Source organism: Rhinatrema bivittatum, chromosome 16 (genome assembly GCF_901001135.1).
Source record: "Rhinatrema bivittatum chromosome 16, aRhiBiv1.1, whole genome shotgun sequence".
Classification (NCBI taxonomy): domain Eukaryota; kingdom Metazoa; phylum Chordata; class Amphibia; order Gymnophiona; family Rhinatrematidae; genus Rhinatrema; species Rhinatrema bivittatum.
In genome coordinates this window covers 42900786-42972874 of record NC_042630.1, presented here as the reverse complement: position 1 = coordinate 42972874, position 72089 = coordinate 42900786, and the positions used below count along the sequence as shown (strand labels likewise).

The 72089-nt window shown below is 44.5% G+C and overlaps 1 protein-coding gene across 1 annotated transcript; it reads left to right on the top strand.

The window, feature by feature from the left end:
- The first annotated feature begins 37070 nt into the window (after positions 1–37070).
- On the top strand, positions 37071–54533 carry LOC115077199 (urokinase plasminogen activator surface receptor-like). Its single transcript, XM_029579477.1, has 3 exons — positions 37071–37179; positions 38072–38218; positions 54190–54533. The coding sequence occupies exons 1-3, from the start codon at positions 37137–37139 to the stop codon at positions 54489–54491; spliced, it is 492 nt and encodes a 163-aa protein (XP_029435337.1). The 5' UTR covers positions 37071–37136; the 3' UTR covers positions 54492–54533.
- Positions 54534–72089: the final 17556 nt, after the last annotated feature.

Below are 72089 nucleotides of genomic sequence, written 5' to 3'. Positions count from 1 at the left end.
AATAAAACAAAAATATATGTTGGAAATCACAGATTGTCCAATGCCTGCAGATGGCTGTCCTCATTTTTTTTTCAAGCAATATATTATTGGTATTTGGTGGTATGATGCAAATACATAATTGGCAGCAGGAAAAAAGAGGACAAGAAAGTAGATAAAGTGACCTGGAGGTCAATATACAAAGCATGTTCAACAATATTTAACCGGAGAAGCAAGACTCATGTGGCTAAGTAGTGGCTGCTGAATATGCACCCATGTTCAGTGGCCTCCGCTTAGCCATAGAAGTCTCTTATATGGTTCAAATGTTTGCCGCATAGGTTGTGGGTTGATAATGCTCAGATTTGGGTGGAGCGAGTTAGCCGAAAAACTTATGCGAGTAAATGCCGATGTTCGGAATTAGCCACATAAGTTATACGGCAAAGCTAGACATGAATATAGAGCAGGTCTAACCTTTTCTGGTTAGACTTATCTGGCTAAGCACTCAGTTATACACATGTATTCACTATTCAGTGGCACAGTCGTGCTGCAGAATATACAACGTAACTTAGCCGGATAAGTTCTAATAGATTAAGGGGGTCATTTTCTATAGCTTTTGCACGCGATAGCTAGGTCGGGGCAGAGTCAGCACCAGAAGGGGAGGGGTTGGGGTGGCACCAGGATGGACACAGCAAAGACATCGCTGACGGCAAAATGGTAAGGGCCCTTATCGTCGCCAGTAACGCGCCCAATAGCACCATCTTTCACGGTGGCGCTATTGGTTTGCGAAAACCAGCAGCAATCGCATCGCAGAGGTATGATCGCTGCTGGCTTTCGAGGACTGCCCCCCACTTTGCCCCCTGCCCCTGTTACCGCCGGCTTCTCTAAGGTCTGTGACCTTAGAAAATCCAGGCCTAAGTTTCTCAATTGGCCAGTTTTGAATATTGACCCCATAATGAATACCCCAGGTTTTGGTCTTCATAGATCATTAGAGGTTTTTCTCTAATGATCTAATAATAAGTATCGGCAAACTGCATTCATCCAATGTGACATCCTGCCCTAAGAGCAATGTGCAATAAGTGCTTCAAGGACATAGATAAGGAATGGGACAGTTGTACAGCGATCTGTCCCTTGTTATTCCCTTTCAGTTTCAAAAGCCCAAACAGCAGAATGTAAACCTTAGTTAAAGATTTTGGGGTACAGTAATAACAAAAACATATCATTTTCTGTCCTTTTGCATTTATTTATTTCATTTTGCTTTTCATCCATATAATTTATCTTGCTTCTTTGTTTTCATTTTTAGCATGAACAATTTTTTTTTTATGAATGGATTAAGTGAATCTTGAAAATAGCACAGACAAAATACTTTTGCTAAAAGATCAAAAACAACAAGTATGATATTTTGTTAGTTTTTTTGTGTTGTTTCAGATGGGAAATGACACAATATGATACATCAAAATATCACTGATTTCATGTATATTTTACAAATGAGAGCACCTCTCTATTAAAGATATGCAGAAAATCTGAGGTCGAACAATCCAGATGAATTTCAGTCTGGTTTATGTTTGAAGGAATTTTACAATTTTCTCACATATCTTCTGGACAATTCAGGCTGTCTTTTTCCATTGAATGTGGGGAACTTGCAAAAATAAATTTCAAAGCAACGAGCAAATTAAATGAAAATGTAAATTCTTTTATTTCTTCCAAACATGTTACTGTTTATTACTATCACTTTCCCAGCCCCCTACCCCCATGGAATTTTAAACTACTTAGTTTAAATGGGAAACATTAAACAAACAACATTTTTAAAAAAGTGATTACTAAAATTCCATCTCCCAAAATATACAACAAGGGGTGAAAAAGTTAAGAAAATTGTGGTTTGATAATTTAAAAAAGAAATCAGATTGGAGGGACAAATAAACTTACTAGCTATGTGCAGACTTATCTACATATCAAAACTGGTACTTACTATAGGATGACCAAAGAAAGCAGTGATTGCCAAGGTAACAGAAAGATGCAGGGGTACTAAACAGAGTGAGTTGTCTTTTATAAAGAAAAGTTAAAAAGATCAAGGTAAACACAAAACCAAGATTACCGTCAAAGTTCAAAATCAAGAGAACTGATTTAAAAGTGCAACAAGGGATGGAGAGGCCTTTGCTTGATCCAGATTAGCCAACCAACAGTCAATGCAATTAACATTAAACCCATACTAGTGACTGTGCAAGAACTGTCACCCAAGCCTGGCTCAGGTAATGCTGTTTCATGAGCGACAGATTCAGTTTGCCTTGCCTGTCATAAGCTAGGTGGCAAAGCTGCTTGGGTACCACTTTCTCAGTGAGATGGAAAAATTGGAGATAATTCACATCACCAATAAATAACATCTGATTTGTGGAATGACAGAATTATCCAAACGCAATATTCATCTAATAATGTGTTATCCATTTAGAATGACAATTTGATATATCTATCTGTATAAGCAATGCAGAATCAACTTGTTTTAACTGATAGTATTTCATTTGAGTTGTATCTTACCTTCAGCATCATGGTGAAATTCTGAATAATAAATCTAAAACAATAAACAACAATACAATAATATATTATAATTATAATACCTAATAAGTTGAATCATGGTCAATTTCTGCTGCTGACAAAGCATTCCCAGTTCATGAGTTGCTCAGCTTAATGAAATCTAACATGCAACTTGATAGCAAATCTAATAAATCTTAAGGACAAACGGGGACTGTCTTGGACTGTGCATCTTAAGGCAGAAACCACTTCTTCAAAGACTCACAGATTTCAAAATGCTCACATTTACAAGGCTATAAAGGCTTCTGGGAGATGGTCACTGGGAACACTGGAGATTTCACAGTCTTGGGAGCTCAAAGGGAAGCCAATTAAAAGTTTGTTTTGCTCTATTAAATTTTTGTGTTAATCTTAGAGAAGAGCACTTAGATTTAAAGGTTTTGACTGGCAGATATGTACACGTTGGGTATTTTTGCCCTGCTAATTAAGAAATATACAATACATAAGTATAATTTGTGTAATATGCTATAAATGTGTACAATTGACTAATAAATTTAAAGTTGACCTTATCAACTCTTGAAAATGTACAGTAGTGGCAGGTTAGCTTAAAATTAGTTGCCAACTGAAAGCTGACTTACTCATTGGCCGTTCATATCACCAGGAAATACTGGTGGTTATGCCATTAAGTTTTCTAAAAATTCATTCATTCCTCAGTCCTCAGCCATGGACTTTAAAGCTAACTTCTGAATAATTAAAACTGCCTTCTCATTTATATTAGAATTCTAATAATAATAAGAAAGAGTCGGCGTCGCCAATATAATTAGTATCTTTTGGGTGGGGGAGGGTATTCATGAAGGGCTTCATTTATCCAAGTTAAGGAGTTAGAAAAAAAATGTCAGCAGAAAACACAGCATGCAGAGGGCAATTTTCAAAGCTATTTGTCCAGGGTAAATATTGACCTCCTTTGCCTGGGTGAAAATATGTGTGGGCTTCAGTGGCTTAAGTACGTTTATCTGGGTTAGAAAGAAGAGTTCTCAGGTGCGTGCAGAGGGGAGAGGGGTATTTAAGTTGGAAGAGCCATACAAGATGAGACTTAAGGACCTAAATATGCATACCCTAGAGGAGATGAGAGGCGGGGGAGATATGATAGACTTTTATATACCTGTATGATATTAATGCCCAGGAATCAAACATTTTCTGATGGAAAGGAAGCTGTAGGACTAGAGGTCATGATATGAAGCTCCAAGGGGGGGGGGGGGGGGGTAGACTAAGGAACAGAGAGGAAGCACTTTTTTTTCACAGAAAGGATAGTGAATGCCTGGAATCCCCCCCCCCCCCCCCACCCGGAAGATGTGGTGAGGACTAGAATTGAAACTGAATTCAAAAAGAGTGTAGGATAACACAGAGGATCCATAGTGACTGGAGGAAGGAAACGAACAGAGCTAACAGGTGGTAATTTTGGTATAACATTTCAGTACAGGGGAATACATGGCGTGGCAGTGACAACCCTGAACCCTTTGTTGGACCAGGGCACATTATGGGAAAATATTGGCTCCTCCCTTTGGGATCTTCTATATTTCTTGAACGCTGTTCTTTTAGCCTTTATTTTGTCAGCCACCTCCTTTGAGAACCAGATAGGTTTCATTTTTCTTTTACTTTTCTTTACTTTTCTAACATGTAGATTAGTTGCCTTAGTAATTGCTCCTTTTAGTTTGGTCCACTGTTGATCCACATCTCTCTCATTCTCCCAGCCTTTTAGTTCTTCCTCCAGGTACTTCCCCATTTCATCAAAGCCCGTGTTTTTAAATTGCAAAACTCGGGTCTTTGTGCTTCTTTTCCGTATCCTTTTTGTGATATTAAACCATACCGTTTGATGATCACTGGTGCTGAGCTGGGCACCCACCTGGACATCAGAGACGTTATCTCCATTAGTGAGCACTAAGTCGAGTATAGTTCCTTCTCTCGTGGGTTCCATTACCATTTGTTTGAACAAAGCTACTTGCTGGGCATCCACTATTTCTCTACTATTATTAGATTCTGCAGATGGGATTCTCCAGTCTACATCTGGCATATTAAAGTCTCCAACGATCATATTGGAGTGGTTTACAGGCCTCCAAACCAAAAGGAAGAGCTGGACAGAGATCTGGTTAAAGACATCCATAAGATAGGTAAGAAGGGAGAAGTGGTGATCGTGGGTGACTTTAATATGCCAGATGTAGACTGGAAAATCCATCTGCAGAAACTAAAATAGTAGAGCGATAGTGGATGCCATGCAAGTATCTTTGTTCAAACAAATGGTATGTTGGAACCCACGAGAGAAGGAGCTATACTCGACTTAGTGCTCACTAATGCAGATAATGTCTCAGATGTCCAGGTGGGCGCCCACCTCAGCAGCAGTGATCATCAAACGGTATGGTTTAATATCACTAAAATAATAGGGAAAAGAACCACAAAGACCCGAGTTTTACAGTTCAAAAACACAGACTTTGAGGAAATGGGGAACTACCTGGAGGAAGAACTTAAAGGATGGGAGAACGAGAGAGATGTGGATCAGCAGTGGACCAATCTAAAAGGAGCAATCACCAAGGCAACTGCTCTATATGTTAGAAATGTAAAGAAAAGCAAAAGAAAACTGAAACCTATCTGGTTCTCAATGGAGGTGGCTGACAAAATTAAAGCTAAAAGAACAGCATTCAAGAAATATAAAGGATCCCAAAGGGAGGAGCACAAAGAAGAATATTTGTATCAACTGAGGGAGACAAAGAAATTAATCAAGTTGGCAAAGAGTCAAGCGGAAGAGAGGATTGCCAAGGAGATAAAAATGGTGACAAAACATTTTTCAGATACATCAGCGAAAAGAGAAAGGTCCAAAGTGGTATAGTGAAATTGAAAGGTGGTAATGATCAATGTGTAGAGAGAGACGAAGAAATGGCAGAAATATTAAACGAATACTTCAGCTCTGTGTTCACTAAAGAAGACCCTGGAGAAGGACCTCTCTAAACAACAAGAAACTGGAGGGAAGGGGAATAGATGAAACTCCTTTTACAGTAGAAAATGTGTGGGAAGAACTAAAGAACCTGAAAGTGGACAAAGCCATGGGGCCTGATGGGATTCATCCAAGGATATTGAGGGAGCTCAGAGATGTTCTGGCGGGTCCGCTGTGTGACCTGTTCAATAGATCCCTAGAAACGGGAGTGGTGCCGAGTGATTGGAGAAGAGCGGTGGTGGTCCCGCTTCACAAGAGTGGGAACAGGGAAGAGGCAGGCAACTACAGACCGGTTAACCTCACTTCGGTGGTGGGAAAAGTAATGGAGTCACTGCTGAAAGAGAGAATAGTCAACTATCTACAGTCTGGAGAATTGATGGACCAGAGGCAGCATGGATTCACCAGGGGAAGATCCTGTCAGACAAATTTGATTGACTTTTTTGACTGGGTAACCAAGGAATTGGATCAAGGAAGAGCACTAGATGTCATCTACTTGGATTTCAGCAAAGCTTTTGATACGGTTCCGCACAGGAGACTGGTGAATAAAACGAGAAGCTTGGGAGTGAGTGCCGATGTGGTGACCTGGATTGCAAATTGGTTGACGTACAGAAAACAATGTGTGATGGTAAATGGAGCCTTCTCTGAAGAGAGAGCGGTTTTAAGTGGTGTGCCGCAAGGATCGGTGTTGGGACCGGTCCTGTTCAATATCTTTGTGAGCGACATTGCAGACGGGATAGAAGGTAAGGTTTGTCTTTTTGCGGATGACACTAAGATCTGCAACAGAGTGGACACGCCGGAAGGAGTGGAGAGAATGAGACGGGATCTAAGGAAACTGGAAGAGTGGTCGAAGATATGGCAGCTGAGATTCAATGCCAAGAAGTGCAAAGTCATGCATATGGGGAGTGGAAATCCGAATGAACTGTACTCGATGGGGGGGGAAAGGCTGATGTGCACGGAGCAGGAGAGGGACCTTGGGGTGATAGTGTCTAATGATGTGAAGACAGCGAAACAATGCGACAAGGCGATAGCAAAAGCCAGAAGAATGCTGGGCTGCATAGAGAGAGGAATATCAAGTAAGAAAAGGGAAGTGATTATTCCCTTGTACAGGTCCTTGGTGAGGCCTCACCTGGAGTACTGTGTTCAGTTCTGGAGACCGTATCTACAAAAAGACAAAGACAAGATGGAAGCAGTACAGAGAAGGGCGACCAGGAAGGTGGAGGATCTTCATAGGATGACGTACGAGGAGAGATTGAAGAATCTAAATATGTACACCCTGGAGGAGAGGAGGAGCAGAGGTGATATGATACAGACTTTCAGATACTTGAAAGGTTTTAATGATCCAAAAACAACGACAAACCTCTTCCGTAGGAAAATAATCAGCAGAACCAGGGGTCACGATTTGAGGCTCCAGGGAGGAAGATTCAGAACCAATGTCAGGAAGTATTTCTTCACGGAGAGGGTGGTGGATGCCTGGAATGCCCTTCCGGAGGAAGTGGTGAAGACCAGAACTGTGAAAGACTTCAAAGGGGCGTGGGATAAACACTGCGGATCCATAAAGTCAAGAGGCCACCAATGAAGAGTGGGTGACTCGCCAGAATGATGGCTATTGACACAATACCCTTATTAAATAAACATACACATGCTTACTGTGACTCCTACATCGCTCTAAGCTTCAACAGCAAGAGGTAATGGAAAAAAGGATTTGCACTCATAAAGAGGGGAGTAGCTGGCTTGTTACGGCGGTTACTACTAGGGATGTGAATCGTGTCCTCGATCGTCTTAACGATCGATTTCGGCTGGGAGGGGGAGGGAATCGTATTGTTGCCGTTTGGGGGGGTAAAATATCGTGAAAAATCGTTAAAAATCGTTAAAAATCGAAAAATATCGAAAAATCGAAAAACCGGCACATTAAAACCCCCTAAAACCCACCCCCGACCCTTTAAATTAAATCCCCCACCAAATAACTTAAATAACCTGCGGGTCCAGCGGCGGTCCGGAACAGCAGCGGTCCGGAACGGGCTCCTGCTCTGAATCTTGTCGTCTTCAGCCGGCGCCATTTTCCAAAATGGCGCCGAAAATGGCGGCGGCCATAGACGAAAAAGATTGGACGGCAGGAGGTCCTTCCGGACCCCCGCTGGACTTTTGGCAAGTCTCGTGGGGGTCAGGAGGCCCCCCACAAGCTGGCCAAAAGTTCCTGGAGGTCCAGCGGGGGTCAGGGAGCGATTTCCCGCCGCGAATCGTTTTCGTACGGAAAATGGCGCCGGCAGGAGATCGACTGCAGGAGGTCGTTCAGCGAGGCGCCGGAACCCTCGCTGAACGACCTCCTGCAGTCGATCTCCTGCCGGCGCCATTTTCCGTACGGAAAATGGCGCCGGCCATACGCGTATGGCCGGCGCCATTTTCCGTACGAAAACGATTCGCGGCAGGAAATCGCTCCCTGACCCCCGCTGGACCTCCAGGAACTTTTGGCCAGCTTGTGGGGGGCCTCCTGACCCCCACGAGACTTGCCAAAAGTCCAGCGGGGGGTCCGGAAGGACCTCCTGCCGTCCAATCTTTTTCGTCTATGGCCGCCGCCATTTTCGGCGCCATTTTGGAAAATGGCGCCGGCTGAAGACGACAAGATTCAGAGCAGGAGCCCGTTCCGGACCGCTGCCGTTCCGGACCGCCGCTGGACCCGCAGGTTATTTAAGTTATTTGGGGGGGGGTTCGGGAGGGTGGGGGATTTAATTTAAAGGGTCGGGGGTGGGTTTTAGGGGGTTTTAGTGTGCCGGCTCACGATTCTAACGATTTATAACGATAAATCGTTAGAATCTCTATTGTATTGTGTTCCATAACGGTTTAAGACGATATTAAAATTATCGGACGATAATTTTAATCGTCCTAAAACGATTCACATCCCTAGTTACTACCCCAAACCAAATATGCCTGATACTTCACTTTCAATGCATATACAGCATAGCTCTCTGCTTCAATGACAGGGGAGAAGAATAACTGATACTTCACACATCCAGCAGAGCTCTCTGCTACAACGGCAAAGGAGAAGAAAAAGGGTTCGCACTCAAAACGCGGGGAGTAGCTGGCTTGTTACGGCAGTTACTACCCCAAACCAAATGTGCCTGATACTTCACTTTCCATGCATATCCAGCATGGTTCTCTGCTGCATCGGCATGGGAGAAAGACTGATACATCACGCATTTCCAGCATAGCTCTCTGCTTCAACGGCAGGGGAAAAAAAAAAAAAACAAAACAAAAAACTGTTGCTTCACGCATATCCTGCATAGCTTCAACGACAGGGGTGAAGAAAAAAAAGGATTTGCAATCACAAAGCGAGGAGTAGCTGGCTTGTTACGGCGGTTACTACCCCAACCAAATGTGCCTGATACTTCACTTTCAATGCATATCCAGCATGGCTCTCTGCTTCTACAGCAGGGGAGAAGAAAAAAAAAACCAACAAGAGCTGTACAACATAGTCTAGGTAAAACAAATAAGCATGGGTGTAGCTTGCTTATCGCGGCGGTTACTGCCCCTACTACCCCTAACTAATCAAGCTAGATATTTCACTTGCATGCAGCTCCATCACTGCTCTCTACATTAATGGTGGGGGTGGAAGGGGAATAGAACAAGGAGCTAAGAGTAACAGATAAGAATGAGAGAAAAAATGTGTGAGGCTTGCTGGGCAGACTGGATGGGCCATTCGGTCTTCTTCTGCCGTCATTTCTATGTTTCTATGTTTCTATATGATCACCACTTCTCCCTTCTTTCCTATCTTTTGGATGTCTTCAACCAGATCTCTGTCCAGCTCTTCCTTTTGGTTTGGAGGCCTGTAAACCACTCCAATAAAAATGGATGCCCCATCTTTTTTTAGGTCGGCCCATAGTGCTTCTTCATTGCCCCATCTTCCTTGCAGCTCAGATGCTTGGAGTTGTTTCTGACATAAAGAGCCACTCCTCCTGTTGCGGTCCCGACCACTCCCCTCATGTTCGGGGTCAGGCCCGCTTACCGTCTCTTCAGTTCCCGCAGGATTCCGCGGGGATCCGGGCTCGACAGGGCCTCCGCCCGAGGAGTTCTCCCGAGGAGGGCGCCATTACAGGCCTATCCGTGCCTGGCCTCACGTGCGCGCGAGGAGGGTTCTCTTAAGTGCACAGCACCCAGAAGCCCGGCTCCGCCTCTTCTGCTGACGTCACACTCCGCTCCCGATTTAACCGGCGTCCAGTCCTCCACTAGACGCCTTGAAATGAGGTTCCCTGCTGACTAGTTGCTTCCTGTTCCTGTCCTTGCTTGCTGATTCTTGTCGTGTTCTTGGTTCCTGATCCCGGTTTGTCTAACGGACTTCTCTACTAGCCTGCTGCCTGCCTTGATCCCGGTTTGCCTAACGGACGTCTCTACCAGCCTGCCGCCTGCCTTGATCCCGGTTTGCCTAAGGACTTCTCTGCTAGCCAGTCGCCCGCCTAGACCCCGGTTGCCATGGACTCTTCTGCCAGCCTGCCGCAAGTCCTGTTTCCGGGTAGCCTCGCGGCCTTCTCTGCTAACCCGCCGCCTGCTGCTACTCAGGCCTGCTTCATGGCCCAGCCTCCAGCTCACCGCCGGTGCAGACTCCGCCTACCTCTCTGACCTGCCTGCCAGCCTGCAACCTCCCGTGCTCCCGGTGGCTTTTTCTCTGAATTACCTGGCCTCTCTCCTGACCACCGACGGATCGGTCCTCTCTGGATTTCCTGGACTTCTCCAGTCCCCAGGGCCTGGGTCCCTAAGGGCCCCTCCCGGGGGGATTCCAGGCTTCGGGTATCCTTGCCAGGCACTGACTCCGCCCCCCGGCCTGCTCCGTGTTCCACCTGCAGGCCGGCCCAAGGGTCCACTTCTTGTCTTACCTCAGCCCAGTCATAACACCTCCCCCTTTCCTATCCTCTCTGTCCTTCCTTAACAAGTTATACCCTGGTATTTCCGTATCCCAATCATGAGATTCCCTAAACCACGTTTCCGTGACAGCAACAACATCCAAGTCCACCTCCACCATTAGGGCTTGCAGATCTGGGATTTTATTGCCCAAACTATGAGCATTTGTGCTCATAGCTTTCCAGCTTTTTTCGTTCAGGTTACTGCTGTTCCTGGACTCCTTCCAGTCCAACATAGAGCAGGGAAAGCGAACATAAATGCAGACTTCCTTTCTAGGGAAGTCTCCCTTGTACAGGCAGGCGCTCAACTTAGGAAGATTGAGGTGAGGGGGAGGGAAAGTGATAGACTATATGACAGAAAAGCCTCAGACTGCCTTAATGGACCGGCTCCAGCTATCTGGCCCGGTCCACCTTAAGATAGTTAAACCTTGGTCAAGCTAGCTACAACCGGACCTTTCTGGAATTTAGTTGGTCCTTTGTTTTAATTTGATAGCCAGCTCTTTATGCCCCAATGTTCTTATCTAAACAGAGATAATGAGGTAGATTTTACAAATTTGTGCACACGCGTACTTTTGTTCGCGCACCAGGTGCAAACAAGAGTACGCGGGATTTTAATAGATACGCACGTAGCCGTGCGTATCTGTTAAAATCCGGGATCGGCGTGTGCAAGGCTGTGCAAAATCGGCAGCCTGAGCGCGCCGAGCTGCGCAGCCTGCCTCCGTTCCATCCGAGGCCGCTCCGAAATCGGAGCGGCCTCGGAGGGAACTTACCTTTCACCCCCCCAACCTTCCCCTCCCTTCCCCTACCTAACCCACCCCCCCAGCCCTACCTAAAACCCACCTACTTTTGTTGCACAAGTTACGCCTGCCCAAGGCAGGCGTAACTTGTGTGTGCCGGGCTGGCCGCTGGCGCGCGATTCCCAGGCCCGGGAGCCATTTCTGAGGCCTCGGCCATGCCCCTGAAACGCCCCCCAGGTTGGAACCACGCCCACGGCCCTACCCCCAAATGACATGCTGCGGTAACACGCCCCCCCCCCCCCCCAACACGCCATCCCCAGAAAAGCCCCGGGACTTACGCACGTCCCGGGGCTTGTGCACGGCACCAAGCCTACTCAACATAGGCTCGGTGCGCGTAGGGGGAACTTTGGGCAGATTTTCGGGGGGTACGCGCGTATCCCTTTGAAAATCTGGCCCTATATGTGGCATTAAATCTAACTAAGAGATGGATTCTAACAGGTAAAAAAAGCTGTAATGTTTTCTTTTTGTTTAAATCTTGAACACTGCAGAGATACCAAAAAAACAGCTTAATATACACTTTTTATATCTGACTATAATGAAAAGAAAGTGATTATACACAGAAGCAATTATACAGAGAAGCCTACTATAATAATTTTAGTATTAATCAGGAAAAAACTTATCTGCCCAGGCAATAGTCAGTCTCCAAGCTGTGCGCTGCTTGCAATGGAGGTGCTGGTTTGCACAGTTAACTTCTCTCTAGTTCTGAGACAGCCACATCCAAACTAGGTACAACCAGACCTTTCTGGAATTTAGTTGGTCCTTTGTTTAATTTGATAGCCAGCTCTTTATGCCCCAATGTGCTTATCCACCTTTTTGGTCGCTCTTCTCTGGACTGCATCCATCTTTTCTCTGTCTCTTTGGAGATACTGGGGTAGATTTTTAAAAAAAGTGCGTTCGCGTACTTTTGTTGGCGCACCAAGCGCCAACAAAAGTACGCTGGATTTTATAAGATACACGCGTAGCTGTGCGTATCTTATAAAATCCTGGATCGGCGCGCGCAAGGCTGCCGATTTTGGGCAGCCGGCGCGCGCCGAGCCGCACAGCCTGCCTTCGTTCCCTCCAAGGCCGCTCCGAAATCGGAGCGGCCTCGGAGGGTACTTTCTTTCGCCCTCCCCTCACCTTCCCCACCCTTCCCCTACCTAACCCACCCCCCCGGCCCTATCTAAACACCCCCCCCTACCTTTATCCATGGATTTACGCCTCCTGGAGGGAGACGTAAATCCATGTGCGCCAGCAGGCTGCTGGCACGCCGAGACCCGACCCGGGGGCGGTTCCGGAGGGCGCGGCCATGCCCCCAGAACGCCCCGGGCCGAAACCACGCCCCGGGGCCCGCCCCCAAAATGCCACGTCCCGCCCCCAAAATGCCGTGTCGTTCGGCCCTGCCCCCCGACACACCCCCCTTCAGAAAACCCCGGGACCTACACGCATCCCGGGGCTTTGCGTGTGCCAGCGGCCTATGCAAAATAGGCGCGCAAGGCCCTGCCCGGATTTACGCGAGCAGGGCTTTTAAAATCCGCCCGACTGTCTCCAGAACTGAACACAGTACTCCAAGTGAGGCCTCACCAAGGATCTGTACAAGGGGATAATCACTTCCCTTTTCTTACTCGATATTCCTCTCTCTATGCAGCCCAGCATTCTTCTGGCTTTAGCTATCGCCTTGTCACATTGTTTCGCCAACTTCAGATCATTACACTATCACCCAAGGTCTCTCTCCTGCTCCGTGCACATCAGCCTTTCTCCCCACATCGAATACAGTTCATTTGGATTTTCACTCCCCATATGCATGACTCTGCACTTCTTGGCATTGAATCTCAGCTGCCATATCTTCGCCCACTCTTCCACCTTCCTTAAATCTTGTCTCAATCTCTCCACTCCTTCCGGCGTGTCCACTCTGTTGCACTCCCCTCCAGTTTCTTGTTAACTAGCGATGGTCCTTCTCCAGGATCCTCTTTAGTGAACACTTTGCACTTGTGCACATTAAATTTCATTTGGCATTTGCATGCCCAATCTCCTAGTTTTGTAAGGTCCTCTTGCAATTTCTCACAATTCTCTTGTAATTTAACAACCATAAATAATTTTGTGTCTTCGGCAAATTTGATCATCTCACTCGTTCCCATTTTCAGGTAATTTATAAATATGTTTATAAATTTATAAATTATTTATAAATTATTTATAAATACTTGTTTTATGTTCAAATATTTATATACTTGCCTTTTAATTGTATAACGCTTATATAACTCTGTTAAATGTAAAACGCTCCGGCGTAAGTTCCTGTTCACTGTACACCGACGTGATATCTTTGATGAGCAGCGGTATATAAAAATTTATAAATAAATAAATAAATAAATAAATAAATAAATAAATAAAAAAAATGTTAAAAAGCAGTGATCCCAGAACAGATCCCTGGGCACTCCACTATGCATCCATTGAGAATATACCATTTAGCCTTACTCTCTATTTTCTATCTTTTAACCAGTTCCCAATCCACAACAGGACACTGCCCCCTATCCTATGACTTTTACATTTCCTAAAAAGTCTCTCAAGAGGGCCTTTGTCTAATGCTTTCTGGAAATCTAGATACACGACTCACCTTTATCCACATGTTTATTTATGTCCTCAAAAAATGTAGCAGATTGGTGAGACAAGTCTTCCCTTGGCTAAATCCATGTTGCTTTATCTCATTAAACTATATCTAACTATTTGTCCAGCAATTTTGTTCTTTATGATAGTTTTTACCATGTCACCTGGCACAGAATTCAGACTCACTGGTCTTCAGTTTCCTGGATTCCTTTATTAAAATTGTCATCACATTTATTTATTTACTTGATACCATTTATAAACTGCTTTCCTGATTTAAATCAAAATACTCAACGTGATATACAACAAAATAAAATACAAATTTAAAACAATAAAACAAATTAAATAAAAATCCCCTTTTCAGAATATCATACCTATATACAGTATATTACAGCAAACACTATTGATTAATCCTGCCTCCAAATCCTTCTATTCACATTTATTTATTTATTTATTTATTTATTTTAAATAATGTATTTATCACCGAACAGAAAATTTCTTCTTAAGTGATTTACAATGTAATTCAAAACATTATATATAGAATTACAAAACACATAGGATCAAAATACATAATAACATCCTCAATACTTCTGGGAAAATTTTAAATTCCTCTCCACCAGGACCTTCTATTTACTAAACAATTTCATTCATCAAGCAGGTTTTTAAAACTTTCTTAAATTTGAAAAGATCTACCTCTTCTCTCATACTAAACAGTAAGTTGATCCAAAGACTGGGAACACTGGTAAACAAATTTCTGGGAACATTTTGTTTTCTCCACACCTTCAGTGAAACAAGTAGATTTTAACAAGCTGAACACAAATATGCATTTATTATGTCTTTTAGGGATGTGCAGAGCAAAATTTTATGTTCATATTTTTTATGTCCGAAAGGGGGTCCCACTTGCGGCCAATATGGACATAAAAAAAATCCAATGAGTTGGGTATATGTACATATGTGCAAAAAAAAAATTTAAACCCCCTCACCCTCCTTAATCCCCCCCCCCAGACTTACCACAACTCCCTGGTGATCGAGCGAGGAGTGAGGACGTCATTTCTGCAATGACGTCCGGCGCGAACGAGCCGGGAATCACGTGACGCCGGCGTCACTCGACGTGCCGCCGACGTCACATGCTTCTCGCCAAGGATTGCAGAAATGGCGTCCTCACTCCTCGCTCCATCACCAGGGAGTTGTGGTAAGTCGGGGGGGGGGATTAAGGAGGGTGAGGGGGTTTATATTTTTATTTTGGCTCAACAATCGCGATTTCCCACATATCGAACATATCTATGTTCGATATGTGGGAAATCCGATCGTTTATGTCGAATCAATTTTTTAAGTAAAAAAAAAATATGAGTTGCGTTTTACTAATTCGGTCAATCCGAATGCACACCCCTAATGTCTTTATCACATACCGTTTGCCAGAAAAGTGCAATATACATTAAGCATTGTTAAGTGTCTGTAGCGGCATAAGCTATAATGGCAATGTTGGCACCAGAAAACAAAACTAAAATTGTTTTGCCACAGATTTTCGTTTGTAATCACTGTCCGACGCTTCGCGGATGAGAGTCCAACAATAGTCACCCAGCATGGAGGGATTCTACTTGCCTTGATACCGTTTCTCCATTTTGACAATGTCTTGATGAAACCTTTCACCATGTTCGTCATTCACAGTGCCAAGGTTGTCTGGGAAGAAGTCCAAGTGGGAATGAAGAAAATGTATCTTCAATGACATGTTACACTTCATCAATTTGTATGCCTGAAGCAGATTTTCAACCTGTTCAACATAGTCTGCAGCCTTATAGTTGCCTAGAAAGTTACAAACAACATTCTTGAAGGCTGTCCACGCAACATATTCTGTACTTTGCAGAAGACCATCAGAGTGGCTGTCCTTCATCATGGCTCAAATTTGTGGGCCAATGAAAACATCTTCTTTTATCTTGGTGTCACTTATGCATGGAAACATTGCCGCAAATAATCAAAGGCTTTACTTTTCTTGTTCATTGTCTTAACAAAGTTTTTCATCAGCCCACTTTTAATGTGCAAAGGTGGAAGAAATATCTTACTTGGATCCACCAATGGGTCATGTGCAACATTCATCTGCCCTGGAACCAACTTATTGCGGAGATGCCAGACTTTTCTGACGTAATGCAAATCTCTTGCTTGATTGTCCCACTCACAAATGAAGCAACAATACTTGGCGTAACCAAGCTGCAGACCCAATAGAATTGCAACTACCTTGACATCACCCCACAAATCCCAGTTGTACCTCGAGTACTCATTGTGGTTCAGCAGTAGTTGCATGTTCTTATACATTTCTTTCATATGAACGGCATGTCCAACAACTATCGATGGGTAGATATAGCCATTGTGCAGAAAAACAGCCTTCAAACTTAAGATTGATGAATCAATAAACAGTCACCATTCTGTTGGGTCGTGGTCACATCTGAGAGCACAAAACAATCCATTGATGTCACAGCAAAACATCAGACTGTCTACTTGGTTGAAATAAGTTGTCAAATCATCATGACAGCTGCGAAATACTGAAATGTTTGTATCAGATGACAAAAAATTCCATCCTTGCAGCCTTGACACAAGCAGCTCTGCCTGACTCTTCGATAAAGCCAAATCTCTGACCAGATTGTTCAGCTCTGCCTGAGATATTAAATGAGGATTGCTGGACGTTGATGGCACAAAGTCAGGATCAGCTGCAGCTTCCATCTGTGTTGGCTCGCCATCATCACCTACCTCCTCACCCTCGTCATCAAGTGTCCATACCTCTGGCAGGTTTAGAACAGGAAGACTATCGTCATGCGGCACTGGTCTTGTTGCTGATGCAAGGTTAGGGTACTCATTAAACTTTCTGTTCTTTGATTAGTATCCTGACACATTCTTCATGCAGAAGTACCAGTCAGTTATATGATCCTTCTGTTCCCTCCATATCATTGGGATGGCAAATGGCTTGGATGGTCACATGCCTTTCAGCCAAGCTCGCAAGATGTGCAACGTATATGAGGAGCCCATGCTCTGTCCTGGTCACCAATTTTGCACCCGAAGTATAACTCGTATGCCTTCTTAATGAGTGCAGTCATACTCCTTTTCTGTGCTTTAAGAGTAAACTCACTAGGGATGTGAATCGTTTTAGGACGATTAAAATTATCGTCCGATAATTTTAATATCGTCTTAAACCGTTATGGAACACAATACAATAGAGATTCTAACGATTTATCGTTATAAATCGTTAGAATCGTGAGCCGGCACACTAAAACCCCCTAAAACCCACCCCCGACCCTTTAAATTAAATCCCCCACCCTCCCGAACCCCCCCCCCCCAATGACTTAAATAACCTGTGGGTCCAGCGGCGGTCCGGAACGGCAGCGGTCCGGAACGGGCTCCTGCTACTGAATCTTGTTGTCCTCAGCCGGCGCCATTTTCCAAAATGGCGCCGAAAAATGGCGGCGGCCATAGACGAACACGATTGGACGGCAGGAGGTCCTTCCGGACCCCCGCTGGAATTTTGGCAAGTCTTGTGGGGGTCAGGAGGCCCCCCCCAAGCTGGCCAAAAGTTCCTGGAGGTCCAGCGGGGGTCAGGGAGCGATTTCCCGCCGCGAATCGTTTTCGTACGGAAAATGGCGCCGGCAGGAGATCGACTGCAGGAGGTCGTTCAGCGAGGGTTCCGGCGCCTCGCTGAACGACCTCCTGCAGTCGATCTCCTGCCGGCGCCATTTTCCGTACGAAAACGATTCGCGGCGGGAAATCGCTCCCTGACCCCCGCTGGACCTCCAGGAACTTTTGGCCAGCTTGGGGGGGCCTCCTGACCCCCACAAGACTTGCCAAAAGTCCAGCGGGGGTCCGGAAGGACCTCCTGCCGTCCAATCGTGTTCGTCTATGGCCGCCGCCATTTTTCGGCGCCATTTTGGAAAATGGCGCCGGCTGAAGACAACAAGATTCAGTAGCAGGAGCCCGTTCCGGACCGCTGCCGTTCCGGACCGCCGCTGGACCCGCAGGTTATTTAAGTCATTTGGGGGGGGGGGTTCGGGAGGGTGGGGGATTTAATTTAAAGGGTCGGGGGTGGGTTTTAGGGGGTTTTAATGTGCCGGTTTTGCGATTTTACGTTTTTTTGATTTTTCACAATTTTTCACGATATTTTACCCCCCCAAACGGCAACAATACGATTCCCTCCCCCTCCCAGCCGAAATCGATCGTTAAGACGATCGAGGACACGATTCACATCCCTAAAACTCACCACAGATGTAACAAAACGTGTCATGGCTATTATGACATTGGCGCAACAGTTCATAAAGTATATGAAATTAAATCCACAAGCTTTAAACTCAACAGTTTTAACTATATGATTCGCTCATTCACACAGATGTTGCATAGGAGACTACTCATTGCTGCCGCTTATGTTAGGCTGCGTCATCATGGAAACAAGTTGGAATCTTTCAGCCAAGCTGGGGCTTGCCCGAGCAAGTTCTGGCATGATCAGGAAGAGTTTATTGGTATATTTTTTTAAAAGTTAGTCTCTGCTACATGTTATTTTGCTTATGGCCATCAAAAATATGACATGAATTTTAAAAATCATAAAAACTACTGTCCAGCAATAAAATATATGTATGCGAGATTATATTTTAAAATTTCACAATTATTGTAACACAAAATTGGCCGTTTCTCAAAAATCTTACGTGATGAACACATTTCGAAGTAATATCTGTGATCAGCATCAAAAACTATTTGGAATACAAAAAATCCTGAAGGAAACAAAAATCTTGTTTACCAGTAGAATCATTCTGGTGAATGATCTTGTTACAAACAGGCATGCTGGAGCATTTTGACATCCTGAACCCTAAGAAAACAGCTTTTCTGGGACCTTAAACTTCTACTAGGTCTGCACCAACTAAGACGAATCTTCAATTGTTGTGAACCAATTCCTTTCAGGGTTTTAAAAGCCAAAGTCAAATTCTCAAACTTACACCTAGATCTCACCGGTAACCAATGTAATTCCACTAGTGGCTGCTCTGCGGAGGTTCTCCTGGAAATTCCAGTTACTACGATCATAAGCCATGTCTTCAGTTTCTTACAAAACTTCATTAAATCTTGTTCCTCCCTAATCATTAAAGGTAGTTTGTTCCACAATTTCTGAACCAGTATAGAAAAAGCTCTGTTCTGAAGTCTTACATGGCAAAATGTTTTAAAAGGTTGCAATTGTAGCTGAAACTGATATTGTGATTTGTGCAACCTGCTAGTTTGTTTCCATTGCAACCCTCCAATCTTCAGGTATCACAGATCATTTTAATGATAATTTACAAATTACCAATAGCAGGTCCACAATTTCATTTTCCAGTTTTTTCAGTACTCTGGGATGTATATCATCTGGTCCTCTCTAGTTTGTCAATTTGCCCTAGTACATCTTCCAGCTTCACTGAGGTTTGTTTCAGTTTCTCTATATTTTCTCTTTTGAATATCACTTCTGGCATGGTCTTTGCTATGACCTTGTTATCCCTAAGTGCCCCTTTTAACTCTTGATCATCTAATGGTCCAACTGACTCCCTCACAGGCCTTTTATTTCAAATGTTTTTATTATGAGTTTTCACTTAAACAGCAAGCTTATATTCAAATCTATGTCCTCTGTGTTCCCACTTATGTGGCGTGCGACTACATTGCTTCTCCTTCAGGCCCCAATGGTTCTTGAATTCTTTCAGTATTCTGGCATGTAGTCCCTCAGGTCCCACTGCTTTATCTACTCTCATTTCTACAAGTCCTTCCTCTATAAATAGGTTTGTGATCATTTCATAACCATGCATGCCTCTCTATCCTGCCTTGGGCTTCTGCCCTTCCTTCTCATCTATATATACTCAGCAAAAGTACACGTGCAAGATTTCTGCCTTTTCTTGGCCTCCTCTTTTCTATTCTCTGTGTTTTCCTCTTCCTTTTCCTCTGCCTTCCCGTAAACTGGTGGGAGGAGTCATCTGCCTTTATGACTGCTGGTAGGAGACGCCCACTGCATTATATTTTCATTAAGAGTGTCGGTCCCCAAAAGTGCTATTGCCACAGCAATATACCAAGGGGAAGAAGTAGAAGAGTAAAGACATTTATCCCCAGTGACATGGAACTTCTCCTTCACTGTCTCCTTCTGTCTGCGCTGCTCACGCCAGGTACAGTTTATAGCAAGACTCTTCTCTGTCATACTTGTCTTATGGCTTTAGTGAAAGATGTCAGAGTATAGGGAGGGTCACAGACCTGCAGGAGGTCACAGGGAGAGTGGTTGGGAAGCGCAATGAATTTGCCAGTACCGCCTAGCACCCTGTCTCCATCCTTTGATTTCTTTTATTTCACCAGGGATCTGCCTGCAGTGTTTTGCCTGCAATTTAAGCTCTACATGTGAGCAGACCGAGCAGATGTGTGGAATAAACCAGACTGCCTGCAGGACAGCTGTTTACAGCTTTGAATATCCAGATTGTGAGTTTTTCTCCTCAGCCTAAAGCCCTGTCAGGTGTCTCCTCGTCCTCTGGTTATAACTAGGCCCACAGTATCCTGTGCTAGATTCTGCTGCAAGGGCTTCACAATTCTATAGCACACTTGTTTAGATTCTGTGTCACATTTACATAAATTAGCATATACTTCATAGTGGCTAATATGCACAAAACACCCTTTTTTAACAGAAAGTCTTTCATTTTGTAAGCATGTTTACTTAAAGAATACACATATCTTACCTCTCTGTGTTTAGAGATTTTTGCTCTTTTTTCCTTTACTTCCCTTTCCCACTTTTCATCCCTTTTTTCCCTTTCACCATTAACCCCACTCTCTCATAACAGCCTTTCTCCTACTTTCTCAAAGGTTCTTTTCTCCTCTCTCCTCATATCACCTCCTCTTCTTCTTGTCTTCAACATGTGAATCCGCTCCCCTAAACCCACCTTTCTCTCATCTTCCCTCCATTCCTCAGTCCCTCCTTTCTTCCTTCAGCTCCTATGTTTCCTCTCTCTATGCCCCTCCTTTTCTCGTGTTTCTTCTCTCCCTCGGGTGACTTGTCTCCCCTGTCCTCTGTTGTATGTTTCCTGCCTCTTCAAGTATCCCACCTAACTCCTAGTACCAGATGTATTTTGTCCTCCTCCCACAAACCATATTTTCTTCTCCCTACATCCTATGCTGTCTTTTCTTCCCCACAGAATATGTGCCATCTTTTCAGTGCCCCCTGCATTCTCTCTTTCAGCAGTGGCTTTGCTGTTGCTACTGTGAAGCTCTGCCGACTACAAGACGGTTTAGTGTGAGGCAAATTGATGGTGATCTTGTGAGATCAGAGTTTGCACAGGCCATGCCTCACTGTAAAACAGCGTCGCATGACTGGAGAATCTTCAGAGTAGCAGAGGCAAGAGCTACCATGCAAAGAAAGGAAGATGAGGGGTAACATTGTGTAGGGGAAAGAAAGAGGCTATTTCCTGTGATTGTCTGAGAAAAAAGATATTATGCTGCTTCTCTCTGGGACATCAGGGCAGTTTCCACCTATCGCCTTTCATGAAAGAGATGCGTGTGTGTGTGTGTGTGTGTGTGAGAGTTCCTTATCAGCAAATCCCCCAGTACAGTTATCATCAGATCTAACTCCGCCCCCTCCTGATGTCATCCATATGGGGGGGGCGCGGTCAAGAGCCGGCAGCCTACACTCTACCTGGACCTCCTCTGCCTGTTTTTCTGCTTCTCTCCGGGAAGTCAGAGCAGTTCCACATACAGCCCTTTGTGAAAGAGGAGCTGTGAGTTCCTTAACAGCCAGTCCCCAAGCTCAGATGTCATTGGATCTAGGCCCCTCCCCCTGCTGATATCATCTATGTCTGTGGGGGGGGGGGTGTGTGTGTCAAAAGTTAGCATTTGAGGCCAGAGGTACTATCAGACCAATGAAATATAGTGCACTGGCTACAGTGCACGGCTCAAAACATGATTGAATGCGCGTTTTGGACACGCATCCATAACCCCCAATGCAAAACAGGGGTTAGCGCTTCCAAAACACCTGTCCAACAGAGCGTGTAGGTAATAGTGCTCAACACATGTAAATCCATGTTGAAGAGGCTGCTAGTTATTTCCCCCGATAGGAAAAAAAAAATGTACGCCCAACAAGCACATTTTTACCTTCAAAAATTAGCACGTGCCCCAGAGCAGGCGTTAATTCTTGAGGAGCCAAAAAAGTTTAGAGAAAAGCAGAAAATACTGCTTTTCTGTAATTCCTCTGACTTAATATTGTGGCAATATTAATTCGGAGGAACTGAAAAAGGAGAACCCTAAAAAAAAAAGTGTGCCGGCAATCAGGTTAGGGAAAGGGACACGCAATTAATGAGAATCCAGTTTCCTAACCATGGCTGTACACAGATTAGGAATACGGACGCTCGTAAAACTGAGCATCCATTTTACTAACCCACTACCAGCCACCTCTCCTGGCGTCTGATGCCAAGGAGGCGCTAAGAAAGCAAAACTTTCCCTACCGCCTCCTTTTTCCTGCTGCAGCCAATTTAAATATAAAAACAGGCGCCCGGAAGAGATGGATCAGTGTGCATTAAGAGAGCAGGTACTCATGACTGAGTGCCCATTTATTGGGCACTGATATTGCATCGGCTTGTATTTACTGGAGTGGCACATGCTCTGTCGTGCTCACAAAGGTGCACAAGAAAGCTTATTTATGGGTACCGACTGCAGATGGTTCTGAATGCTTAGTATCAGTATCTTTTGATCCAAAGCTTCAAGATGTTTCTACCATCCCGATTATTATGGGACATGGGGTAGCCATCTTGTCTAGTGCCTATATGTAACACTTAGTAATTAAGAGACTTGGACATTTCCTATGTCTCCATTATGCAATTAGAAAGAAATTTCATGTCATTTATGATTTAATCATTGAAAGATAACCTGTTTTCTTTTGCATAATGGACAACTGGCTACTCGAATCAGACCATGATTTAATCATTTGGGTCCTTAAGGTTATTTAGTTGTTTCTCAAGCAAGAAAGAGAGGACAAAGTGGAGGACTCATGGTTATTTATAAAGATCAGTGGAAAATGTCCCATGAAAATCCTGGGGGTTCTTTGGCAAATGAAATGTTAGTACTCCTGTCTACCACACTGAGTTTATGTTTTGTTTACTGCTCACCAAGTTTTACTGCAATCTGATGTATCATCTTTTTTTAAGCAATTAATTTCCTCTAAAGCTATTTTAAATAGTTTAGTGATCTTTGATTAGTTTAACCTACACCTAAATTTAGTTCACTGTCAGCCAATTGTACACTCTTTCTTGATGTTATGGCTTTGTTAGGATGGTCACAACTTATTTGTCATCCCGCTCAGATATGGGCATATGTTAGATTTGATTTTCATTAATAATTCAATCTATGACCATAACTCTACTAATTTAGTGATAACAAATGTTCCATGATCTGCCCATTCTATTATCAGTGTTCAGCTGCTATGTCATAATACTCACATGTCTCCAGCTGCTCCTCGGAAATATGTTTAGAAACAGGAGCATATTGACATCAGTCAGATCTGAAACCTATTTGTTTATTGCTTAAGCCTTATCTCTAAACAATGTACAAGCATACGTACATAATAAAAATATAACAAATCATAACAGTAAAAACAACAAAACAAACAGAATAAGCTTTAAACAAAAATATATTCACAACAGAAGTCACAATACCTCCTAAAGTATATAAAGTGCACTGTATCCATCTAGTCAAAACTTGCACAATCCAAAGTGTCTGACAAATAATTGGATGTAAACGAGAAACCCAAATCTCTAAAGTCAGTCAGCCAAAGCTTGCTCAAACAACAATGACTTAGGCATGGATTTAAATGTTTTAGTACTGTCCATTAGCTGTATTGACTTTGGTAAAGAGTTTCACAACCCCAGAGCTGCCACAGAGAAAACTCAATCTCTGGTCTCTGCTACATGAGCTGATTTAGGTGAAGGAATGGCGAGGAGGCCTCTTTGCGATGATTTAAGGGATCGTGTCAGATTATAAATTTGTAAGAGTGCATTGATCCATGGCAGGGAATCCAGCCTCAACAGTTTATTAAATGCCAAAGCAATTTTGTGTTTAATCTGATATTGAATCTATAATCAATGTAGATCAATCAGTACTAGTGAAATAAGATCCCTCCAACTCTTCCCTGAAATTAGGCAAGCCGCTACAGTTTGTAGTAGTTGTAAAGCCCTTATAGTGGATTCAGGAAGGTCAATATATTATAGCATTGCAGTAATCTAACAGTGGTAAGATGGAAGTCTGAATCACATTATGGAAATAATAGGACCCCAGAATATATTTTTCAATCAACAGAAAACCCATAGCTGGAAACATTCTGTTTTAATGACAGAACTGATGTGATAATGAAAAGACAAACTGGAATCAATCCAAATGTCAAGGCTCTTGTCTCGTGGCAGAATTGGGAACACAACATTATCAGTGGTCAGAAATCAGTTTGTCAGGTTTATGATGAATCAAAGTGAATTCCATTGTTCACATGTTTAAAGCCAGTTTATATGAAATGACCATTGCTTAATTGTGGAAATGCAATTCTGAACCATTTCAACTGTATCAACCCAAGTAGGATGCAGACAAAAAATTGAATATCATCCGCATAAACTCAGTAACTCTCACAAAGGCTAGCAAGAATCTTACAAACAGATGTGAGATAAATGTCAAAAAGTAACAAGGAGAGGGCAGAGCCTTGTGGTACCCTAGAAAAAAGAGAAGTACATTGAGAATGTTGTTGACCAATTCTCACCTGGCATAAACGATCTGACAATATGACTGAAACCATGTTAAAACCACCCCGGTAATACCATGCTCTCTTAATCTAAATAAGACAATGTCAAATTCCAAGGTAACACATGCTGAGAAGATGTCCAGTAGTACAAGCAGATAGCTGTGACCACTATCTAATATTTTTCTGAAAGTATCTACCAAGGATACCAGAGGAGTTTCACTGCTCAAAGACTTTCTGAAGTGAAACTGGCAGGGATCTAAGATCTGATGTTGTTCTAAGTCAGTTAATTAAGCTAAGACAATGTTCTCAAGCAATTTAGCAACAAAGGATAGAGAGGAAACAGGTCTATTATTGATCAGATCATAGGGATAGAGAATGTCTTTTTTCAAAAGAGGCCTGACAGAAGCCTTTCTTAAAAAGGAGAACACAAGAACATAAAAAATTGCCATGCTGGGTCAGACCATCAAGCTCAGCATCCTGTTTCCAACAGAGGCCAAATCAAGCCACAAGAACCTGGCAAGTACCAATACCTTGTTTAACAACAAATTAATAATAGATGCAATGGATGGAGCAATACTCTCTCTGGCAGTATTCAAAATGGCAATGTTCAAATGACTGAAAGAAGATTTTACTTTAGAAATGGCTCTGATTATTTCGGTAGGTGAAATATTTTCAAATGAGTCCCAGTATGCAAGAGCAAAAATAACATTCTTAGAAAACCGAGCAGCAATAGATGCAAAGGAAGCCACCAAATTCAAAACTTTAGATGTAAAAAATGATATAAAGTCATCATAGCCAAGACTTGTATCAGTAATGTCAATATAAGTTGCAGATAGGACTCAAGATAAATTCTTTGCTACTGTGAAAAACCTTTTAGGATTATAGTCAATAGCATGAATACACCTTGAGAGATAGCTGATTTTCCATTTCTGTTCACTTTTGCACAGTTCTTGCCGTATTTCTTGGAAGCCTGAAAATAAAATGCTTCTTTTAAAATAATAGAAGCACCTTTCTCATTAATTTGGGAACAGCCATAATTTTCAATCACATACCTCTCCTTGCTATGTAGGATTTCTTGTGTGATTATACTATATTACTCCACAATTCCTGTGTGGAATTATTTTAATTATTTCATTTCATTTATTAAAACTAAATATCTTACTTATTAAAACATGTTACCTAATTATACTTTTACAGGCAAGCTTATTTATGATAAGCAGTGCATCCCACAAATTGAAAATTAAGGCTGGAATTATATTTTAGCAGATGTTGAAATGGAAAATTATGGCAGATATAGATTTTGCAGATGATCATATGTCATGATCTAAAAGGGGTTTAATATGTTGTAGTAATTTGAGTTTTGCATATGTTATTCTGATTACTGATTTAGGTGTTGTGACCGTCGCTAGCCGATGTCTCTACTCCGCCCTCCGTACCTCTTTGGCGGTTGACGGACGTTTGGCTTTTGCCTGCCGTCCTCTCTGGCGTCCCCGGACCGGCTTGGGTGCTGCCTCCCGCCATGCTGTTCAGCTGCCTTAGGACGCATGCGCCGCGCAGCCCTGCTTCAAGTACCTTCAGTGGCGCGAACCTCAGTGGCGCCCTGTGATGACGTCATGCATCCAGGATACAAATAGCCTACGTGATTGCTAGCCTACGAGTTAGCAAAGGTTTGTCTATGGATGGGATTCGCTCTCCATACCTAGCTACTCTGCCTTCACTTGGACTACTCTATTTGGGGTACCTGCTCCTTGGGGGCCCCTTTCTCTCTTCTCTTTCAGGTCGATGTCTGGAACCATGTTCCTGGACACGCTACCTGGACTTCATTTCTGCCTGGAAGACACCGCTGCCTATACCATCTGTGAGTTACCATCTACATCTCTCAGAGCTGTTCCCTGGAACCAGGTACTCGCTCCTCGAGGGCCTGCCTTTACTTCAGCTCCTGTGCTTCATACTGAGAGACCACTGCATGAGTACATTACCAAAGAGGCTCTAATCCTGAACTCTGCATTACTGCTGCTACTCACGATATCAGTTTCTCTCCACTACAGCACAGCCATTGTGGGATTGCTGTTCCAGAGCCTGAGGGACTACAAGCCCAGCCGGGCTATATGCCAGCTCACTACGGCCACTTCTGGTGGTTCATCAGTACTGTCTAATAAAAGATCTAACTGTGTGTGTGTCCTAAGCTGAGCCTGACCTGTGGCCCCTCGTGGGACCTTACCTCGTGGGCATGGTCATCTGCCACAGAGTCCAGGGGTCCACCCAAAATCCTTACAAACAATAACAGATTGCTAACTCCATGGATCCGGCACAACTCAATACCCTGCAGGCCATACCAGGCCTGGCCCTGCGCATTTCTGAACAGCAAGACGCATTGGAGAGACTCACTTTAGCGTTTCACCAGCTGTACATACAGAAGACCCAAGGTGCTACTTCCAGCAATGAAGATCAGTTACAGGAAGTAACTTTAAAGACTGCTGTACCGCTGGTGACTCCAGTTCGTTTCTCGGGAGAGATTCGGAAGACCGGGGGCTTTTTAAATTAGTGCTGCATGCATTTTGCTCTACAGCCTTCTCAGTTCTCTACAGCTTTTTCCAAGACTACTTATATCCTTTCCTATCTGGATGGAAGGGCCCTGTCTTGGGTGTCTACACTGTGGGAATGCAAGGATCCTATTTTGCAGGACATAGGTGGATTTCTGAACTTATTTAAATCTGTTATTGATGATCCTGCTCGAGTTACCATTGCCGGTTCTGCTTTGGTGGACCTGAAGCAAGGCAACCGACCACTGGCTGATTTTGCGATGGAGTTTAAGACTCTTGCTACAGAACTCTGCTGGGACCCTAAATGCCTGAAGACCCTCTTCTTCAGAGGCCTGATACTCGTTTAAAAGATGAGCTGGCTGCTCATGAAACACCTGACTCACTGGATGAACTAGTGGCTTTGGCCACTCGGATCGATCACCGGCTTCGTGATAAGGTGAAAGAGCTCCGGCCTATTAGAAAACCTGGTCTGAAAGAGGCAAGAGCTAAACCTGCACCTCGGATGGTTCCAGTAATTCCTGCTGCCAGTGAAGATGAATTGATGCAACCTGGGCGCGGACATTTGACTTCCAAAGAGAGAAGACTTCGGAAGAAGCATTGGTTATGCATGTACTGTGGTCAGTCGGGCCATGATGTCAATACATGCCCAATTCATCCGGGAAACGTACGGGCCTAAGTCCTGCAGGAGGACTTTTTAGGCCTCACTATGCCCTCTCCTCTGCTCTCTCTCCCAGTCTCCTTGATCTGTGGACTATCTACGGTTCAAACTCTTGCCCTGATGGATTCAGGGGCAGGAGGCAACTTTATTCTCCAACGTTTAGTGGAACATCTGAGGATTTCCCTCGTCAACTTGAAAGTTCCTCTACTTCTATCCTCCATCCATGGAGAACCCTTACTGGGCGATGTGACTTGCTAAACTATACCAGTGACTCTCTTCACCAGAGCTCTCTATATGGAGTCAATTCCCTTCTTTGTGTTAGAGAAGGCCATGCACCCTATCATCCAGGGGTTACCCTGGTTGCAAATGCACCAACACCAATTTGGTGCAATTGCAATTTGGGCATCCTTGGAACTCTCCCGTTGGGGCCCAGAGTGTCATGGGAAGTGCCTTAAGGAGATAACTCCTGTCATCTGGAGTTATCTCCAGATGACAGGACCTTCTTCCGCATAGGTCCTATGACTGCGCCATAAGACTGAAACCCAATATTGAACCTCCTAAAGGATATGTCTATCCTCTCTCAGCAATTGAGAACAAGGCGATGTCCGAATATATTGAGGAGAAATTACAGAAGGGGTTTATCAGACCATTGAAGTCTCCAGCTAGCGCAGACTTTTTCTTTCTGGGGAAGAAGGATGGTACCCTACGTCCTTGTATTGATTACCGAGGTCTGAACGAGATCACGATTAAAGACCTATACCCCCTGCCTTTAATCTCGGAGCTGTTTGACAGGCTTCAAGGGGCCAAATTTTTTTCAAAACTTAGTTCGCATTAGTAGTGGTGACGAATGGAAAACAGCCTGCAACACTTGAAACGGCCACTTTGAGTACTTAGTGATGCCTTTTGGCCTATGCAATGCACCCGCCATATTTCAGAACATGATGAACGCAATCTTGCGGGACCTGCTGTACAAGAGTGTCGTGGTATACCTGGATGATATCCTGATCTTTTCCCAGTATCTGCCCACTCACATTGAAGATGTCAAACAAGTACTCCGCCAACTCCATGAATATTGGCTCTATGCCAAACTCTCTGTGAATTTCACAAAGACTAAGTGCCTTTTCTTGGTTATATTGTGTCTAAAGATGGCTTCCAGATGGACTCTCACAAACTCAAAAGTATCAAAAATTGGTCCCAACCTACCAGCCTGAAGGCCCTGAGATGATTCCTGGTGTTTACTAACTATTATAGAAGCTTCATAAAGAAGTACTCTTCTTTAACAATACCCTTGATCGCAAAGATCTGCAAGGGTGCCAACGCTTCCAAATTGTCTGCGGAGGCCAATTCCGTATTTGAGAATCTGAAGACTGCCTTTTCCACGGAACCATGTAGCATCCTGACCCCAACAAGCTCTTTATAATTGAAGTTGATGCTTTAGATGTCGGCGTGGGGGCTGTACTGAGCCAGAAAGGAGACTCTAAAGCCTTACGTCCCTGTTCCTTCTTCTCACAACGATTCTCCCCGGCCGAGAAGAACTATGGGATCGGCGATAAAGCGTTCTTGGCGATAAAGCTTGCATTTGAGGAATGGCGGCCTTGGCTCGAAGGTACTCAACATCAAATAACCGTATTCATGGACCACAAAATCTAGAGTAACTCCGCCATGCGCAACATCTTAACCACAGACAAGCCAGATGGTCCTTATTTTTTAATCGTTTCGACTTTGTGCTCAAGTATCGCCCTGGAGACAGAAATACTAGAGCCGACACCTTGTCACGCTCCTTTCTCTTGGAGGATGTGCCTGAAGAACCTCAGTACATAATTGACCCAAAGAAAGTCATCTTGGCAACTACCCATTCTGTGCCTGCTGGTAAGACCATTGTACCAAAACACCTCAGGAAGAAGGTGCTCTTTTGGGCACATGATTCTAAGCTGGCTGGCCATCCTGGTCAACGCCGTACCCTGCTCAAAATCGAGAAGTTATATTAGTGGCCTACAATCAAAAAGGATACCTATTCCTATATGGCATCCTGTACCAACTGTGTCAAAAAAAGCCCTGCTTCTGGCCAATGTGGGGTTTGCTGCAACCTCTGCCAGTTCCAGAACAGCCCTGGTCACACATCGCTACTGATTTTGTAGTCAATTTACCCCTTTCCGGAGGAATGAATACCATCTGGGTAACAGTTGATCGCTTCAGCAAAATGGCACACTTTGAGGCACTTCCTGGCTTGCCTTCAGTCTTGGAGCTTGCAAAGCTCTTCATATTGCACATATTTCGCTTTCATGGCCTACCTAGTCACATTGTCTCTGACCGAGGATCTCAATTCACGGCAAGATTCTGGAAGGCCTTGTGCAAGTTATTTGACATCTCTCTAGACTACACTTCAGCCTATAATCCGCAATCAAATGGCCAAACAGAACGGATGAATAGAACTTTGAAGCAGTTCATTTGTGCCTAAATCAGTTCCCGTCAGAATAACTGGGCCGAACTGCTACCATGGGCTGAATTCGCCATCAACTCTCATCCAGCAACATCAACTGGATCAACACTTTTTTAAGTAGTATATGGATGCTCTCCAATAACGCCACTTCCACTGAAACTCTCAGTGATGTCCCCAGCAGCTCAAGCTACTGCTGATGAAATCCATAACCTGTGGATTCACACAAAGCACATGCTGAACAAAGCAAGTGATCTCGCTAAGAAGTACTATGTAGGGATGTGAATCGTTTTTTGACGATTAAAAACAATCGTCAGATATATTTTAAATCATCAAAAATCGTTAGAGCCGCGATACAATAGCAATTTCCCCGATTTATCATCAAAAAATCATAAATCGGGGGAGGGCGGGAAAACTGGCATACCAAAACAACCCTAAAACCCACCCCAACCCTTTAAAACAAATCCCCCACCCTCCCGAATCCCCCCAAAATGTTTTAAATTACCTGGGTTCCAGTGGGGGAGTCCCGGCGCGATCTAAGGAAGCGCAGGAAGCATTGTGAGTATCTGATCTTGTGGGAAGGATTTGGCCCTGAAAAGAACAGCTGGGAGCCTGCAGTTAACATCCTCGACAAGGAGTTGATCAAACAGTTCCACGCTTTGCACCCAAGAAATCCAAAACCCCCAGGGAGGGGCCCTAAGAAGGGAGGTACTGTTACGCCTGTCAGTTGCAGACAGCTGCGACCGCTCTTGCTCACCTCCATCTTTGCTTCCCTGTCTCCATGGGGTAGATTGGCAGCATCTGCCAACTGCCAAAGACCTGCCTGCTGCTCCCAGGCCTCCTGGGATGGCACGGATGCCGCCGACCGCCATCTTGCCATCAGAACCTCCTAGGCGTGCCCATGTGTGCACCGACCAGCCTTATCCATGTCAAGGCGGGAACCTCGGGGGCGTCCCCTCCGGATGACGTCATCACACTCGGGTATTTAAACCAGCTGGCCCTGCCTATGGACGACTTGACAAAGAGTTCTGTCCTTCCCATATCCGCCTCGCTTCCTGAGGACCCCGTGTTCCAGTTCCTGTCTCCTGATGTGGACATCTCAGGTACCCGCTCCTCGGGAACCCTGTCCTCATCCTGGCTATCTGCTTCTTGGAGGGCCTATGCCTGGGACTTTGCCTGCCTCATTCCCCGGGACTTCCCTGTAACCAACACTGCTCTTTCGTGAGTACTCCGCTCTGCGGATCACTTCCTACTCTACCAAGGACCTCCCCGATGTACCCCATACTGTGGACCATTACCATCTCTATGGAGGTACTCTTCAGATGCACTCGCTCTGCGGACCATCACCAACTCTACAGAGGACCTCACCGGCACACCCTGCTCTGCGGCCCACTACCATCTCTACCAACGACCTTCACTGGTGCACCTCCTCCACGGGCCATTATCATCTCTACTTGGACCTCATCTGCGCACTCTACTCTGTGGACCACTATCATCTCTACTGAGGACCTCACCAGTGTACCCTGCCTGTGGCCACTACCATCACTACTAGAGCCCTTCTCGCTGTACTCCGCTCCGCGGGCCACTACCAATTCTACAGAGGTATTCCTTTGGGCATTCCTCATTTCACTGACCCTGTGCCTCTGGGTCTGTGAGACCTCTTCTCTGGCATTTCCCGCTCCGCGGGTAGTGCTTCTATCCCTTTAATAAAGACTCTGACTGTCTTTGTGTCTGACGTAAGCTGGGGCCTTGACTCCCTACAGTGAGGCTCACGGGGCTCCACCCTGTGGGCGGTAACACCTCTCACTTCGGCCCAGGGCCATTTACCAACTATTCTAACAGAATCCTCACACAAAGGAAAGCCCATTTCTGTGGGAAAAAGCCTCTTTTCCCACGAACATGGCTTACCATATTATCCTCCCTATGTTCATAATGCTGGGCTTCACGTTAGGAGCTACCACTCAAGAAAAGGATCTTGGAGCTACTGTGGACAATATGTTGAAATCATCAGCTCAGAATGTAGCAGCTTTCAATTTTTTTTATGTTAAGAGTTATTCAGAAAGGAATAAGAGGATAAAAGTGAGAATATCATTATGCCTCTGTATAAATCTTTGGGGCACCTTGACTACTGTATGCAGTTCTGGTCATCATATCTGGTAAAATATATAGCAGAACTAAAAGAGGTATACAGAGAAGGGTGGCCAAAACTATAATGGGACTAGAACAGTGTTTCATTAAAAGTAGACAGAACACATCCTTAGCTTTGCATTCCATTTTCTCTGTGCAGTAACTGAGCATGAAAAGAAAAATGCATCCTTCTGAAATTAGTAAACTGAGACAGCTGGGAGTTCCAGAGCTCCTGCACACATGGGCATTACCCCAACGGAGCATTCTCGTATCTTTTTTTTTTTTTTTTGGCTTTGGCTCCCATTCCTTTCTGCTCCTGGCTCAATCAGAATCAGCCTCTGCTGGACTGAGTACCACAAGCATTCAGTCTCTGATAGTTGAGAATGTAATGTAAAACCTTTACCGTACATTTTTAATCCCCCCCCCCCCCCCCCCCCCCATCTAGTGTAGTCATCGCAGTGATGATCTGGGTCACTTTAACCACATTCAGGGCCCTGGACAAACTAAGGGTGGACCCCTTTTTACTAACTTCAAATGTGCATACACAGGAACTGGTAAGCCAGCTGACTGTGCAGGATTTGATGATTTGAACATGTCAATTATTGAAAGAGCTTGACAGACAACACATCCAAAACAAAACAGTTTTTATGTTTCATTGTAAGCTGCCCAAGAGGCATCAGTTTGATTTCACTGTAAACCGGTGCGATATGTATATTATACAGGAACATCGGTATATAAAAATAAAAAATAAATAAATAAATAAATCCACCTTTTATAAAAAATTACTACACTACTACACTAAGGACTGCGGGTGCTGGGGCAGTTGCCCATTTTACCCAGTGTTTTCCAGCTCACTTCTGCAGGCATACCTATTCGGTCAGGTTTTCAGGATAGCCACAATGAATGTACATGAGCAGGGGATTGGGAAGGGTGAGGCTAAGAGTGTGTGCAAGGCTGTAAGGTTCAACTATGATACCTATTAATACCCTTGCACCAGCCCTGGCTCCATAAGAGAAAGCAGGATTTCATCTGGAGCTGTGCTACTTTGGGTTAGTGGTTCTCCCTAGCCTCGGCCAGGGCCTAATTTTCTCTTTTTATAAGCCCAGGGAACAGTATGGATCGCTTCTGGTTCTCCTCTCCCCTGGAGACGGTAGGCAGAGAACAGCCTGGGAACCATAAAAGCCTGCAGTCAATGGGAATGCACTAGAGTGGTGAGAGGGTTGCGGAGAAGTGAAGGCAAGCTACAGGCACAGGAAGGAAGGAAGGGGGTAAGCCAGGAGGAAGTGCCCATGCAGTGTTGGGGAGGCTTCTGTCTGAGGTGACTGTACTGAGCTCTGAGAAAAGCAGCGGCTGTGGAACCACTGAGTCTCCTAGAGAATGAGACTGGGAAAGGGAGGGGACTATTACAGAATGGGGAAGGGCTAGCAGAAGCAAGAACTTTACATCTTGATTCAGCAGTGCTGGACTGGGGGCACTCACTGTGTAAGCAGTCCAAAAGTAGCATGTCGGAGAGAGTGCGTGTGTATCTGTGTCAGAGAAAGTGAGAGAGAAGCACACACCCATACACACTTTGTCTGTGAAAGAGTGTGTGTGTGTGTGTGAGTGTGTGGGTGTGTGGGTGTGTGGGTGTGGGTGTGTATAGGTATCTTTCTCTCTGACACAGACACACACACACACACACTGTGCATGGGTGTGTTTTTGTGTCTGATAAACAGTATGTGTCTTCGTTGGTGTCAGTGTGTATGTGCCAATAAAGTTTCTGCAATCTAAAAATCTGTTTGTGACTGAGCATGTGTGTGTCTGACACTGGCTGGCAATGTCATTACTTGCAACTGATTCAAGAACCAGACTGAGAATCCAGGATATATCTCTGTAAGAGAAATAAGGGCCCAAGCAATTTGTATGGATGGAATAGGGGCTGCAGCTCTGCTCACCCCGATCTAGAATGTCCCCAACTTCTTAGTTATTTAGGAAAGATGAAGTTTATTTTGGAGATATTTTGGCTCAATGCTACTAGGTTCCAGGGTTGACTTGGTATGCTTCGGGAGCTGTTGACACATGTGCTACAGGTGAGCGCTAGATACCCCATGGGCCAGTTTTGATAAAAAAAAAACCTGGGCCATATTTTTCTGCAGTCCACCCCTGGACATGAGATAGATCAGCATATATTGGACAACCAGCGTATACAAATCTATCTTGTGCATTTTCATCACAAATACCCTAAAAACCTGACAGGCTAGGCATGCTTCCAGGAGAGGGTTGGGAAACACTTCTTTAGCCCAGGGATCTCAGCCAGGGAACACAGATCAGTGCTTTCTCTGAATATAATAACACATGCAGCCCAAGTCTGGCCAATAGGTGTCACTGTTATGGAACAGCTGGCACTCCAGCTGCTCTTCTGCTCTCATGTTCCCTCTCTTCTTGCCGGGGAGTACTGCCTCTTCAGCCTCCCCAAGCCTAGGGATCATTCTCATATACCACAAACTTGATCACTGAAAGAAACATATTAATGTGCTCCATATATCATCCTAACTATGTGTAATTAAGCCTTTTCTTCATATGAGTGTGCTATTAGGGTATGTTGATCTCCTTCTTGCAGACTTCTTCAATGTCACATATATCCAGAAAGGATGCACCAACATCACGCAACGAAACATCACCCATGTTTTCTCCACAAATTATCAGAAGACTGTGCAGGTGGAGTATGACTGCACCTCTGACCTGTGTAATGAGGACATTATAAACGGTAAGCTCTAGAATCAGAGGAGTAGAAGTGAAACAGCTTTCAGGGCAGAAGTCGCCTAGTAGTTACAGCAACAGGCTGCGATCCAGGGAAACTAGCATTCAGATTCTGTTGAGAATCCTCTTGTGACCTTGGACAAGTCACTTTACCCTCCATTGCCTTAGGGCCTGATTTACTAAGGCTTTTCTCCTTTCTGTGGCTATAGGAAAGAAGCTTAGTAAAACAGACCCTTAGACTGTAAGCTCTCTGCAGACAGGGAAATGCCTGCTGTGTTCGAATGCTGCTCTCCTTCAGCTACCAATAAAAAGACGTAAGCTAAAGCTAAAAAGTAAAAAACACATCCTGCGGAGAAGCAGATGCAGAACAACCCAAAGTAAAGTTTTGCAGTAGCAATTCCCTACTGGCATATTTACTCTCCAAGCACCCCTGCTGAAATTTGCCAGTTCTGCATAGAAAAATAAAATGTTAAAAGGTGTAGCTAGGTTGTGAATGAATGCAGTGAAACAAGCACTTTTTTTTAAATTTACTGGACTATTTTTTTCCTCATAATGTTTCCATTTAAATTATGTAATGAAAAGATTTGCAGAATAAGCCACTCTTCAGATAGAGAGAGAGCCTGATTATTATTATATTATTTTGCAACGTTATTTTGCTATGTGGACGGCTGGCCAGTGCCACCGAATAGTGACTGATTGTTCCTTCAGTGTTTTATCGTTGATACACATCTCACTTATGAATCTGTTTGATGACTCTGTGTTCTTTTGCAGCTTCTTCTCTCACAGGACTGAATTCTAACGCCCCCAATGGATTGGTCTGCAACACCTGCCCTTCATATTCAGTCTCCTGCAACTCCTCCCAGTTTAGCATCTTGAATTGTACCGGGGCAGAGAACCAATGCTTTGATGTGATCGCCAATTTTACATTATCAGGTAAGCCAGGCAACATCAAACCAGGGCTTCCAAGGGAAGAGAAGAAGAGCCCTTCCTACTGTGAGCAACAGGAACAGGCAGGGAGGAAAACTTTCACTCTGCGTGGTGGCATATACATGTGTATGAGGCCGTGCGTATCACATTTGTGCGTAACATTAAATACACATATGTTTACATCGCAACATACTATGTAGGCTTACGCGCAAATACATGCAATGCATTGAAAGCATGTATTTCCAAGCACTGGACATGTTTACTTTACCCACCTATTTAAAAATGTACGTACAATGGTAAAGTAAAGCAAAGCTTACTCGAGTAAGTCGGTGTGATTTAAAACATACACGCGAGAGTATGTAGGCTTACAAATACTTGCAATGCATTGAAACCACGTATTTCCAAGCACTGAACACGCTTACACCTTACCCATCTATTTAAAAATGTACACACAATGGTAAAGTAAAGCTTATGTAAGTCGGTATGTTTTAAAACATATGCGTGGGAGTGAAATTACCAGTTTTACCAATTAGTCCAGCAGTTTGCTTGGCCCTTCACCATGTCACTGAGACCCTCCTGGTTGTTCAGTCTGAACTCCCCCCAGATCACCCAGACCTCCCACCCAGTCAGGAGTTCACAATAAGCACATTTAAATTCACTTACCCAAGATATGTGCATGAAAGTGAGAATACGCGTGTATTGTGGACTTTTATAAAATACAGACTACATGAGTAGAAGCTACGTATGCACGTATATGCTCATTTTTATGTGGAGAACATTTTTCAAATTCTCCTTTAAGTGTGGAAGTGATCGAGGCTTATCCAATGGAGATTTTCTGCAAAGAATAAGTTTCAGGTTGAGCCAACGATGGCCTCTACCTTCCACAGTGCAACAATTTAAAAAGGTTCCAGGTTGGTGACCCCGCATGACCCAGAAGAAGATCAGCACTGGGTTTGTCTTACAAGAAAGGTGAGGCTAGCCAGGTGGCATTTTGGTGGGAGTGGGAGTGCCAGAGTTTGGGTGAGAGGGCTTATTCAGGCCTTCAGTAGTGGGCAGAGCTATGGCTTAGGAAAGTTGAGTACTATTTTCAGAGTATTCTATCGTCTCATGCTATCTGTTTTCTGCAGATTATTCAGCATATACATATAATCTAAAGGGCTGTGGATTTTTCCCTGAGTGCAAAACTCCTCTGGGCTTTTACAATAACAAGCAGTCTAGCTTGATGAAGTGCTGTGACTCCAGCTTGTGCAACGATGGCACTACAGGTAAGGCAGGACTAGACTAGGAGAGAAATCTCATGTCAGGCAGGGGTAGTACAGAGACAGAATGTCTAGAGCTGGGTGCTGGGAGGTGGAATTGATTAGATTTTTAACTCTGATTAGAGCAGTTTTACAAAGTGGCTTCAGCCTGCCTGTTTGAAATATGAATGCAATTCTAGAAAGACAGAGATACAGTCAGGTGCAGCACGAAAATGCTTCAGAAGTGAGATAACATAAGACATAGTGGCCTAAATATATGAACTCTAGAAGACAGAAGGATGAAGGGTTATAATAAAAACCTCACAGGTATGCGTGGACAGGAAATTCTAGAACAAGTGTCATGATTTCAGGCAGAAACAATTACACTCACAAATAACATGAGGAAGCATTTTTTCACAGAAAAGGTAGTAGGAGCACGGAAGAGCTTCCCGCTGGTGGGGAAAAACAAATCAACAGATTTAGAGAAAGTGTGGAACAGGCAGAAGTGGGGGAGTTGGGGGGGGGGGGGGAAGGGCAGTGTGCCTCCTGGCCTGCTTGAGGAGGTGGAGATGAAGGAAGGGGAGATTGCCTTCCCTCTCCTGGTGGAGAGACTGGACAGGGGTCCTCTTGTCCTGGGACACTAAAGTTGGTATTGTGAATTGTGGAGAAATCTGCATCTATATCTAGAGTAAGGAATCCATCCAAAGTTAACAAAAAGATCACCTCTCTAAGGAGCTGCAGAGTGCAGGTATTCAAAACAGGAACACAGCCATAGGGATGAGAAAATAAAGTCAGAGATTAGATTAACTCTATGGTTTTGAAACAGGAAGGGAAAATGAGCAGACTAAATAGGCCTGATGGACTTTATCTGCTGTCATCTACTTGAATTTTATTAGTTAAACCAGAATCTTCTGTTTAGACTCTGAACAACCAGACCTTCCGCTCAATGGCCTCCAGTGCTATGGCTGTACAGATAGTTTCGGACAAGACTGTTCTCCCCAGAACGTGGACAAAGTACAGTGCTATGGGTTTCTCACGACTTGTCTGGAAGTTTCCATTGGGCAGGGTAAGTAGAGGAAAAAACTGTCACCAGGGACTTTGAGCCTGAAATAAGATTTCACTCAAAGACCCATCCCGTACAAAACATCCATCCACACTAGCACAGGGCTCTTCCAAAAACACTTAGTGAGTCCCTCAAAATATCAATGGACCTTTTACCCTATTGTTTGGGATACAATCCTTGGTTTCTGTCATTTCTGTCATGTATTTTAAGGCTTAGTTTTTGACACTTTTTGTGTAATCAAAGGTGTATACCATTGATTATGCCCACACCCCATTTTCAAAATTCTCCCTGAATTCTCTGAGTTGTCTGTGCTGTATTTCTCTGTAGCCATTGTGTACCAGGATCTCTGATACAGCTGTGTAAGTTCTTGTGACAATTAACAGACAGTGCAGTGGACCACAAAGTGTCAAAAAAAAAATGATGCCTCAAGAAGAGCTATATTCCAGACACATTAGGCTTTTTCTATAAAAACAATCTATGCTGTTGTTTTGTTCCCAACTTGGCTGTTTTGAATTACAAAGTTTGTAAAGGCCCATCTAGAGCATACTCTGTAGGCTTCTTCCAGATTTTAGTACTTTCAAACTATTTTCCATTAGAAGGGGAAACCTCTAGTCCTTGATGACTGCAAGCTAGTTGAGTTTTCAGGACATCTGTAAAGAATATGCAAGGCCCATTAGGAGTTAGCAAAGGTGTATGTGTTGGGATATGTGTTTGAGATTGAGATTTGTATATGATCTATCCCCATGAAGGGGAGTTGAAGAGGAAGGGGAGGTTGCCATCTCTTTCCTGGTGGAGAGATGGGACAAGGGTTCTCTTGACCTGGAACACTGAAGTTGGTATCGTGAATTGGGAAGAAATCTGCATCTGTTTCCAAAGAATCCATCTAAAGTTGAACGATGGGATCACCTGTCCAAGGAGCCGGAGGGTGCACATATTCAAAGGAGAGTCTGAAGGGTCACAGAGGACCCCTAAGTTGCTTTTAAGGAATTCTTGGTAGGTAAGGGACGTAGGAGCTCTAAGTACTGCTGTTTTTCAATTATTTTGAGTCACATTGAGCATAGTAGTCTGACAAATGAATATCCCATTTCATCTTTTTTTTTTTGGCCCCTTTGACTAAATATTAGTGATGTGAATCGTTTTTTGACGATATAAAAAAATTGTCAGATATTTTTTAAATCGTCAAAAATCATTAGAGTCGCGATACAATACAAATTCCCCCGATTTATAGTCAAAAATCGTTAAAATCAGGCACGGGAATTATTTGGGGGGAGGGCAGGAAAACCGGCACACCAAAACAACCCCTAAACCCACCCCAACCCTTTAAAACCAATCACTTACCCTCCCCCACCCTCCCGAACCCCCCCAAAAAGTTAAATTACCTGGTGGTCTGGTCCAGTGGGGAGGGGGGGTCCCGGCACAATCTCCCGCTCTCAGGCCATCGGCGCCATTTTGGCTGCCACTAATATAAATGGCGCCGATGGCCCGATTAAAAAAAAAAAACCATCCGACCCTTTAAACCGACCCCCTTAGCCTCCCCCACCCTCCCGACCCCCCCAAAACCTTTTAAAATTACCTGGTGGTCCAGGGGGGCGCGGGGAGCGATCTCCCACTCTCAGGCCATCGGCTGCCACTCATAAAGATGGCGCCGATGGCCCTTTGCCCTTACCATGTGACAGGGTATCCGTGCCATTGGCCGGCCCCTGTCACATGGTAGGAGCACTGGATGGTCTTATTGCCAATATTCAAAATGGCGCCGGCGCTACCTTTGCCCTCACTATATCATAGGGGCCGACGGTCGGCCGTCGGTCGGCCCCTGTGACATAGTGAGGGCAAAGGTAGCGCCGGCGCCATTTTGAATACTGGCAATACGGCCTGAGTGCAGGAGATTGCTCCCGGACCCCTGCTGGACTTTGGCAAGTCTTGTGGGGGTCAGGAGCCCCCCCCCAAGCTGGCCAAAAGTCCCTGGGGGTCCAGCGGGGGTCCGGGAGAGATCTCCTGCACTCATGCCGTCGGGTGCCAGGAATCAAAATGGCGCCAATAGCCTTGCCCTTACTATGTCACAGGGGCTACCTGTGCCATTTTGAAATGTACCGAGGGTGTGAGAGTGCAGGGGATGGCTCCCGGACCCCCGCTGGACCACCAGGGAGTTTTGGTAAGTCTTGGGGGGAATCAGGAGGGTGGAAGGGTTGTTTAAATTGGCGGCCGAATAATTCGGCGAAAATGTTTGTATTCGTGGGGAATCGCGATACGTTTCGCTTCCCCACGAATACAACGAATATTGGCACATCCGTTGCGGATTGCCAATACGTAGGGACCAAATGCACACCCCTACCATATCCACTGGAAGTATTTCCTGGATTACTATTGAAGCCTTCCCACTTAGACTCCCCAATATTATGTTCCCTACATACAGCATTGAAGGATCTATAAGTGCTGCGCCCGTCCCCTACCATTTCTTGGAGATTATCTAAATTAGCCCCCTTATGGCAAAACCCCTCTATCCGCATAGCAAATAAGGTCATTACCTGGCCTATCTGGCAACTTAGAAATATTTGGACTATTCAAGATGTGATTTCTGCTGACTCCATTTTGTCATTTGAACAACTGCAGGAACATTACCCTCCACCCAATTTTATGCCTGGTTACAATTAAATAAAGCTCTCCATAATATGGGATTTGTCAACAATGCTTCCAATAACTCCTCTTATTTTTTGAATGTTTATTTAGAATTTGGCCCAAAAGGTCATTTGGCATCACACTTTTACAAGCTCTTTCAACAACTTACTGGTTCTAATCTTTTCCAAGCACTCCATAGTGTTTGGGCATCTGATCTGGGAGAAACTCCATCTAAAGAAGTCTGGCAACACATTTGGAAAGTCTCTGTTCGCATATCTCTTTCATCCAGCCTCACACAATCCTCCTTTTTTCTCATGCATAGAGCTGTTTGGACCCCATGGAAATTACATAGAGCCAGTCTCACCCCTTTGCTTGCCTGTTGGACCTGCTCTTTACCTAAGGTCACTTTACACCATCTTCTTTTTTCATGCCCTTATGTATATGCCTTTTGGCAACAAATTTGGTTTACTACATTAAAAATTCTACCTATTACCCTACCTATATCGTATGCTATTGTTATTTTAAAAGGAGCCTCTCCACATCTTTCACTTACGACCTCCCAATGCAAACTACTGGATTTTTTACTGACGGTTGCCCAATTCAATATTTTATCTAATTGGAAACATGGTAACCTGTTATCAGAGCACCTTTGGTGGAACTCTGTCAATTTATAATGCAAATACGAAAAGACTATGGCTATTAAATATAATAGACTCTCCTCTTGGTCTCAAGTTTGGAAGCCCTTGACTACTTACATAAATTCCTTATAATACACTCCTTCCACATGGACCACCTCTACAACTTATTGCTATTATTATCTGCCTCCTTTCTTGTCTTTTCTCTTCTCTTCTCTCATCTCTTTTTTATTCTTCTCTGTCCTATTTTTTCCTCACTCTTCTTTCTTTCTTTCTTATTCTTACTCTTCTTCTTTTTTCTTCCCTTGTTCATCACTCTGTACAACTTGATGGTAATACTTCTTTTATACAATGTTACCTCTATACTTTTGTATTATGCGCTTTGGCTGTTCTGTTCCTGTTGGTTTTTAGGGATGTGAATCGTTTTTCAACGATTAAAATTATCGTCCGATAATGTTTATATCGTCTTAAATCGTTATAGAACACGATACAATAGAAATTCTAACGATTTATCGTTAAAAATCGTTAAATCGTGTTAGTGCGCACTAACTCGAGTTAGTGCGCACTAACTCCCCGTTAGTGCGCACTAACTCGATTTAGTGCGCACTAACTGAAAATGATACAAATAAACACTTTCCAGGTCACTGAAGGTCAGTTAGGAATGAATATGTGTTCCTATTGGCTGGCTGCCCTCTTATCTATTGATGTTACCAAGGTTACCACTGAGGTGATGGTTGGGGGGATGGGAAATGGAACTGGAAACTAACGAACACCAACAGAAAATGAAACAAAGTGTTCACACTTCCCAGGTCAGTAAAGGTCACTTAGGAATGAATATGTATGTATGTATACCTATTGGCTGGTTGTGCTCTTATCTATTGATGTTACCAATATGGTTGGGGGGATGTGAAATGGAAACAGTTGGAAGCTTGACAAAAAAAGTAATGTAATGATCAGCACTCACGTGACTAGAACTTGTTTGTTTATTATTTTTGTTAGCAGGCACCTGAAATGCTAGTGCATGTTGAATTTGCCAATCACTGTGCATTTTAGAAAGGTGGTCCTGGCTGGAACTGTACACAGTTCAAATATATGTAATTGATTGTTGGTAAGTGTATTTTTTAAGTAGCCACACTGGCACCAGTATGTTTACTTTTCCTCCTACTTAACTCACTAGCTCAGCTTTGTAAGAAGGGCTTCTCTGCTTGTGTGTTGTTTTTGTTTGGTGTGAGGAGAGCAGAAACATCAGATCTTTATTCAATCTACTACAGTCATCTCTTACAGTGCCCTATCCCTATTAATACCAGGAGTGTTGTGATCTTCCTGCACACAGTGCCCTAACCCTGATACCAGTCTGAGACAGCTCCCTCCCTGCATTACTAGTGAGAGGCTGGCTTCACAGACAGGGGGGAGCTGCCTGACACTCACTCCTGACTTCCCCCATGTCCCAGCTAGTGAATGGTGTGTGGGTGAGGGGGGGGGAGGATGGTGAAGTCTGAGACAGCTCCCTCCCTGCATTACTAGTGAGAGGCTGGCTTCACAGACAGGGGGGAGCTGCCTGACCCTCACTCCTGACTTCCCCCATGTCCCAGCTAGTGAATGGTGTGTGGGTGAGGGGGGGGGAGGATGGTGAAGTCTGAGACAGCTCCCTCCCTGCATTACTAGTGAGAGGCTGGCTTCACAGACAGGGGGGAGCTGCCTGACCCTCACTCCTGACTTCCCCCATGTCCCAGCTAGTGAATGGTGTGTGGGTGAGGGGGGGGGGGAGGATGGTGAAGTCTGAGACAGCTCCCTCCCTGCATTACTAGTGAGAGGCTGGCTTCACAGACAGGGGGGAGCTGCCTGACCCTCACTCCTGACTTCCCCCATGTCCCAGCTAGTGAATGGTGTGTGGGTGAGGGGGGGGGGTGGATAGTGAAGTCTGAGACAGCTCCCTCCCTGAATTACTAGTGAGAGGCTGGCTTCACAGACAGGGGGGAGCTGCCTGACCCTCACTCTTGACTTCCCCCATGTCCCAGCTAGTGAATGGTGTGTGGGTGAGGGGGGGGGGGAGGATGGTGAAGTCTGAGACAGTTCCCTCCCTGCATTACTAGTGAGAGGCTGGCTTCACAGACAGGGGGGAGCTGCCTGACCCTCACTCCTGACTTCCCCCATGTCCCAGCTAGTGAATGGTGTGTGGGTGAGGGGGGGGGGGGAGGATGGTGAAGTCTGAGACAGCTCCCTCCCTGCATTACTAGTGAGAGGCTGGCTTCACAGACAGGGGGGAGCTGCCTGACCCTCACTCCTGACTTCCCCCATGTCCCAGCTAGTGAATGGTGTGTGGGTGAGGGGGGGGGGGGTGGATAGTGAAGTCTGAGACAGCTCCCTCCCTGCATTACTAGTGAGAGGCTGGCTTCACAGACAGGGGGGAGCTGCCTGACCCTCACTCTTGACTTCCCCCATGTCCCAGCTAGTGAATGGTGTGTGGGTGAGGGGGGGGGGAGGATGGTGAAGTCTGAGACAGCTCCCTCCCTGCATTACTAGTGAGAGGCTGGCTTCACAGACAGGGGGGAGCTGCCTGACCCTCACTCCTGACTTCCCCCATGTCCCAGCTAGTGAATGGTGTGTGGGTGAGGGGGGGGGGGGAGGATGGTGAAGTCTGAGACAGCTCCCTCCCTGCATTACTAGTGAGAGGCTGGCTTCACAGACAGGGGGGAGCTGCCTGACCCTCACTCCTGACTTCCCCCATGTCCCAGCTAGTGAATGGTGTGTGGGTGAGGGGGGGGGGGGGAGGATGGTGAAGTCTGAGACAGCTCCCTCCCTGCATTACTAGTGAGAGGCTGGCTTCACAGACAGGGGGGAGCTGCCTGACCCTCACTCCTGACTTCCCCCATGTCCCAGCTAGTGAATGGTGTGTGGGTGAGGGGGGGGGGGGGGGAGGATGGTGAAGTCTGAGTCAGCGCCCTCCCTGCATTACTAGTGAGAGGCTGGCTTCGCAGACAGGGGGGAGCTGCCTGACCCTCACTCCTGACTTCCCCCATGTCCCAGCTAGTGAATGGTGTGTGGGTGAGGGGGGGGGGGAGGATGGTGAAGTCTGAGACAGCTCCCTCCCTGCATTACTAGTGAGAGGCTGGCTTCACAGACAGGGGGGAGCTGCCTGACCCTCACTCCTCCGGGGTATTGTGATCTTCCTGCACACAGTGCCCTATCCCTATTAATACCAGGAGTGTTGTGATCTTCCTGCATGCAGTGCCCTATCCCTATTAATACCAGGAGTGTTGTGATCTTCCTGCATGCAGTGCCCTATCCCTATTAATACCAGGAGTGTTGTGATCTTCCTGCATGCAGTGCCCTATCCCTATTAATACCAGGAGTGTTGTGATCTTCCTGCATGCAGTGCCCTATCCCTGATATCGGGATGTGTGCAAGAAGATCACAACACCCCCGGTATCAGGAATAGGGCACTGTGTGCAGGAAGATCACAACACCCCCAGTATCAGGAATAGGGCACTGTGTGCAGGAAGATCACAACACCCCTGGTATTAGGGATAGGGCACTGTGTGCAGGAAGATCACAACACTCCTGGTATTAATAGGGATAGGGCACTGTGTGCAGGAAGATCACAATACCCCTGGTATCAGGGTTAGGGCACAAGTTCTAGTCACATTGACTGATCACATTACTTGTTTTGTCAAGCTACCAACTGTTTCCATTTCCCATCCCCCATATACTGTCAGTAGGAAACTTGGTAACATGAATAAATAAGAGGGCAGCCAATAGGAATACATATTCATTCCTAAACTGACCTTAACTGACCTGAAAAGTGTCAAATTGTATCATTTTCAGTTAGTGCGCACTAACTCCCAGTTAGTGCGCACTAACTCCCGTTAGTGCGCACTAACTCGAGTTAGTGCGCACTAATCGGAAAAAACGATTTTTAACGATTTTTTAACTAAAAAATCATGCCTAAGATGATTTTCTTGCCCTGCCACACGATTTCTATCGTTAAGACGATATGGAAAACGATTCACATCCCTATTGGTTTTTTTCTGTCACAAGTTGTACTAACTATTGCAATGACTTGATTTATTTGTACTTTTTCTGTTTAATCTTTCTTAATACATCAATAAAACAAATTGAAACAAAAAAAAAAGTCCAGGGCTAGTGATGTCATCACGGGGGGGGGATGTCCCTCAGGTTCCCACCCTGGCTTCCTTAAAGGAGGGACCTGTAGCGCGCGCGCGCACCTAGGGAGGCCCAGGAGAGACCTGGCATTCGGAGGCATCCTCGCCACCCTGGAGAGTCCTGGAATGAGGCCCAGAGGGTCGGAGGTGGCTAGCTACAGCTGCAAGTCTTCCACAAGGAGAGAGGGCAGTGGCACACAAAGTGAGTAATAGCGGTCGCAGCCGTCTTCAATTGATGGTATAACAGATCTTGCTTTTCTCAACAATTTGATTTCATCTGTGTGCTCACATATCATTGCACCTGTCCCTTGGTCAGGTCAAGTTCGGGGAAAATCTGTTTCGGGGTTGGGGTCCCCCAAACCAGGACGAATTAGGCAATTTTGTTGAAATTGCCTAATTCGTGATAAAAGAATGCACTAGGGATGTGAATCGTGTCCTCGATCGTCTTAACGATCAATTTCGGCTGGGAGGGGGAGGGAATCGTATTGTTGCCGTTTGGGGGGGTAAAATATCGTGAAGAATCGTGAAAAATCGTGAAAAATCTAAAAATCTAAAAATCGCAAAACCGGCACATTAAAACCCCCTAAAACCCACCCCCGACCCTTTAAATTAAATCCCCCACCCTCCCGAACCCCCCCCAAATGAGTTAAATAACCTGCGGGTCCAGCGGCGGTCCGGAACGGCAGCGGTCCGGAACGGGCTCCTGCTCCTGAATCTTGTTGTCTTCAGCCGGCGCCATTTTCCAAAATGGCGCCGAAAAATGGCGGCGGCCATAGACGAACACGATTGGACGGCAGGAGGTCCTTCCGGACCCCCGCTGGACTTTTGGCAAGTCTCGTGGGGGTCAGGAGGCCCCCCACAAGCTGGCCAAAAGTTCCTGGAGGTCTAGCGGGGGTCAGGGAGCGATTTCCCGCCGCGAATCGTTTTCGTACGGAAAATGGCGCCGGCAGGAGATCGACTGCAGGAGGTCGTTCAGCGAGGGTTCCGGCGCCTCACTGAACAACCTCCTGCAGTCGATCTCCTGCCGGCGCCATTTTCCGTACGAAAACGATTCGCGGCGGGAAATCGCTCCCTGACCCCCGCTGGACCTCCAGGAACTTTTGGCCAGCTTGGTATCTCCCCAACATCCTCATTAGTAAACACAGAAGCAAAGAATTAATTTAGTCTTTCTGCAATGGCCTTATTTTCCCTAAGAGCCACTTTGATCCCTCGGTCATCTAACGGTCCAACCCACCCCCTCACAAGTTTCATGCTTCAAATATATTTTTAAAAGTTATTATGAGTTTTTGCCTCTAAGGCCAACTTCATTTCAAATTCTCTCTTGGCCTGCCTTATCAATGTTTAACATTTAACATTTATGCTTTTTCCTATTTTCTTCAGATGGATCCTTCTTCCAATTTTTGAAGGATATTTGTGGGCTAAAGTAACCTCTTTCACCTCACATTTTAACCATGGAAGTAATCATTTTGCCTTCCTTCAACCTTTCTTAATGCTTGGAATATATCTGGACTGCGCATCTAAGATTGTATTTTTAAACAATTTCTGCACCTTTTTAACCTTTGCAGCTGCACCTTTCAGTTTTTCTAACTATTTTCCTCATTTTATCAATCTTTCTCTTTTGAAAATTTAGTGTTAGAGCTGTATATTTACATATTGACCCCCTTCCAGTTATTAGTTCAAATTTGATCATGTTATGATCACTATTGCCAAGTGGCCCCACCACAACAAACCCACTAAGAATTACATTTGAAAGCTCCCTCTCTCGTTGGTTCCTGAACCAATTATTCCATGAAGCAGTTGTTTATTCCATCCAGGAACTTTACATCTCTAGCATGTCCTGATGTTCCATTTACCCAGTCAATTTGGGGTAATTGAAATCTAGTCCAAATGAAGAAGAAGCAAAACCTTGCACATACGCAAGTCACCAAAAGCACTGGTGCAGGACAAATTTTATAACCACCAGAAGGTTTCAAAGTATTCTTTTATTATAGTTCCAAAGCAGTAAGAGGTGTCAATGTTATAGAGGCAACTCCGTAACTCATATACAATAAATTAAGACGGTCCCCCGACACGGTCCCATGTTTCGCTAGGCTGCATCGGGAGGGACCATGAGTACAGTGAATCTATGATATAAGAGAAATATAAGTCAGATATAATTGTGGTGGAAACAGGCTACTTATAAAGATCCAAGAATCGTACACATACCTTTAAAAGTGATACCCGGAGCGCAAAAACCCTCTCAGGTGAAAGCCATTTAAACAAGGAAAAAGGCGCGAATGCGGTAACTCTCGCGAGAGCTGTCAGAGCCAGCAGGCCCTGGCGGATCCATTCAATCAGTGAAACCGGAAAAACTCAATAAAAAAGATTCCATTCAATCTCTTTGTTAAGACCATTGGGGGAGACTGTGTCTAAGGTAAAGATCCATCTCTGTTCCCTCCGACCAAGGATCTCGGGGAAGTCACCCCCCCGTAGGGGGCAATGCACCACCTCGATGACTGTGAAGGAGAGATCAGAGATGGTGTGGCCACATTCAGACCAATGAGAGACTAGGGGCTCATCGTCTATGCAGGCGAATATTGGAGCAGTGTTCTATCATACGAGTCTTTAACATTTGCGTCGTCTTGCCCACATAGAGAAGTGGACAGGGGCATTTAACAATATACACAACACCTTTCGTCAAACAGTCAGAATTTGAGCGGAGTTTAAAAGACCAGCCAGTTATAGGATGTACAAACACCGAGGTGGTCTCCGTGTGGCTGCACATAGTGCAGTGACCACACGGGCTATGAGTCACAGGGACCATCACAGGGGTATTAGGAGAACCATCAGATACAGGTGAAGCCGTATGAACCAGGCAGTCCTGCAGAGTCTTGCCGCACCGAAAAGTAAAGCGCAGCGAGCTGTGCAGGAGATTCGTCAGTGCCAATGCAGACCAGTGTTGCCGAATCATCATGGCAATGGCTCTCCCTACGATAGAGAAGGGTAAAATGCAATTGTTCGTCTCGTCCTCTGAACTGGTGGCTGGAAGAAAAAGCCATTCCCAATTGGTATATAATGCTCTTTTAAATGCTTTTTTAACCACCCTTTGCGGGTAGCCACGCTCCAGAAAACGACTGGACATGCTACGTGCTTGTGCCAAAAATTCTGCCCGGGAGGAGCAGAGACGGCGCAGACGTAAAAACTGTCCGGTGGGTATGTTATCCCGTAAAGCTCGGGGATGACAGCTCTGATACAGTAGAAGTGTGTTACGATCAGTGTCCTTGCAGAATAGTGTAGTCTCAAAGCTGCCATTAGCCACCGAGATCATAATGTCCAGAAGCGCTATTTCATTTTATTTATTTATTTATTTTTAATTTTTATATACCGAAGTTCTTGTAGGGACTACAAATCACTCCGGTTTACATAAAACGAAGAACTGCTCAACAGAGAGCGGAGCTTTACATGGAACCGTAGAACATATGGAACAGTATAACTGGTTGACATGAGGGTGAATACAGAAGTTAAATTGTATATGCATATTCAGGGAATTGATCCAATCTATAAACCGGTAGAATTGCATATCTGTACCCATCCAGATTATCAAGACGTCGTCAATGTATCGACGCCATAGATAAATGAAATGAAACCACTCTGAAGGGTAAATAAATTCTCTTTCAAAGCGATCCATAAATAAACAGGCAAGGCTTGGGGCCATAGTGGCCCCCATAGCCGTGCCCTAAATTTGCTGGTAATACAAATTCTGAAATTGAAAAAAGTTTTTTGTAAGCGCTATTTCTGATAAACTAGTGAGAAATGAGGTGGTTACACGATGTGGCCGGGGGCGCATGTCTAGAGTCTGTGAAATAACCTGAAGAGCCTCATTCTGGGGAATGTTGGAATATAATGAGACCACATCCAAAGTAACAAAAAAGAAAGGTTCAGAGGGGCCCGCCAGTTCAGATAGAATAGAGATCAAATGCATGGAATCCTGAACATAAGAACGAATCTGGGAGACGAATGGCTTTAAAAATACATCCACGAATTGGGATAAGGGTTCGAGGAGGGAGCCAATGCCAGAGACAATAGGGCGACCGGGCGGATGCACAAGTGTTTTATGAATTTTAGGCAAAGTGTAAAACTGTGGCATGATGGGATGAGTTGTGATCAAAAATTTAAATTCCTTAGTGGTAATCGTGTGTCGGTCTACTGCCTCCTGAACAACCTGTCTGATGGTATCCCTCAACGTCTCAGTGGGATCAGTCAGTAACGGTCTGTAAAAAGCAGGATCACTCAATTGCCGTAATACCTCGCTTTCATAATCTCCTCGGTTTTGGACAACAATCCCGCCCCCCCTTGTCCGCAGGTTTAATCGTGATAGAACGGTCTCTTGCTAAACCATCAAGTGCGAGAGTGTCCTCTCTGGATAAATTATATCGGACATATTGTTTATGTGAAAAAATAGTACGTACATCCTTGCTAACTAAACGTTCAAACGCCCCCAATGCTACATCAATGGGGCCAGGTGGGATCCACCGGGACCTGGGACGAACTACCGACATATCAGCTGAAGAAGCGGAATCTATAAAAAATAGTTTTAATCTTAACTGACGAAAGAAGCAGTGAAGATGTATAAAGACTTCAAACAAATCTCCTTTGATCGTCGGTACAAAAGAGAGCCGCCTACGCAGTACCCTTAATTCACCATCAGACAGTGAACGAGATGAGAGATTGAATACAGTTTCTAAATTCACTGCCACGGGTCCGCTTGTGATCGAGTTATTCAAGTGGGTCTCTGTACCCGCTGAGCCGATGTGGTGCCCCGAGGTCGCGAGCTGCGGGTGTCCCGTTGATTGTGGCCTGAATCTAAAAAAGATGCAGCTATTGATGCATATCGAGAGGAGGCTGATGGTCCAGAAGAGACAGTGTCCTGGGACGAGATATCTCCTTGATCTCGGTTGGAGAACGTTGGAGCCCCCTCGTGAGGTGGGGGTCCACGGTTCTGACGAGGGGCGCCCCGGTGCCATTGTGTCGAGGAGTCCTCGGCTGAAGAATCTCCTGAGGAGGATGAATCCTTGGCAAAAGTCACCTTCTTGGATGGTTTTTGATTCATCCATTTGCATCATCGCCTGCATAGAGAAGATGAGCCCCTAGTCTCTCATTGGTCTGAATGTGGCCACACCATCTCTGATCTCTCCTTCACAGTCATCGAGGTGGTGCACAGCCCCCTACGGGGGGGTGACTTCCCCGAGATCCTTGGTCGGAGGGAACAGAGATGGATCTTTACCTTAGACACAGTCTCCCCCAATGGTCTTAACAAAGAGATTGAATGGAATCTTTTTTATTGAGTTTTTCCGGTTTCACTGATTGAATGGATCCGCCGGGGCCTGCTGGCTCTGACAGCTCTCGCGAGAGTTACCGCATTTGCGCCTTTTTCCTTGTTTAAATGGCTTTCACCTGAGAGGGTTTTTGCGCTCCGGGTATCACTTTTAAAGGTATGTGTACGATTCTTGGATCTTTATAAGTAGCCTGTTTCTACCACAATTATATCTGACTTATATTTCTCTTATATCATAGATTCACTGTACTCATGGTCCCTCCCGATGCAGCCTAGCGAAACACGGGACCGAGTCGGGGGACCGTCTTAATTTATTGTGTATGAGTTACGGAGTTGCCTCTATAACATTGACACCTCTTACTGCTTTGGAACTATAATAAAAGAATACTTTGAAACCTTCTGGTGGTTATAAAATTTGTCCTGCACCAGTGCTTTTGGTAATTGCAATCTCCCATTCTTACTGCACTGCCGAACTGGTTAGCTTCCCTGATTTCTCTTAGCATTTTATCATCTGTCTCACCATTTTGGGCAGGTGGATGGTAGTAAACTCCTATCACTATACTCTTACCCAACACACATGGGATTTCTACCCATATAGATTCTAGGGATGTGAATCGGATCCGATATCGGATCCGATTCTGGTTCCGATTCACATCTCTATAGATGTGAATCGGATCCGATATCGGATGTGAATCGGATCCAATATCGGATCCGATTCACATCCCTAATAGATTCTACTAAGCATTTAGTCTCTTGTATGATCTTTATCCTTTTGGACTCTATACCCTCCCGGACATAAAGTGTCACACCCCCACCAAGTTGATCCTCCCTATAATTGCAATATATCCTGATATAGCACTGTCCCATTGGTAATCCTCCTTCCACCAGGTCTCTGAGAAGCCAATTATGTCTATGTCATCATTCAATGCTATACATTCTAACTGTCCCATCTTACTTCTCTGTACAATAGCTGGCTTTACAACAGTTGCGGTTTGGTAAATCCTGAATATGTTCTGCTATTCAGTCTACAAAGCCCAAAATAAATTTAAGTGAGTTATGCCCCTTGAAAGACTGGAAAAAGTTCAGAGATGGGCTAACAAACTGATACAGTACCTGCAGTTCAAGCCCTGCCCAGAGAGGCTGAAGAAACGCCAAGCAGATGTGTTTATAGAGACATTCAAATTCCAAAAGGAGTTATGCGCAATGTGGATGAGATACTGATGTACACTGACCAGGAGAATGAACTCGGGGTGATGGTGTTTGTTTTGCTATCTTGAGATCATCAATGTGATAAGACAGAGGGATACTGTGATGCACAAGGAAAGGCATGACCAGTAGCAAAACAGGTAATAATCCCTTTGTTCAGGTCATTGGTGAGGGCTCACCTAGAATTCTGTGTTCAGTTCTGGAGCCCGTATTTCAGAAAGAATGGAGATAAGGCTAGGGCAGTTCAGAAATGTTACAGGTTCTGCATCAAAAGATGTACAATGAGACTGAGGGACCTAAATATTTATAACCTAGAGCCTAGGAAAGATGGGATAGGGGATAATAATTATGCACCAGAAGTTTAGATTTTTCATTGGAAAGAAACTTGCAAAATTAGGGGTCATGATGTGAAGCTCTAAGACAGTAACTTTCAATCCAGCGCATGGGCACACATGTGCATTTGTCGCACCACACCAGGGACATGGCCATTTTATAACATACACATATACATGCGCCTATGTTATAAAATAGCTTTACCCTGCGCACATGTGCACTCAATTTTAAGTGGACGTGCGTATATGTGTGCAAATCCTGCTTCTACCATCAAGCGAAGAAATTTTAAAAGGCATGCACAACCAACACCATTAATAGTTTTCTAAGTGCATTCCCAGTTCGCCCACAAGGGATATGACTTTCAACCTCCCTTAGTTTAATAGCCTCCCTTCCCCCATATTAGCCATGACCCTAAAAACCCTGCTGAGCTGTCTAGTTTTTTTTAATGCTTACACGTCATGCAAAGCAGAAGTAAAGTTATACAGCAGGGGGCCCTGACACGCATACATATATCTGTGCAAATTTAATGGTAAAACCCAGGAATGTCTTTGTGCGCACAGCAGCATGAACGCGCATTTCCCAGAAGGTTATAAAATCTGCGCGTGAACCTAATTTGTGCACCTATCTCCAGAATTTGGTGCATGTAGGGCTATTAAAATTCACTGTTGAGCTGGTAAACTTAGGAGCAATATCTGGGAATAATTTTCTCACAGAGAGGGTGATGGGTGGATGCCTGGGATGGCTTCCCAGATGAGGTGGTAGAGACAGTAAGAGAATTCAAAAAGGCATAGGATATTACACAGGGGATTCCTGCTGAAAAGAGGATGTTAATCAAGCAGTAGGAAAGCCTGCAGAAGATAGCAGTTTGCCCAAAGCAGCAGTGAAAGGTTTGCATTGTGCGTCCAAGAAGGCACAGGGTAACCCGCACAGAGCAGCAGTGCCAACCCTAAACACCTTGCTGTTCAGACTGGATGGGCCGGTCACTTACTCTGCTGCTTGGCAACAAGGGGGCATTTTCCATAGAAAAAGAAACATAAGGGCATGGGGTCATGATACAAAGCTGGTGGGAGGGAGGCAGAGAGGAAATATGAGGAAATACTTATTTACTAACAGCCTGCTTCACGTCTGGAACATGCTCCCAGAAGAGGTGCTGATAACTAAAAGTATGACAGAATTCGGGCCGGTTCTGGACAGGTGCTCTTTCTGTGCGAGTCCTTGGAGTGGAGTGCAAAGGGAAGTGACTTCAGGTTTCTCGGAAATTCTTGCATTTCATTTAGGACTAGGGGTGAAATGTTAATCTATCTGCCTTCCTGCCCCCACACTCCCCCACCCCACTGACAGTTCTTCTTATATGGACTATTAAGAGGCCTCTTCTTGCAGTTTTACTTAATTCAAACTGCTCCTTCCTTGATTAATCTCATCTAGTTTAGTTCATTCCAATGGTGCTCTTGCTGTTCTAACTCTGAATCTTTTAATACTGCATATTTTGCATTGCCATTCACTGCACAGAGGAAAAAAAAGAGAAAGTTCAGGATTGTGTTCTTTCCCTGAATGACAGTGGCAGACAGCGGCTTCCTATCCTTGCTCAGAGCTCTGCATGTGGGGGGGGGGGGGGGGGGGGGGGGTGAGGGTCTTACCTCTGGAGGGTTGGGGGAAAACAAAGGACCAGGTAACCTTGCAGCTCATTAACTCTTTGTCTTTTCTCAGCTCCAGGCCAAGTGATAATCATGAAAGGCTGCGCTACCCCTGCTATGTGTAAGAATTTCATTATGGACCTATATCAGGGACAGGACATCAGCCAGATACGATGCTGCAACGAGAGTCTTTGCAATGACAAGATTATACCAGCTCTACAGATGAGCACCACCACCCAGGCCTCACAAACAAGTAACATGATGCCCCTGGGAGGAATCGTGGATATGTTCAGTAGTGGAGTTCCCCTCACAGCCAACCTGCTGCTCCTCTTCACCTCCATCACTGGCTTTTTCATCACCACAAGCACCTGCTAAGCCCAGAGTGGCCTTTCAGAGATCCAGGATAACCTCTTAGTGCACAGATTTGTTTCTAAACCAGCCCAAATAATGGTTTTAACCCTTTAAAATACATGCATAGGCCTTCTCCCAACGTCAGTCTGCGCACAGGGAGCTCACTGGGAGGGTTCATGGGCCTGCCCTGGTCCCGTGCCTCCCAGGAGTCTTCCTGCACAGGGGGGAAAGGGTCAGTCTTTCATGAGCCAGCCCAGCCACAATCCAAAAACATCCAAGAAAGTCTTTACTGTTCACTGATGTCAGGAAAAACAAAAAACACAACAGTGCATCATAGGTTAGTGCACCAAACAGCTCAGAAATAAATTCAGTTTCTCACTGTAACAAAGTCCTGCACCTCTTAGCGGGTAAGCTCTCTGGGGAAGGAACCCCCCTCTCTTGGCTCTCTCCTCTCTCTGTTTTCTCTTCCAAGGAGCATCTGGCTGATTCCTTGTCTAAGTCAACAACTCTTCAGGACCCTTCCTTCTTAAGCAGGTTTCTCTCTGAACCCCAAAAAGGCAAAATCCTCCTTCTCCAGTTTCTGAAGCCCTCTCCCTGAACAGATGAGGAGTATGGCCTTACACTTCTCTTCCTTGTCTTCACCAGCTCACAGGGATCTCTATGCTCCCTCTCTCTCATACACTCATATTTTCCCTCTATCTCTCACCAAGCATGTATGTGTGTGTATGAGAGAGAGGGAGCATATTGTGTGTGTGTGTGTGTGTGTGTGTGTGTATGTGTGCGGGTGTGTTCATGCATGCCCCCCAGTCTACAACAATCTTAGGATGACAGATATCATACAAAGATTACATATGATTTATTCTCTAAGTTGACTGCAATTCGATGGAAAATCTTGAGAAAATTTGAAAAGATTTGGCAACGTTTTGCTACTTGATTCAATAACAACAAGGTTCCTATGTAGTTACTTTCTAATGTGTATGTGGGGTTTATTAATTTTAAGGCTAATGTTGATATTATTTTCAGGGTGTACTCAATGGGTTCTCCATGTTTAAGCCTGATCCCCCCCTCGTTGTGGATATTGCGGGGGTGGGGGGTGAATAGGGGTTCTATATAAAAGCTGTGTAAAACAATGACTATGTAATCTTTTACTGCTTGTCTTGTACTTTTGTTTGTTGTATGATGTTCTTGAGTATAATAAACATTTAATGGAAAGAAAGAAATCCAGAGAAAACAAATGTTTACTATTGGCTGCACTATAGGAGGGGCGAGCCCTGAATTCAGCAGAAACAACAGTCAATAAGAAGGCAATATTCAAAGCAATTCACTTGGGTAAAAATTATTTTAGCTATGCAAATTGGTTCATCTAGAAATTCTCCTTCAATGTGCTGTTCCAGCTCCCGGCACCTCCAATGCTGCTTCCAGTGCAGCCTCCAGCTGTAAGAGAAGGGGATCTAGAGGTTTACAGGAAGCATAAACTTAATGTTAGCTGCTTGTCTTAGAGCAGCGTTGGAGATACCGGGAGCAGAGCAGAGGGTCGCTTGCTCCTGGCAATAAAAAAAAAAGGTAATGGGGGAGATGGGGAGAGTCGGATGGAAGTGGGAGGGATCCCACCATTTCTCTTTTTTCTGGGAGGGTGGGAGGGAAGCGAGGAGGCAGGCTGTTTGTCAAGTTTGGCATAAATGTTATCAAAAACCAGGATCGGGAGCTTCGGCACCAAAACCTTTTGGAGGTTGAGATGAGAACGACTTGACAGGGCCTTCATCAGGAATTGTGGGTTGAGGAATGGGATTGCTTCAGAGGCTTCTATATTTTATGTTTTTTTTCCATTCTTATGACCTTGCTACTTATCCGGATATCATTTAAAGATATCTGGTTAACTAGCTAGTTATCAGCCACACGTAGGCCTTCTTCCCAGCAGTTCTGAAGTTATACAGCTAACTTAGCCAGATATACCTAATAGTTGGCTAAGTTAGACGCATAACAAAACCCCTCCCTGGAATGCCCCCAGAATGACCTTTTATATGCAGCTAAATGGCTTTTGAATATTTACCCCTAGATGTTTGGAAATATTTTTTTATTAGTATGTTTTTACTTTAATGATTATGTATTTATTTTATTTCTTGATTTTATTGTTTGATGTTTGAGGATTGGTGATGGTTTTGTTTTTTTCATTGTTGCGCTAGCTTGTTGCTATTTCCAGTTCAGTTTTAGTCTGTACATTTTTATTTATGCTTTATGGTTTCTTTATTTTGTATTTGTCTTCAACAGTTAATTGATGCCTATGGGAATATTTCATGCAATCTATTTGGTTTAAATATCATCTGAATAAGATCTTGTATCGACTTTCTAAAATTATTTAAAATAATCTTATAGTCTGTTATCTTCTAGCTAGAGCAATGCTGTCAAATGATTTAAAAATAGTTTTGCTGGGTTGCTAAAACTGGCCATGGCCCTTAAGAGTTTTTCTATAATATCTTACAGCCAAGTTGCCAGATGAAGTTAATGTTAGGCCAAGGTAAACATAATCCAGGGAAGTGCTCTACTTCTTGGTTATTTCGACACAATTTGAAATTTGTATTGGAGTTTTATTGGCTCATTTCTCCTGGTGATGTGATTTAGGGATACATGACTGATAGAAAATGAAAAATATGCCTTTTTATTTTGTAGATTACAGCATTTCTATATCCAGGGAATGGGTGTTTCTATATTTCTAAGGCCAGCCCTGGTGTAGTGGGGAGGAATGGGGAGAGTGTGAGATCAGAGAGAGAAAATGTGCATCTACCGCCGTTAATTCATGTCAGACTGAGGAGAGATGGTGTTCACCCTTCTCCCTTCCCTTCTCCAAGTCTGTAATATTTATTTCTTTCTTTAATACATTATCTTCTATTTATAGCAAACCAGTCATGCTGAGAGAATTCCAATTAAAACATTAATAAAACATATACATAAGAACATGAGAAATTGCCATGCTGGGTCAGACCAAGGGTCCATCAAGCCCAGCATCCTATTTCCAACAGTGGCCAATCCAGGCCATACAAACCTGGCAATTACATAAAATGCAAAACAATTATCAACAAAAAATAAATAAATCTGGACAATATAACATTTCTTCAACCACTAGGTCGGGAGGGGTAGGCACCATCAATCATTTTTATCCAGGGCACCATTTCCCCTAGAGCTGGCCATGTGTACACATTTTTTTGTTGGTTTGGGGCAGGGTGCTAATTTCACGATTCGCAGAGGGTGCCAGTTAGCCTAGAGTCAGCTCTGACAGAGTAACAAATCACCAGACTTCTTAAAATTGAAATATGAACCTGCAGACCAGCAAGTTGTAAACGGTCAATAAAAACAGCCACAGTACCTGAAGACTGGTGGTGTTTTCACCCAGAGAAAGAAAACCCTACATTCAAATGTATTTCCCCAGCAGAGTTTGGACATTCAGATTTACGTTGTGCCTGAATAATCCTCCAGGGGAGGGCTATGTAACAGGTGAAGATGCTGGTAGCACAGGCTTACAGACAGACAGCCTACGTCTGAGTGCAGCCCTCAGGTTACAGAAGATAAAGGTCAGGCGGAAATATTTCCTTAAGTAGGGAGTGGCTCCCAGTGTAAAAGCCTCACAATTTAAGAGAGGGGCTGCAGCAGTTCTGCATCCAGAATTACAGAACCCTTCATCACAGTAAAAACTGCACATCTCTTCGTTTAAGTTTTCTTGTTAAAGTTAAACTGGATTTATTGCTCTTTCTGTGTTGCTGTGAAGCTATTTCTTTTCAGGACAATTCTTAAAGCTATTTTTTACTGAGCACATGGGGAAGGACAGTTGACAAAGCCATTAAACAGGTAAATAGTAATTTACTTGTAGGAATCAGTCTACAGAAAATTACCCTCTCAATGCGGCTCACAGTGCATGTGCTATTGCAGTTTCCAGAGCAGCTCCTCAATATCCCGGACCTCTCTTGCTCTCAAGCATTGTCCACATCAGCCACCAGGAAAGCTGGGGTTTATTCAGCGGGGGTGGGTGGGGGTAGTTCAACCTCCTTGGCCCCCAGTGCAATAGCAGATAACTCTGTCTTAGTCTTAGAGTCGCCCCCAACTCTCTCTTTCGTTCACTGATTGGTAAATACAATAAAGCAGAGGGATTCTCCCCAAAGGAACAGACCACTGGCTCCGAGGAAAGGGTCCAGGGAGTTGGATCCCTTAATTTTTATTTTTGATCACCACTCTAGGGAGAAGGGGCTACACCCCTTTCCACTCTGTGATTTTTGTTTCTTGGTTAAGGAGCAAACATTGGACGAGAGCCTTTGTCCTTAGAGCTCCTTGTTCCTTCTGGGAAAAAGCCCGGTCTGCCCAGTTTGTGTCTTTTTTTTGAGAATTTTCGATGCTGTTGAAAGTTTGCCAGTGAGGAAAAGTGGGCGCCTGCTGCTACACCCTGGGGTTTAACCAACCACAGCCATCCCCTGCTAATCAGGCAAATATCTGGAGGAGAGGAGGAGAGTACCCATCCAGTGCCCAGCATGCCTTTCTGGTACAAGAGGGAAAGAGATGGGCAGAGAGGGGAATCAACAATGGATTTCAGGTACCTGCAGAGTCCCAGAGCTAAGGGACTCACAGAGCCAATCTCCAGAAAGCCCTAAAGGGGGGTGCTGAGAGAGCGTACAAATGTCTGTAACAAGATTAGCATCATGGATTCATCACTCAGAAACTTGTCTAATGTGCTGGATCATTACCACTGAAGATTTTGACTTTTAAGTAAAGCTTTACATAGAAACATAGAAACATAGAAATGACGGCAGAAGAAGACCAAATGGCCCATCTAGTCTGCCCAGCAAGCTTCACACATATTTTCTCTCATACTTATCTGTTTCTCTTAGCTCTTGGTTCTATTTCCCTTCCATCCCCACCTTTAATGTAGAGAGCAGTGATGGAGCTGCATCCAAGTGAAATATCTAGCTTGATTAGTTTGGGGTAGTAGCCGCCGCAATAAGCAAGCTGCACCCATGCTTATTTGTTTTACCCAGACTATGTTATTAGCCCTTATTGGTTGTTTTTTCTTCTCCCCTGCCGTTGAAGCAGGGAGCTATGCTGGATATGCGTGACGTATAAGTCTTCTCCCATGCCGTTGAAGCAGAGAGCCATGCTGGATGTGCATCGAAAGTGAAGTATCAGGCCCATTTGGTTTGGGGTAGTAACCGCCGTAACAAGCCAGCTACTCCCCGCTTTGTGAGTGCGAACCCTCTTTTCTTCTCCCCTGCCGTTGAATCAGAGAACTATGCTGTATATGCATTGAAAGTGAAGTATCAGGCTTATTTGATTTGGGGTAGTAACCGCCGTAACAAGCCAGCTACTCCCCTCTTTGTGAGTGTGAATCCTTTTTTCCACATTTCCTCTTGCTGTTGAAGCTTAGAGCGATGTTGGAGTCAAGCCTGTGTATGTTTATTTAATAAGGGTATTGACTCCAGGCATGTTGAAACGTCTCTAAAGTCTGAAGAGTGATTTGGGGAGAGAATACCAGTAATATGCCTAAGAGCCCTGAAGTAGAAGCTTCCAGCTCTGCACGTAACAGACCCCCAAGGGTGCAACCAGTCTGCAGTGAGCTGTATCAGGACTCAGTCAGCTCTGAAGATTGCCCCTCCCCTGCTCAGAGAGGACATATGAGGGGTGGGTCCGAGTAGTTTTACAATGCTTTCATGTAGGTCACAGTGTGCCCTGGGGCATGTTCAGGTCCGGGTGAAAATGGGGATTATTGCTTCTTCAATAACATTCGCATCATTTCTCTCCCTGAACCCCAGGCACACAAACAGCAGGAGTGAAGTGTGTGGCCTTTTGTGTACATTCTTACCTTTAGTCAATTTTTAAAGATGCACTGTGGGGCTTACTGAAAATTGCCTCCCTAGGGGTTGATTTACAAAGCCATTTATGCCTGTAAAACCCAATTATATGTGTGTAAATTGCTATTAAAAATCACCTGCAGTTCAGTGAGTGTAAGTCTGTGTGCGTACCCTGAATGTGCGCATCCTCATCTGTGCACTGGGAAAAGGCCTTCTGGGGGGCAGAGTTGGAGCTTACTGGCACAATGCATCTGACAAAGTGACTCTGTCTCCAAAGCTCGTCCCTTAATACGTTGGTTAGTCTGTAAGGTGCTACCCGCCTCTTGTCATTGACACATACTTGTGCATCTTTAAAAAGCCTGCACATAAGTTGCAACCTGCGCAGAGTAGATGTAACTTTATGCACGTCCCAGACCTCTTCCATGGGAATTTTTAAAACAAATTTATGCGCATAATTTCGCTTGGAAAAAATGAGGTAAAGTTTGCACATAAAAGTTGCATGCAAAGTTATAAAATTATCCTCCCTACATTTACTGCAATGGCCCTGTGAGAGGATTCAAGGCTGGTTTATTGTGGGTGAATTGTTCGTCAGTTGGAGCATTGAAGCGGTGTTCAGAATATGCATTGTCGCAGTTTGGGAAGGAAGAAAATTGGATTGTGAAGTGTTAAGTACAAGTAACAAGATATGGAGATTCACCAGATGGGAGTGAAGACATTAAGCACAGAAATCATCAGAGGAATGCAGTCAGTTTGATTTTGAAAAGTTAACAGCATCATATGGTGGACCACTATATATTGGTTTAATGTGACAACTTAGGCAATTGTAAAGTTAAAGGGTGATGTCCCTGAAGAAGCCCTGGGCAGCAGGGTGAAACGAGGCTCTCGTTGGACCGAGACAACAAGAACATCTGATGACAATATTGTGTTGCTTGAGAGATAGAAGAGAGGAAATTCTCATTGTAAAAACTATTATTTTTTTGGAAGGAAAATAATATATAGTGTCATAAGCATATTGAGAACATTACCATTATACTTGAGTGTCATAAGCATACTGAGAGGATTATTATTATACTTGTACAATGAAAGTTTTAATATGAATATGGTTTTATACATGGATGAATAAATGTGTGTGAGAGATACATGTATGGTATGGTTGTAGTGATTGGAGGGTAAACCAAGATTGAGTGTGATAAGAGAATATTTTTAGTTATGGAAGTTAATGGGTATAGATGATATAGGGGAGTGGTCCATTGGATGCTTAAACCATTTTTGTAAATGTTGATTGTTGAAAATAAATTAATAGTGTGGCATTAAGTATTGCTTAAGACCTCTGATTTGTTAATTATTGTACACTTTGCACTGAGGCATGGCAGAAAGAAGCAAGGAATACTGAAGAGTAGGGATGTGCATTTGTTTGCAATGTAATGGCAATCCGCAACATATACTTTCCTATCCACTTTATTCGTGGGTTCGCAAAATGGATCGCGATCCCCCACGAATACAAACATATCATACATTTCATTCTTTTGGCTCGCAGTGATTTGATTTCTTAGAGTCCATTTGAAATAGGAGAAGGCCATGGGGGGAGTATCCATAGCAAAAAGCAGCCCTTTCCTGTGAACGCTGAAGGAGAACTCATATTTTTGCCAGCCTGCAGGCTCCTTCAGCATTCTAATCGCTCATCTTAAAAAGATAAGTGTTATCAAAATAATATATATATTTAAAAAAGGTGTAACCAAGACCAATGAATACAAAAATCAAGCAACTACATATGAAAATATTCATATAGTAATATAGGTATTTATTACCAATGAGAGTATATGCATACACATTGAATGCTCTCATATATAATATATGAGGTCTGGTTCCACATTTAAAAAAAATAAAAATAAACAAAAAGGTTTCCAATTTTTTGATGATGTTCATTTGATTAAATCCATAATGTCAGGGAAAGCTAGATGTGGTCGATTGATTGGGACTGGGAGACGAGACACCTCAAAAGGGAGTGCCAGTCCCCCATTAAAGTTAAAAAGGGACCTGTTCCAATCTAAAATCTCTGGAGGGGTAGGCAGTTCCATCTGGAAAAAAATGAAATGTAAAGATGATGCATCGCCACCACTTGTTTCTGATCCTGTAGTTTTGGAGGTGTGGGAAGGGGAAGCTGAGTCATGCAAGACAAAATGGCTGACACCAAAAAACATCAGTGCGACAGCAGTCTCGACTTAGCATTGACAATGTAGCGCAGGCACTGTTTGCTTGATTCTGATGAAGAATCTTCTTGTGTGGGATTCTCATCAGAAAGGGAAGAAGTAACAGCTGATGAAGGTTTAGGAGGATTCGTTAGTCTTGTCTTAGCCTCCACTTCAGTGCTGCAGGGGAGAGATGAAACTGATGATGATGAGGAAGAGTAAGAGCAGGCAACACAGGCACAGAGTGTGACTGATGCCTCTGGCATTGCTTCTCAGGGTGCACCCACTACTTCAGCTCCAGTGCCAGCATCCACCCCGAATGGATCACGAAAGACATCGGCAATCTGGAGCCACTTTAAAGTGACGGAGGACTAGGGATGTGAATCGTGTGATCGATCATCTTAACGATCAATTTTGGCTGAGGGATGGGGGGGGAGAAATCTGATCGTCATTGTTTTTTTGGTTAAAAAATCGTTTTATCGGGGGAGGGCGGGAAAACCGGCACACCAAAACAACCCTAAAACCCACCCCGACCCTTTAAAACAAATCCCCCACCCTCCTGAACCCCCCCAAAATGTTTTAAATTACCTGGGGTCCAGTGGGGTGGGGGGGGGGGGTCCCGGCGTGATCTCCCGCTCTCGGGCCATTGCTGCGTTAATAGAAATGGCGCCAGTGGCCCTTTGCCCTTACCATGTGACAGGGCAAAGGTAGCGCCGAAGCCATTTTGGTTCCTGGCACCCGACGTCATGAGTGCAGGAGATCCCTCCTGGACCCCCGCTGGACCCCCAGGGACTTTTGGCCAGCTTGGGGGGGCCTCCTGACACCCACAAGACTTGCCAAAAGTCCAGCGGGGGTCCGGGAGCGACCTCCTGCACACGGGCCGTATTGCCAATATTCAAAATGGCGCCGGCACTACCTTTGCCCTCACTATGTCATATGGGCCGACGTCGCCTGTATGACATAGTGAGCGCAGCCGATAAACAAAAACCCAATCGGGCCGGACGATAAAAATTTTAAGATTTGAATCAGAACTGGAACTGATCAGATTCCGGTTCCGATTCACATCTCTACATATCATACAAATCTTGCAGCCAGATACAAACTATGTGCATAGATTTCAGGAACTCCAAACACTTTTTGATCTTTCACCTCGAGATTTTTTTGCCTTTCTGCAACTCCGCCTCTGGATTACATAGATTGTCGACCAGTGTTAGGTCTCAACTGGAAAGAATATTGGGATTCAAACTAAAGGTGAAAATGTCCTGCACTTTATTTTCTAAAGTTTTGAAACAGTTGCTGGGAACACATGTCTTTGCAGAGATTAACGAAAAATGGTCTGGGGTTGTAGGACTGCAGATCACTCCAGACATTGTAAAATCATACATTGGTAACATTAGAATTCTCATGGAGAATGCCAATTTGAGAGAGCGGCAATTTAAATTCATATGGCAAATATATATTACTAATGATCTTGCGTATAGGATTGGGATTAGTGAGTCTCCTAAGTGTTTGAAGTGTGGCGAAGGCATTGGTGACTTCTTTCATAGTTTTTGGTCCTGCGCTAAGATTAAGGACTACTGGGCCAAAATAACGACTTTTTGCAAAGCAGTATGGGGTAGTAATATCCCTTTACATCCTCAAATATGGTTGATAGGTAGTGACCTAACGCCCCACATTCGGTTTCACCCACATATACCATTATTTGTGAATAAAGCGGGAATCTTGGCCAAACAAGTGATCTTGGCAAACTGGGTCTCGAAGGATATCCTGCACTTCAATCATTGGCATATATGCACAAAAGCAGATATTTATACTCATCCATGCATACCTGAATTTACACATACACATCAATATATACAGTATATGTATACACAAAAGCAGGCACAAAGACAGATGCATACTCACACACACACACACACACACACACACACACACTCAGCAGGTATATCGGACACACCAAAGCTTGGAAACCCTCATTGCAAAGATAATGGACTCCCTATGCTAGAAGATCAATGAATATTGTTGTAGCTCTCTTTGCTAATATGTATAACTGTTGATGTGGGTATGTGTGTGTGCAACTGTGCATGCATGATAAGAAGTTTGCAGGGAGTTGCAGCTACTTCAACCACACTGCTGCAGCCAGTGATGCAATGTCCCAGGACCTCTGCTCTGGGGACTTAGCTCTCAGTGGATGACAGGCTTCAGAAGAGTATAATAGTTCCATCTAATCCCCTCCTTCACCTGTGGGGAGGCAGCTTGCATGTATCTGGCTCATACCAGGTACATGCAAGCTTCATACTTCATTTCCACATGCAAGCTTCATACCAGGTACATGCAAGCTTCATACTTCATTTCCACTTGCTTCTCTCTGTGCTCCTGCTCTGCAAGCCAGAATCCAGGGCTTGGATTGAGCTTTCTCCTGCACTCAGCCCTCCGTTGGGACCCTCTCCTCCTCCTCCACCTCGTGGCTGTTAACCCCTCCCCCAGCTGGAAGCCTGCCCTGCAACTAACGAATGTACTTTTAAATCTCTGCGCAGGTAACTTCATTTCCACTTGCTTCTCTCTGTGCTCCTGCTCTGCAAGCCAGAATCCAGGGCTTGGATTGAGCTTTCTCCTGCACTCAGCCCTCCGTTGGACCCTCTCCTCCTCCTCCACCTCATGGCTGTTAACCCCTCCCCCAGCTGGAAGCCTGCCCTGCAACTAACGAATGTACGAATGTACGAATGCTCTATATGTTAGAAATGTAAAGAAAAGCAAAAGAAAAATGAAACCTATCTGGTTCTCAAAGGAGGTGGCTGACAAAATTAAAGCTAAAAGAACTGCATACAAGAAATACAAAAGATCCCAAAGGAAGGACCACAAAGAAGAATATTTGTATCAACTGAGGGAGACAAAGAAATTAATCAAGTTGGCAAAAAGTCAAGCAGAAGAGAGGATTGCCAAGGAGATAAAATATGGTGACAAAACATTTTTCAGATACATCAGCGAAAAGAGAAAGGTCCAAAGTGGTATAGTGAAATTGAAAGGTGGAAATGATCAATGTGTGGAGGGAGACGAGAAGAAATGGCAGAAATATTAAACGAATACTTCAGCTCTGTGTTCACTAAAGAAGACCCTGGAGAAGGACCATCTCTACACAACAAGAAACTGGAGGGAAGCGGAACAGAGGAAAATCCATTTACAGTAGATAATGTATGGGAAGAGCTAAAGAATCTGAAAGTGGACAAAGCCATGGGGCCTGATGGGATTCATCCAAGGATATTGAGGGAGCTCAGAGATGTGCTGGCGGGACCGCTGTGCGACCTGTTCAATAGATCCCTAGAAACGGGAGTGGTGCCGAGTGATTGGAGAAGAGCGGTGGTGGTCCCGCTTCACAAGAGTGGGAACAGAGAGGAGGCTGGTAACTACAGACCGGTTAGCCTCACTTCAGTGGTGGGAAAAGTAATGGAGTCACTGTTGAAAGAGAGAATAGTGAACTATCTACAGTCCGGAGAATTGATGGACCAGAGGCAGCATGGATTCACCAGAGGAAGATCCTGTCAGACAAATCTGATTGACTTTTTTGACTGGGTAACCAAGGAATTGGATAGAGGAAGAGCGCTCGATATCATATACTTGGATTTCAGCAAAGCTTTTGATACGGTTCCGCACAGGAGACTGGTGAATAAAACGAGAAGCTTGGGAGTGAGTGCCGAGGTGGTGACCTGGATTGCAAATTGGTTGACGGACAGAAGACAATGTGTGATGGTAAATGGAACCTTCTCTGAAGAGAGAGCGGTTTTAAGTGGTGTACCGCAAGGATCGGTGTTGGGACCGGTCCTGTTCAATATCTTTGTGAGCGACATTGCGGACGGGATAGAAGGTAAGGTTTGTCTTTTTGCGGATGACACTAAGATCTGCAACAGAGTGGACACGCCGGAAGGAGTGGAGAGAATGAGACGGGATCTAAGGAAACTGGAAGAGTGGTCGAAGATATGGCAGCTGAGATTCAATGCCAAGAAGTGCAAAGTCATGCATATGGGGAGCGGAAATCCAAATAAACTGTATTCGATGGGGGGGGAAAGGCTGATGTGCACGGAGCAGGAGAGGGACCTTGGGGTGATGGTGTCTAATGATCTGAAGTCGGCGAAACAATGCGACAAGGCGATAGCTAAAGCCAGAAGAATGCTGGGCTGCATAGAGAGAGGAATATCGAGTAAGAAAAGGGAAGTGATTATTCCCTTGTACAGGTCCTTGGTGAGGCCTCACCTGGAGTACTGTGTTCAGTTCTGGAGACCGTACCTTCAAAAAGACAAAGACAAGATGGAGGCGGTACAGAGAAGGGCGACCAGGAAGGTGGAGGATCTTCATCGGATGACGTACGAGGAGAGATTGAAGAATCTAAATATGTACACCCTGGAGGAAAGGAGGAGCAGAGGTGATATGATACAGACTTTCAGATACTTGAAAGGTGTTAATGATCAAAAGACAACGACAAACCTTTTCCTAAGGAAAAAAATCAGCAGAACCAGGGGTCACGATTTGAAGCTCCAGGGAGGAAAATTCAGAACCAATGTCAGGAAGTATTTCTTCACGGAGAGGGTGGTGGATGCCTGGAATGCCCTTCCGGAGGATGTGGTGAAGACCAGAACTGTGAAGGACTTCAAAGGGGCGTGGGATAAACACTGTGGATCCATAAAGTCAAGAGGCTGCCAATGAAGAGTGGGTAACTCGCCAGAATGATGGCTACTGCCTGGAGTCAATACCCTTATTAAATAAACATACACAGGATTGACTCCAACATCGCTCTAAGCTTCAACAGCAAGAGGAAATGTGGAAAAAAGGATTCACACTCACAAAGAGGGGAGTAGCTGGCTTGTTACGGCGGTTACTACCCCAAATCAAATAAGCCTGATACTTCACTTTCAATGCATATACAGCATAGTTCTCTGATTCAACGGCAGGGGAGAAGAAAAACTGATACTTCACACATCCAGCAGAGCTCTCTGCTTCAACGGCAGGGGAGAAGAAAAGAGGGTTCGCACTCACAAAGCGGGGAGTAGCTGGCTTGTTACGGCGGTTACTACCCCAAACCAAATGGGCCTGATACTTCACTTTCGATGCACATCCAGCATGGCTCTATGCTTCAACGGCATGGGAGAAGACTTATACGTCACGCATATCCAGCATAGCTCCCTGCTTCAACGGCAGGGGAGAAGAAAAACAACCAATAAGGGCTAATAACATAGTCTGGGTAAAACAAATAAGCATGGGTGCAGCTTGCTTATTGCGGCGGCTACTACCCCAAACTAATCAAGCTAGATATTTCACTTGGATGCAGCTCCATCACTGCTCTCTACATTAAAGGTGGGGATGGAAGGGAAATAGAACCAAGAGCTAAGAGAAACAGATAAGTATGAGAGAAAATATGTGTGAAGCTTGCTGGGCAGACTAGATGGGCCATTTGGTCTTCTTCTGCCGTCATTTCTATGTTTCTATGTTTCTATGTTTTACTTTTAAATCTCTGTGCAGGTAACTTCATTTCCACTTGCTTCTCTCTGTGCTCCTGCTCTGCAAGCCAGAATCCAGGGCTTGGATTGAGCTTTCTCCTGCACTCAGCCCTCCGTTGGACCCTCTCCTCCTCCTCCACCTCGTGGCTGTTAACCCCTCCCCCAGCTGGAAGCCTGCCCTGCAACTAACGAATCCACCTCTAAATCTCTGTGCTGGATGTTAAGTCTCATATTGATGACATCATTGATGTGCGACAAAGAAAAGTGTCAACTATAAAAGGCAAACTAGGCTAGGCGTCACGCGCCGAGCGTCACGCATCGAAGGGGCGCTCAAAGGCCTGCCCCTTTGAGCGCCCCTTCGAGCAGCCCTTCAGACAGCCCAGCAGACCGTCGCTATTGCTCCTTTACAGCAGACCCATGTCTCAACAAGGTTGTAAGTTGCAAGTTTCCTTTTAGCTTTCCCTCTATTAAGGATACCAATGTAACTCGCACGACTAGCCACATACTAGGCTAGTTACACAGCACTGCTACATTGCGCTTCATACGCAGGTAGATCCCACCTACCTGTACACTCTACACAGCCCCATCGACTTCGCTAATCAGCAAATGACTAGAATAAGATAGGATGTGACTATCCAATTAGGCAATTATCACACCAAGAATAATATACCACTCATTCAGCAACCAACCACCCAGCGCTCTATCAGCATCCAACCACCCAGCGCTCAATCAGCAAGTACGATTACGTACACAAACATCAGCATGATTGTCTCCCACATTCCAGTTCTAAAATACTCGAACTTTACTTCCAATATAATTAGATTGAAGACAGTCAATCCATGCTACAGTTCTCTCATTCCCATCATGACTTCCCCATTGACACAAATCATGGGTCTAATGACATTCTCCATACTCCTTTTGAACACACAATCTCTTCTAAAAAAAGCCATTTAGGGGGGAAGCAGAGAGGAGAGAGGACCCGGAGAGGTGCTTAACCTGTTGAATTTACCTCCTACGAGGGTGAGGACACGTCCCGGCCTGAATATTTTTCTTGTTTCTGGAAGGTGAGGATACGTCCCGGCCTGACTGGACTTACCTCTGACGTCATCAAAAAGGCGACGGTAGGCCTTAAAACCGCCGCCTTCTGCAACTTCTCCGGGGGAAGCAGAGAGGAGAGAGGACCCGGAGAGGTGCTTAACCTGTTGAATTTACCTCCTACGAGGGTGAGGACACGTCCCGGCCTGAATATTTTTCTTGTTTCTGGAAGGTGAGGATACGTCCCGGCCTGACTGGACTTACCTCTGACGTCATCAGAAAGGCGACGGTAGGCCTTAAAACCGCCCCCTTCTGTGGCGCGCTGCCGAAGCCGCGCGCGCCAAAGGGGCGCGCAGCTTTGCTTGAGCATTACCAAGGTTTCTTCGTTGTTTCATCAATTGTAAGTACTATTCTTAAAAAAAAAAACTCTCTCTCTCCATACCTCTCTGTGTACCCTCGTCTGCCAACTCCTATAAATAAGTTATTGGATTCAAGAGACTTTGGGAAGGTAGAACCCTTGATTTAAAATTATAGAAAACATATGCCACATACGAAAAGGAAAGCAAGGATTAGGGAGTTGGGGCTTGGACCCCAGACCCCAGTTTCCTTGCAACCTACGATTGAAGGTTTCATGCTTCCCTTAGTGGCTATGACAACTCCGCGGCAGTCCTTGGCATCCAATACAGAGGAGCGTCTGGATTGTTCGCCGGACATACAAGTCAGCTTAAGTCCCGGAGCGCCGTCTACTCCCCCCTTTCCCTAAGGAGCACTAAATACATCTGAAGGACAAAGTATTGACAGAGAATTTTCTCTTGTCATAAGTGAGTCTATCCCGGAACCAGGTGCTGTGGGGTTCACGGAGGGCATTATCCGGGGGAATGAAATTTCAACTTCCCCGGAAATTAAAGCCTCTACTCCTAGAGAGAAAATACTAACATCGGGGGAATCAAGTAACCTTGTGGATACCCAACGAACTGAGTTTACTATTCTACGCCCAGCTATTCCTAAACCCACTGAAATTACAATGGACTCCATATGGACTGCAATAATGGTTTTAGAAAAGTCAGTATCTTCTCTTGTAGATGTTACCTCTAGTTTAATAGGGAAAATTCACCCCATGGAATTAAGTATTTCCACAAATATGCAAAATATAGTTCAATTAGAACAAAAGGTTTCTACTTTACAAACCAATCAAGTACAACTTATAAAATTTGATATAATTCAGCAAAGAAAGATAGAAAATATTGAAAATTCAATTAGATATCTGAATCTTCGTTTGCTGAATTTTCCTTTGTTTGAAAAGGTTTCTCCTTTAGAAATGTTTAAAAAATATCTGATGGAAGTATTAAAAATCCCTAAAGAATTGATGCCTACATTGGCAAAAATTTATATGACAAAAACTGTTCCAATAACATTAAACGATCAAGTGCCTGATTTAGATCTGGAATTAACACAATTCTTAGAAACATCTGGGGAAATAAAACCTACTAAAAGAGGAACTATGTTTATCCAATGTGTATTTGCACAAGATAGAGAAATGATACTAAAAGCTTTCTTTCGTAATAGAAAGACACCTTTTTTGGGACAGTCCATATGGGTCTTTCCAGATGTTACACGTTCTACTCAGGAGCGTAGAAAAAGGTTTCTTTTATTGCGTAATGAAGTGGTAGGCATAGGAGCCAAGTTCACTCTTAGGTTCCCATGCCAATGTATAGTGAATAAGCAAGGGGTTAAGAATGTTTTCTATGAACCTGATCAGCTACAGATTTTCCTAAACTCAAGCTCCCGGGTAAGTCCGAGTCAAGGTATAGCTTGAATTACGGTTAGAGAAGGATAAAAGCCACTAATTTCTCTGTTTCCAATATTATAAAAGAGTAAATTACTAAATTTCCTTTATCGCTCAAGATAGTTGTCTTTCGTTTCATTAATATTACATGGAGAAATGTTGCAGTTAACTTATATTATGTACAAAGTAATATTGTTGTTTTCCAATATTCAAATGTTTAAAGATAGATAACTGCATAATCCCATTGTATTTTTTTCCCTGTGATTTTACCTGTATGAAAGGTTAAAAAATTCTATAAATAAAAGATTAAAAAAAAAAAAAAAAGCCATTCTACTAGGGGACATCATGACAGATGAGGCTCCTGACATTTGTGCCATTACAGAGACATGGCTTAAAAGCACGGACGTCTCAATAACTAACCAACTACCTACAGAGTCATACAATATATTCTCTATTCCAAGATCCAAAAAGAAAGGAGGGGGACTTCTATTAGCAGCAAAGAAGTCTTTTAAACTCACCCTACAACCCTGCCATCCACCCTACAAGATGGAAATTGGCCTTTTTAAATCAAAGAACCTCCAAATCTGTTTAATTTATGCTCCCCCGGGCATATTAGAAAAAAACCCATCCTCTCTTACCAAATATATTGCAAAATATATGAACTTCAACATACCCACCATTATACTAGGTGACCTGAACCTTCACTTCGACCGCACCCCCCCTTACCTCAGCTTGTGAAGCAACACTAGCTTCTTTGAATGCAATGGGATTTAAACAAGCGGTTACAGGCCCAACGCATAAAGCAGGCCATACTCTGGATGTAATTTTCACGAACTCCCTAATAATATCAGATCCACCTCAATGCACTCCCATACCATGGTCGGACCACTTCAGAGTTGACACTAGATGTACCGTGAACAATAATCTTCGCCAGACATACCCAAAACACAAAACTATTGAATTCAGGAAGAAATGTAAAATGGAAGACATTATAGAAGCTTTAAAGGATGAGAGCAACAAATTAGATCTCTCGAACGCCAACTCAGCATGTATGACTTGGCATCAAATCACCAGTGACATCGCCAATCGTCTTTGTCCGCTTATAACTAAAGAGATCAACTCTGAGAAGAAGGACAAGAAACCTTGGTACACAACTGAACTCAGAAAGATGAAACAAGAGCTTCGTAAATTGGAAAAAAAATGGATCAAAAACCATGACTCGATTCAGCAACAAAAATTCAAATCACTACTCCACAAGTACCGTAAATCAACCGATGAAGCTAAAAAAAACTATT

Coding starts and splice junctions, on each gene's coding strand:
- LOC115077199 (XM_029579477.1), top strand. CDS start 37,137: ATGAAGTGCTGTGACTCCAGCTTGTGCAACGATGGCACTACAG. Junction 37,180..38,071: donor GTGCAACGATGGCACTACAG/GTAAGGCAGGAC, acceptor TCTTCTGTTTAG/ACTCTGAACAACCAGACCTT. Junction 38,219..54,189: donor GGAAGTTTCCATTGGGCAGG/GTAAGTAGAGGA, acceptor GTCTTTTCTCAG/CTCCAGGCCAAGTGATAATC.